Below are 72,089 nucleotides of genomic sequence, written 5' to 3'. Positions count from 1 at the left end.
GTTTCCGTTCAGCTCTTACGAGCTTCTGTTCAACCCTTATGGGTTTCTGTTTAGGTCTCATGAGCTTCTGATCATCTTTCAAGGTTCTCAAAACAATGTACTCTTATTCATAAGTCATTTTCCGATATGGGAAGGATTTGGAAAGGTAATTTATATATTGAAATTGAAAGACTTATTATTATTTTTTATATTGATTTGAAACAAGTGTATTCATTGATTAAATTTGTGATTGACTGTAACACCCCAAACTTGGCCTAGACGTTATGGCCGAATCTAGCGATGTCACATGATAGGGTGCTTGAAAACCATGCCATCTCGATAAAACCATTACTTGTTTACATACTTTTCTTTATCTCTTGTTAGCTTTTAAATTGTGTTACTCATTTAGTCGGTGGTTTCAAAACGTTATTCGTTGTGGAAGCTTTTAAAACAATTTAAGTAATCATGTACTTCTTGGTAAAACATTTGTTTCTTTTGAAAATCAAGGTTTCCTACGACTAGCAGTTTAAAATCCATAAAGTAAAGAAAAAAAAAACCCCCCAAAACCAAACAAAAGTCCAAAAGTCCAATTTACAAGCCCAAAAGTTTAACCAATAAAAATAAAATAGAAATAGAACCAAGAATCATATTTAAATTCATAACAGTCCAAAATCGTGGTCACTGTCGAGTTCTCTGTCGCATCGATCCGTCTAGATTTGGGCCTTTCCTGTGCACATTTAAACAAAAGGTTGAGTTTACATAAACTCAGTGTTTAGTTCTACAGAAAACAAACAATAGCAAATCACAGTGCAAGTTAAAACAGTCCTGGGCCTAAGCCCTTTTCAGAATTAGTGACAGCTTGGGCCTTAGCCTATCTCAGTACAGTATCAAATATGCAGTAGGGCCTTAGCCCATCATAGTATCAGTGGCAGTCATATAGTATTTAGTAACAAAGTCCTACCCAACTAGCCTTTACATACCATCTCCGTTCAACCCTACACTTCATGTGGGGATTAAATCAACCCACCCATCCCTACACTCCAGGTATTACCAAATGCGGCACAAAACAGTAATTTGCAGTTGAGCTGCCAGTATATTAGGCTTAAGAGCCTTTCAGTACACTTCCTCCAAATAATATCAACCTAACCCAATGCAATGCAACATACAATGAAATGTCATGCTATCACAGGTTTGTTAAATACATAATCAGTTCAGTATACATGCTTGTATATAACATGTTCAGTACATAATACATACAATCAATATCACACAATTAAGGGTCTAAGTAATGGTTATCGACCCTACGAAAGGTTTACAGTCGACTTGAGAGACCAGCTAGAGGTGAGCAAAATTCGATTCGATTCGAAAAAATGAAAAAAAAATTCAAATTTCGAATTATTCGAATCGAGTTAATCGAATCAACTCGAATTTTTTTTCGAATTTCGAGTTCAAGTCGAGTTGAATTTTCGAATTCGAATAACTTGAATAATTTGGATAAACCAAATATAAATTATATATTTTTTTAATTTTTTTAATAGGCTTTTACTTAATTTAACCCAATTACCAATTTCCCCCAAGCCCAACATTTTATTTTTTCCTGCTTCCCCAAGCTTGTCTGCCCAAGCCCCAAAGACTTATTTGCCCAAACCCAAATCCCAATTCCTCCCCAAAAATCCAAATCACCCCCATCAAATTCCATCGTCCACCAAACCCCCATTTATTTTTCTTCTTCTCTCTGTTTCCACTTTCCATTCCATTCAAAGTTCAAAGTTCAAAACCTAAAATTTATTTTTCTCAAAAAACCCTAAAATAAACCCTTCTTCCTTCTTCTTCTTCTTCTTAATTATTAGTTCATTTAAACATTCAAATCAAAACCCTTACCTCCAAACTGAGTTGTTGTTCCTTTTGACCGAGGCAATCTATTCTCTTCCACTGTAAGCTCGATTTTTTTTGCATATTTAAAGTTTGTCTTGAAATATTTTTGAATTATTAAATGATTTTAGCTCTATTTGCATCTGTTTCACTCTATTAAATAATTAAAATAATTATTTTATTTGTGACTTTGAGACTTGAATGCAGCTGCTGGAAATTGGAATCTCTAAAGCCATTTTTGGCTTTAAAATAATTAAAAATGAAACCTTTAATTGTTGTTTGTCTTTTTCTGATTTGGAAGATGTAAATTTTTTATTATTATTAATATAACTAAGCAGGGCTAGAAAGCACAACTTAATATAATATTGTAATAATGTAATATTAATTAATAGAGAAAATGTTAGCCAATTAATTTTCCAAAGTAATAATGTAATATTAGTAATAATATAATATTAGTAATAACGTAATATAAGTAGATAAAAATTGATAAAATGTACTTCTTTTTAAAGGATTTTGCGCTTGCTAATACAATTTGATAAAATAACATTAAATGATGAATAAAATATTGGATTATCATATTTAAATTATAAATAAAAATTAAAATATTAAATACGACCTTATAAATAAAATAACACTCAACCAGACTTTTATTAATTAATTTATGTTGTTGTATATGAATTTAGGCTTCAATTAACTTCAATTAACTAACTTTAAAGTTTAAACTATAGTTTAACATACTATTTTTTTTTGTTTAATTTATGTTGTTGTATTTGTACTATTATATATTATATTAATTTAGGCTTCAATTAACTAACTTTAAATTTTAAACGGTAGCTTAACAAACTTTTTTTTGTTTAATTTATGCTATTGTACTATTATATTAATTTAGGCTTCAATTAACTAACTTTAAAGTTTAAAATGTAGTTTAACATACTTTTTTTTGTTTAATTTATGCTGTTGTACCTGTACTATTATATTAATTAATTTTTAATTTAATTGATTTATTAAGTTTGATTTTAAATTAACTTTTAGTCATGGTTAGTGATTGCAACAAATGTTTACTTGTAGATGAGTGATCCAAAGCAAGATGGGTCAACTCAAAGTTCACAAAATTCTTCCCCAAGTAGAGATGATCAAACAACAACCAAGGAAAATGTTCGAAAAAAGATTACTCCAAAGGCAACTTGTTGGAACCATTTCACCAAATTTGTGACTGAAGAGGGGGAGAAGAGAGCAAGGTGCAATACATGTGATGTTACTTACACAATGGAATCAACTTCGGGTTCTACAACAAATTTGAATAACCATTTGAAAGCATGCCTAAAAAGACCTCGAGGTAATACTTCTAATCCAAAGCAATCAGAATTAACATTTGTAAAGGTTAGCCAAGAAACAACGGATTTATCAACTTGGGTGGTTGATAAAGATGCTGTTAGAAAAGCATTGGTTCGTATGGTAATTATGGATGAACTACCTTTTAAAATTGTAAAGGGAGAGGGTTTCAAATACTTTCTTTCTATAGCATGCCCACGGTTTAGTCTTCCATCTCGTTGGACAATTAGAAGGGATTGTCTTGATTTATTTAACTCCATGAAGAGTGTGATAAAGAATTTTTTTGAAAAAGATATGAGTAGAGTTTGTTTGATGACAGACACTTGGACTTCATTGCAGAGGATATCTTATATGGTTTTAACACAGCACATTGGGTGGATGATGAGTGGAGGTTGCAAAAAAGGATTATAAATTTTTGCCCAATATCTGTTCATAGAGGTGAAAGCATAGGTCAAGCCATCAAAAAATGTCTTCGAGATTGGGGGATTGAAAGTGTCTCCACTATTACGGTTGATAATGCATCCGCCAATAGTGTTGCCATTGAATATTTGAGAAAGAAATTGAATCATCGAAATGTTTCTGTTGCAAATGGAAAATTTATTCATATGAGATGTGTTGCACACATTCTTAATCTCATTGTGCAATACGGTATTAAGGATGCTACTGTGTCTGTGGATCGAGTTAGAGGTGCTGTGAGGTATATAAGAGCATCACCATCGAGGTTGACAAAATTCAACCAACGGGTAAAAGAAGAAATGATAGATAGTAAGGCTCAATTGTGTTTAGATGTGCCTAATAGATGGAACTCAACATATATGATGTTAAAGGTTGTCGAAAACTATAAGCGTGCATTTGAATCATATGTACGTGATGACCATAATTTTTTTCTTGACCTTACTGCTGGAGATGGAGTTTCTACATTTGATGATTGGGAAATTGTTCGAAGAGTTATAAAAGTATTAGAGCCTTTTTATCATCTTACATTGAAGGTGTCCGAATCTTTGCATGTTACCTCTCATTCACTTTTTGAAGTATTGACAGATGTGCATTGTATTTTTGATGGGTGGCAAGATTGTGGAGATCTAGACATAATTTCTATGACTTCCAAAATGAGAGAGAAATATAACAAGTATTGGGGTGAAGGAAACAAGGTCAACATGCTAGTTTACTTGGTGGTCATCTTTGATCCTCGATGTAAAATGATTTTTTTGAACTTTGGGGTCAACTTGCTTTTTCCTAATGTTGCTAATGACATTATGAAAATGATTGATAAAGAATTGCATTGCTTGTTCAATAAGTATTCTTCTAATGCTAGGAGAATTGAATTGTTTGAAGGTAGATCTAGTTCTTCGACAAATCTTTGCAGTTCAATGGAAATAGATCAGTCAGCAATGAAAACGGGCTTGGCCAAACAACAATACCTTAAGAAGAACAAATAGGTTGGACTAGAAAGCAAATCTGAGTTGGATAGATATTTGGGTGAGGATAAAGAAGTAAACAATTCAAGTTCATTTGATTTACTATTGTGGTGGAAAATGAACAGTCCTAGATTCCCTATTCTTGCACAAATGGCTCGAGATATTCTTGCTATTCCTATCTCAACAGTTGCCTCGGAAAGTGCAATTAGCACGGGTGAACGTGTTCTCGATAGTTTTAGAAGTTCTCTAACTCCTTTCATGGTCGAAGCTTTGGTTTACACACAAGATTGCCTTCGAAAATCTAATGATGCTTTCAATCTTGAAGATTAAGTTGATGAACTTCAAACCATGGAAGATGGTAATATATAAATTCTAATTTATAAAATAAGCTTTTGTATTCTTTATATTAGTAAGCATTCCCATAATTTAATTAATACTTTTTTTTAAATTTGTTAGACTTATCCAAAATACCCGAAGATCAAGAAGGTAACATACTTAGCATTAGTTTATAAATTTAAATGTTTATTATTTTTTATTATTTAACTAACTCATTCAATACTTTTACTAGATGTTTCAAGATTATCAATGGTGTTTGAAGCACAAGAAGAAACTTAAACGATTCTATAATGGTTGAACTGATGTGTTATTGTTATTAGTTTGATTTGGTTTGTTATTGTTGTTGGTTAATTGAACTTTTGTTGTGTTCTTTTTTTTTGTTTGGACTGGTGTAGGTATCTATTGTATTTTGGAATTTTGCTTATGTTTTTTATTTATTGTAATGTTGTTGCTTACTTCGACTCATGCTATTTACTTGGGCTTTTACTTATGTTTTTTATTATAATTTTATTGTATTATTTTTGTTGTTTATTTGGAATCATGTTGTTTATTTGGGTTGATGTTGTGGTGCTTTTATTTATTACTTATTTACTTCAATTTTTGTTGTATGATCATGTTTAAAAACTTTAAAGAAATTTATTTTTTGAAAAATTACATAAAAATAAACAACACTAATTTTATTTTATTTTTAAATTTAACTCGAACAAATATATTCGATTTGATTCGATTCGAATTCCATCTCACTCGATTCGATTCGAGAAAACTTCAAATAAAGTTAGGATGATAAAATGAGATTCAAAAACTCGATTAACTTGAAAATTTTTGATTCGATTCGATCGAATGCTCATCCCTAAGACTAGCGCAATCTTAATAGTCATTTCAGTAAAAATGGGCTTACACGCCCATGTAGCCTGCCTGTGTGGCCCACACGGCCCAAATTTGCCTTGGTCGTGTGGATCACACGGCCCAAATCAGTCTGGCCCGTGTGTCGTACATGACCTACCTGGCCATCACACGGTCATGTCTTGTGCACACGGCCTAGCCTCGTCGACCACACACCCGTGTTAGGGCACACGGCCTACCATACGGGGGACCATACGCCCGTGTGGTGTCGATAATGAGGTTTTTGGCTTTCGCTAAAACCTTGTTTTTTGTGCAATCGAGTACACACCTGTATCATTTTTGACTCAAAAGCAACTCCAAGCAATTCCGAACCTATAATTGACTAAAACATTACTCAGTTAATCACTTAACCGACGAATTAAAACCAACCCGAATGAATTATTCAACCATGGAGCGATTGAAACTCACCCTTAATGCTTCAAAATTGGTTTGCTTAAGAAACAGTACGTGAAGAGTCCCAATCCTAGCGATATGATACTGTCAAAACATCAGAATGCCCCTAGTTAAAATTTATCATTCACAACTACAAACCAGCCGATACCCCTCTTTAGCCATTATCCAGAAGAAACAGTTAAGATCAATCGAAATCCAAAACTTATCAAATTCGAGCAAGCATTAACCACGTTGCAGAAACGAAGGAAAATAAAAGGATGAAGAAACAAGAAGAAGACAAAGGAGAAAATCTCTATGAAATTTCGGTAAGGGAAAAGAAAAAGATTAGCAAACAGCAGACCAAAGAGGAAGATGGAAATTAGCGTCAAAATTTTTGGGAGAACATGGTGAAAAGGCAAAATTTTGAAAAAGATAATCAAGAAGTAAAGATAAAATCCAACTGATAATCACCAAATCCCTAATTTTACTCCCCCTACTAGTCCACTTTGATCCAACTACTCAGAATCCCTGTTTGACACAACTCCAGCCGAATTTAAGAGTAAAAATACAACTCCTTGTTGTCATAAATAATCGAACACAGGACCTTCAGTACACCCACACTCTACTTAACTACCAGACCAGCAAGCCCATTCTGTTAAGTATTTACCAACTTTTACTTAAAAACCCTACTGACCAAAGATAGGGATTATTCATAAAAATACCAAAATTTAACCCAAGTAAGGCTTGAACTTGGGACGTCCCATACACACTCAGAACACTTAACCACTGAAACAGATAGATATTTGTGTCATATTTCAACAGAACATGAATAAAACTTTGGGGCGTTACATTGACAGGGAAATTGCATGAATAATTTTGTTTATTTGAATTATTATAGTAGGTTCGGTAAGATTTATGTTTAACTCGTCGAACTTACTAAACTTCATTAAGCTTACTTGTGTTGTTTAATATCTTTGTAGATTTTCGAGTGATTGGAAGATTGGATCAGCACTCAAGTCACACTATCCAGCCTATTCCAGTAGTTTTTGAAATGTTCTACAGGGTTTATATGGAATGTATAGGGTTTATGTGGATTTAATCAAAGTTTATTTTGTGTAAATGTTAATAATTATAGTTTTGCTTATATATATGTTGGGTTGGAAATGAGACATATTGATGATGTTGGTGTGAATGATATATGTGTTTGTGTATATTTTGATTATAGTGAACTTAAGTAGAATTGTTAAATGGATTAAATAGGTAAGTTTGAGTATTTAAGGTATATGTGATGATATATTGTATATAAAACATGACTTTGGCTTGTTTTGAATGCTTTGTTGTGGTATATTCATGTGTTAAAATGTTGTGTTTAGGTTGATACCTAATGGGTGGGAAATGTGGCCTTGAAATGGCTTATTTTCATCCACACATGTGTGTGTCTCAACCGTGTGTGACACAAGGCCTAGCACATGGGCATGTGGTTTGGCCGTGTGTCTCCTGCACCTTTAAAATTTAGAAATAGAATACTCAAAATATTCATACGGCCTAGCACACAGGTGTGTGACTTGGCTATGTGACCCTGCACCTTAATATTACAAGTCAGCATGCTCGCATGGCCTAGCACACTAGCATATGGCTCGGCCATGTGACCCAAGTTAGAGAGCACCTAAGTTTGGACACGGGCTAGGACACAGCCATGTACCTCTATTTCAAATGCCCACACGGCCTGAGACACGAGCATGTCTCTTGACTGTGTGAGCCACACAGCCTGGCCACACGGGCGTGTGTCCCCTGCACCTTTGAAAATTTTTTATGTTTCCAAAAAATTTTCTGAATACCTGGTTTAGTCCTGATTTATTTCTACTGTGTAATTTGGGCATCGAAGGTTCATATAAGAGACTTTATGATGATTTTTGATATGAATGCTATATGATGTGAAATATTTGTGTATTTGATCTAGAAATCCTAGTAATGCTCCGTAACCCTATTCTGGCAACGAAAACGGGTTGGGGTGTTACAGTAGAAGTTGAAGGATTTTGATAGAACTTACACAAAAATCTTCTAACAACTTAAGGGTATCGCTAATTCCGATATTCACTTGTCGAACACAATTGAGAAGGAAAAATCGAAGGAGTAAAAAGAAGAAAAAAATAAAAAGAAAGAAAAAAGGTAAAGAAGAAGAGTTCAGAACGTTAAAAAAATTAATGATGCTTTTGTCTTAACCACCTACATACTTCCGACAACAAGCAAAATTTTTCCTAACGCATGCAATAGGATTCGAACTCAATACTAAATAGAATACAGATAGATGGTTAACCAATGAACCAATAAGCTTATTCTTGACATAGATTCATACAGGATTACACTTAACTATGTACTGCATGGATAGGGGTTATTCTAAAAGGATAAAACTTTTAATGATACAACTCGAACTCCAAACCTTAAACACAATAGTAGGTCATAAAGCCGCAGATATAAAATTTTAATTACTGCATATTCTCACAATTAAATTCTAAAAATTTTAAGGCATTACATATAACTTGTCGAATTCCTACCTTTAAAACATACCAAACTTACCATATCTCATAACATCTTGACCTATAGGTCCAACATCACAACTACCATAAGCATATAAACCATAATAATCTTTAAGTTCAATCTTATAAGACAATTATTATAAACACCTTACAAATTTCAACTTTTAAATACAAAACATAACCCCAACATGGCCTTATTCATTTATAAACCCTATATACATGCCAAATTATCATAAATATCCCTTTCAAACCAACTGATTTAACTTTCCGCAATTTAACATTAAAACATATCAAATTTATTTTTAATAAACTCAACCTTATCAACCTAATCTTTTATCCTTACCATGACATCATATTACCTATGTAATTGTATACCTAAAATGTCAATTCAAATACCAAATGTACAATTTAAACCATCTATTATATGCATAAATTTTCAACTAAGCATATGCTTCGTCATACTCATGCCAACAAGGATTTCAAGTCATATCAATATACAAGTGAACCAAAACAACTCCTAAGTACATGCCATACATAACCGAGCCTTAATATGGTCAAAAGAATATTGAGCCGATACTGGGATAGTGTGAGCTTTTTGACGATCCGTCTGACATGTTACGCAAGTTGACAATCTACAGGAAAAAGGAAAACAAGGGAGTAAGCTTTAGAAATGCTTAGTAAGTTCACAAGTATTTAAAACCAAATAACTTACCTTAGGTTATAATTATACCTTACATGTTAATTAGCTTGGTAAAGTTATTAAAAAAAAAGTGAGTTCAACATTTATCATACTATATAGTGACTCAATCATATAACAATTCAATTTAACATTTCATCATCATTCATAAAACAAATAATCATTTAATTAATTCACTATCTTAATCATATCATACAATCTACTTACCTGTAATACATCCCATTTCAAATAATTGTTAAACATTATTTTCATTTCATAATTTAAATTTTCAAACCAAATCATGTTAAACCATATGAACTTCATTCTCATTTCATATCAATTCATCTTTGAACCATATCTATCAATTGCCAATTTATTTTCAATTACTACTTCATTTATACTACAAATATCTATTCACATTTATTGATTTGTCACGTTTCCATATTGGCCCCTTAAGCTTATATAACTGATTCTCGATAGGTATATGTATAATCTGATCATTGTATCAATCAATCTAAAGATCATTTATTCCAATTACATTATACATATCTCTATTAACTTAACTCGAACTTAGACGGATACATGGATCCAAACAACACACCAATTTGGCACACAATGCCTAACGGATAAATCCATAATAATGAATTGCATCTTGCGCTGGCTGGTAAAGCTATCAAATAAATGTGCCCAGCACTGATCGGTTTAACCGAAAAATAGGGTGTCCAACACTCCCCTACACGTAGTTGTATAACCCTGAACTCTTTCTATCTTATGGCATGCCAATTATACCCGACCTTGCCCAAACAGTTAATAGGGTAGCAAGTTTCTCATATTCATTTTAAACTAATTCTCAATTTCAATATCGTAATCTAAATAAACGAAATCAAGAATTCCATATATATATCATAGCTTATTACCATATTAGTATAATTCCACATTTCAAATAATATTTAATAATTTTGAATTCATTCAATTCAGTTCTCTTCACGCACAAAAAATTTAAATAGAATCAATTCACTTATTTTATCAAATCATCACTTTATCACATAACATATCCTATTTTAGTCCAATTCAAAGTCAATTCCTTAATTTATCAAATTATATTATCTTCAATTATGTTCAATTTAATCTTCTATCTTACCTTTTCGTACTGAATTGTAAACAACCAGAATTTCAATTCAACATATTTACAACTATAATTTTAAATGCATAACAATTTAACACAAACATACCGTATGAACTTACTAGGGCTAAACAACAAAAATTGCAATGTTAGAGACAAATAAGAAATTTTCTCTTTGCCATGATTATTTATCGGCTCTTGATCTAAATAGTAATTTATTTCAATTATCAGCTCAAATACTTAAGAATAATCCATTTAATGCATATGACTTCTTTATTGATATTTTCACAATTACCTAAACTTTTACTTTTTATTCAATTTAGTCCCTAAATCAAAACTAGCTTATTTTCACAATTAACTCATTAACCCATATAGCCGAATTCTTAAACATCCATAATCAGCACTCTAATACTAAAATTTTACAAGAAAATCATGTCAAATTTAATATATTTTCAATTTAATCATTAAGTTTAAAATCTATACATAATCACTTTACAAAATAGTCCTATTTCAACATCAAGCTTCAAACTAAACCATTAGCAACTAAAAATATTCAAAAATATCAATGGCAACTTTTTCAAATTTTGACAGTTTTAAAAACGGAGGTACTAGTTAGCTAGACCTAGTTACAATAATCTCAAAAACATAAAAAATTACAAAAAAAAAACAAACTTGAAATCTTACCAAATTGAAGTACCAAACGTACAAAGCACCAAGACCTTTTGTTTACTTTCGCTTTGTGAAGAAGATGAGTAAATGAAAGAAGAATGGTCATTTTCCTTTTCTTTATATAATTTATATCTTTAATTAAAAATTAATTAATCATAGTTTATTTAATTAAATATGTTTAATAAAAAAAGTTAGTGGTTAACAATTTGGATTTCACCACCGTTTGACATACATAAGAAGGTTCAATTGCTCAATTGGTACTTCGTTTAATTAAAAATCCATAGTGATTGAATTTTTACCACTTTTACAATTTAGTCTTTTTTCATTAATTAACAATCGAAACATCAAAATTAACGGATCAAACTTCAATCCGCTTATGCTAAAACTCCTTAAATATTTACGAGCTTGGTCTATGAAAACGAGGTCTTGATACCTTATTTTTGAAAACCACTAACTTTCGATACGTACCACTTGTACCTTAACTAATTGACTAATTTAATAAAATCAATTAAATCATATTTTACTATAACAATCTTTTTAACTCATAAATATTAAATAGATAATATTATTGACTTACTTATCGGAATTGTTGTCTCAAAACCACTGTTTCTAATACCACTGAAAAACAGGCTGTTACAATTTTTATGAATCTTGTTTATATTAATCGATTGTTGTTTGATAAGAAGCATAAAAGAAAAACTCGTGTGGCTTACTTTTGTAAATGACTTGTATTTTTCCTACTATACAACCTTAAGAAACTTGTTACTTTTGTAGAGCTGTTAAAGGTAGTTCATATGCTTTATATTATTTCATTTGTTAATTATTTAGAGAAATGATATGATCAATTATAAAAGGAAAGGTTTTAGTGAACATGAAATTTATTATTTTGAAGTAAATTCCATGCAAGTCTACAATGGTTTATGAATTTTATTTCTAGCATTAGCATTATATCAGGTTTGATATTTTAGATGTCAATTTTATCCATACATTTGGTTTACAAATAAACTCCATGCATGACTTGACTATTTATTTCTAGTTAATTAATGATGCGAAACTCTTGTGAAAAGGAGTTTAAAAGTATTATGAATTAATCTCATGAATTCTTATGGCTAAACAATATAAAGAGTTATTCGTTCCACTGATTCTGCTCCATTCCCCAAAGTGAATGTAGCAATACATAACAATTATGAAAATGAAACCTATTGTCATTATTGGAAAATAAATAAGAAGATGGATGATTCGAATTGTTGCTAAATGTTCATGCTTAGAATAGAATGATCAATGATTTATATGAATTGGTCATTCTTTTAAGTGGATGATACCTAAATGATCTTATTGACAAGAAATATGATATATGTTTACATTATTGTCTGAATTATTTTTTGCACATTCCTTGAAGTGAATGTTTTCAATAAATATTTTACAATCACTTTTGATCATTAAAGTCAATTTAGACATTTGAAGATTTTGATATATTCCTAAAATGAATATTGCATATAATTGTTTGCAAATTATATTTCTTTTATTGAGTTATGACATTATGGACTTCACATTGATTTTGATATTTTCATAAGTAAATGTCACAATAATGTTTATATGTGGATACAAAGCAAAAGGAATGATAATAAAATTATCAATTGTCAAAATTTACACTGGCATTATTAGTACAATCGAAAAGCATGTTAAAGTAAACCAAAAGTTTACTGATACAAATACGTTTATCTCGGATCATATATGATGCGAAAATTAATTAATAATTCATATGAACATTCATTAAAGAACCAGAAGTCTTTTTTTTAATTTACATTTATTAAAGTGACGAGATAAAACTCTCTAATTCATTTATGACCATGATATGTTTTAATGAAGTAATTAAGAAAGCTTAATTTACATTTATTTAATTGAATGCAAATGAGCTTATAAATAAAGCATCTTGTAAGTAAAAGTTTAATATATAATTTCTTTTGTATTTTTCATCTACCTTTTACTTATTACTATTGTTTTTTAAATTTTTCTATAACTGTAATATCCCATAATGCATTTTTAACTACATATAAATGTTATTATGCTCATCTACACTAAAACTTTCAAATTGATTTAACTTTAGTTAATTTATTTAAAATAATTAATAATCAGTAAAAATAATCATTCAAATCAATCAAAAGGTTTGGAGAAAATTATAACAACAAATTTTGGTTTATCGTAATTGTTGAGGCAATTTATGAACAATATCTACTGATGTTTAGTATTACTGAAACTCATAAACCTATTATATATGTTAACAAATTTTTATAACAAAATCTTTGGTTTTGATCTTTATTGATAATCTAGACGTGTGTGAAGTCATCTATGATACTCAAACCATTTATAGCAACATAACTTGAAGATCAATTTGAATTTGATCAAAGAAATCGACTTTCCTATTTTGAAGAGATTAGATCAGATTGAGTAAAATTGGAAGCATATTCTAAAGATTCAAGACTTATTTTAAACTCATTAAAGATATTTCTATGTTGATTACCTTGTTTTAATGGGAAAATTGATTGTAATTGATATGGTATGTTAGCAGGTCTCAATTCATTATAAATTGAGGAGACTTATATAGCTGATATACTGATCTAAAGCACTTATTTTATTTATTTCGTAATATATACCAAGATTTGAATTTCATATTTTATTAATTTTTTATTATAGAGGTTCAACCATCATTATCATTTTATGCAAAATATATAAAAAGAACGATGAAAGTCATTTTATGAAAAATAATACATAGATTTTGAATTGTGGTGAAAAGTAATAGAAACCGAGATTAAAAAATGGAAAAAAAGCTCGTTAGAATTTGGGTTTTGTCATCGAAAGCAAGGTTTTGATAAGTTTTTTGACGAATTTTTGAATTTTTTAGCATTAAAATTATTGAGCGGAGTACAAAACAGATAAATATGTTTATAATTTAAAAAAAACCTTTAAAAAATTATTTTTTAGTTAATAATTTTTACGTATTACAAAATAATAACAATTTGAATAATTTGAATAACGAAATATAATTTAGATACCATTTTAAATAATAGAGTAAAATTTAAGTAAACAAAAAATTAAAAATAACTTAAAAATAATATTATTTAAGTATGATTTTATAATTTAAGCTTAAAATTAACCATTGAATTAAATACTCGAATACTTTTATGGATCGATAAAAAAAAGAAGGTTTTTATAGACGGTTAATGTCATTAGACCCATCCTAAACCATAAATTGAAGTTATCGTTAGTTTCGCTAATTTCCATCGAAAAAGTTGCCCTACCGGTTGGTACACTACCTAACCGTTTTAAGAAAATAAAATAAGGGTATAATTAAGAAATGCAGATGTCCTGTCTAATTTCATACAGTAAATTATATTAGTATTTATTCAATTATTAATAATTTTATTTATTTATTTATAAAATTATAAAATAATTATTTAATTTTATCCTTTTGTTGTTACTAACTAGATAATATAAAAATGAAAATACCAAAAACTTTAAGATAATTAGATGATCAAGAAAGATAAAATTAAATAATTGGATGATATTTTGTAACATTTCATATTTGCATGATAAAAAGAAATTTACTAATAATTGATGATAATATTATAATTTTCATAATTAAATTATTAAAAAATTACTAGTAATTTACCAATTTAAAAGTAATTATAATGTATAATATAAAAAATGATTATTTATTTATTTTAAACAATCAAATAACCTTGAGCCTGATCTAAATCTAAACATAAATGAAAATCAAACTACAACCTAATCCATAAGCACCATTCCCAGATTTTATTTTTGTTGGAAATATAATTCCCAATCACTATACACATTATTAAAGCAATGTTGAGTAGACATGCATGATTGGTAATGTGTGCGATTAATTAGCCATATTGACAACCCAACTCAAAATCCACTTTCTTATTTCTTAACTATCATCTCTCCAACCTTACATAATTGTTTAACTACTAGATTTAAAACTCACAAATCACGTTTTACTTATTGTCTCCCCAATCTGTTTCATTTGTGTTTCCCTCAAAAGCATCCTGTTAGCTACTCTAATCTCATGTTCGAATGACTCTCCCGATATCTTGGGCTGGAATGCTTCTCTCACAGGGCTTTTTTCCCTTAAATCAGCTTATAATGTTGCCTATAACATTGTGGATTTCTTAGAGTCCACTGGTGTGCAATGGAAATGGCTATGGCAGTTTCACCTTATCCTCAAGCTATCAGAAATGGTTCATTATACTCTCCCGACAACTTCTTTCCTTAATCATCACGATATGAATTTATCTATTAGCTTTCCCTTCTGCAATTCAGGCTCGGACGACCTTGAACACATATTTAGGAGCTATTTTGTCACTATAAATCTTTAGCGCCAACTCTCTCCAACCAACTAGTTTACTGGCCTCTTTCTTCTCTCATTTTGCCGATTGGCTAAAAGCCAACTTAACTGCTAAATGTTTCTATAATCAACATTCAATCCCCTGGCACCTGGTGTTCATCTCTTTTATCATAAATATTTGGTTCGCAAAGAAAGCTATTGTTTTTTAGAATCTTTCTTGCCTTGGCTCCATTGTTCACCAGTCACTAACAAATGCAATTGAGTTTTTTGCCATTTCTAGCAAGCTTAAAATCACCTATTTCCCCACATTCAAAGTTGTCTGATGGTTTAAACTTAACTACGATGGCCCATCCATCGAAAACCTTGGTTTTTTCGGGGCAGGGGACCTTGTAAAGGAAGTTGGGTAGCGAGTTGCCACAGGTTTCTAGGCTTCACTACAAACCTAGTTGCTAACTTATGGGCTTTAAGTGCTGAGTATTTTGTTGTATGTCTTCAAGGTGAGGAGAATCGGGTATTTATAAGACATGGTTATTGTTCCTCAAAGTGATGTCCTACGTAGGCTTCATGCATGTCAACACGTATGCTGTCCTAGACTTAACACTTGGTCGTTGGTCCACTTGTTTGACTTCACACCCTCTATTTATGAACACCTAGGGAAATGCAAACTAGGCTTGCGAGCCCTTCCCGCGAGCCCCTAATGTACAAGTCAAGTGTCTGTGGTCCAAGTTATATTCGGGTTTCGAGTTGGTAATAAGAAATATCATAACAGTTGGCTCTAAGAATGGTTAAAAAGTGACGCTTCCTAGAGCCAATGTTTTGAATTTGTATGGCTTATTAAACACTTTTTGATCACTACTATATAACGTTTACTTCACGACGTGTATGAAGGGATTACATCTGTTTGCATCTGACCATTTTTTACTTCTCGGTTATTTGAATCATTAAAGCACAAAGGCAAGAAACTCTTTAAAAATGGGGTTTTGAAAGCCCAAAAAATCACAAACTAAAAATTCTTAGAAACTACAATCGACAATAGGCATTTTTTCAAGGAAAACCCCTATAAACTTGTTCTATTTTGGGTATTCTTTCCCCCTTCGTTACGACCATGCCTAGAACTAGGGACTACAAAACGATAGCGTGCAACGAGAGTTCCTGCTGAGGTTAATTTCTATGTTTGCAATACAAAACGTGAGGAAATGTTTCGAGCCCTTGCTATGCGAGGAATTAAATTCCTAATTTCGTGTACGACTTTTCAGTTCCTGTAGGATCGCATCGACTGAGCGATATCAACGACGACAGTTTTCTAATCCCCCTATAGAGGTAGGATTCCATATGCCTCTATACCATTTCTTTTGCCACCTACTTGAGGATTATAGGATCACCCCTGGCCAGTTATCTAGATTCTCCTGGTGGATTTTAATGGCTTATTTGATTGATTGTTGTCAATGTGATGAGGTGCCACTATTCATTATTTTTCAATACATGTACCAACTGAAGGCCCACAATAGAGGGAGGTCATCAGGTTTATACTATTTCACCCCTTGCAGAGACGTAGAATCTATCATTTCCATTAGGTGTTTAACCTCCATTTGAATCAAAGCAAGTATATTTGGGTGAAGTGTAAACTTGCCGATGGCTTCAATTTTACCACTGAGTGGTTCTAACCAAGTAATGATTTGTGTTTAACTCAGCGAGCCATTACGACAGAAGGAGATTGGGTTCAATTTGAGAGACTTTGCAAGGGCAGTGTTCTAAATTTGGAGGATGTCTTGACCGTGAGAAATGTATTCCAAAACTGCCTGGAAAACCTTAGCCCCAATGGATGGAAATAAGATGATACTAATGAAGTAGCTGATGCAATTAAGGTGCAGCTTAAGAGGTTTACGTGTCCGCATAGTGTCAAAGATGACTTAGGACTAATATTGTTGGGATACAAAGAAGAACCAATAAACTAATTCTATAGTTTCTATAAAATGAAGCATTGCACTTGGTTCTTACTACCTTCGCCATACGTGAAAAGTGGTGCGAACCCTAACTTGCTTATTGCTACTATTGATCTTAGAATTATTGGTCGTGTAGGCACATCTTGCAATATTAAAGATAGTTCGGAAGAGTCTACTAGTTTGTCACAGGAAATTGATGAATAAATTGATATACGAGCTTTTATGCTATATATGTGCAAGAAGCGTAAGATTAATGCAGGTACTACTAATTTCGTGCTAAGTAATGAAGAGGAGGATAGTGCGAGATTAGAATAGCACTCAAAAAAGAGGATAGACCATGCTGAACCTTCTACTATTGTGGTTGCCACTCTTGTTTCCCCTGTTATGAGTTAACTTTATGTTTCTCATGTGAGCTCACCTACTGTTGTTCATGTAAGTTCATCACCTATTGTTCTTACTAACTCACTCCTTGTTGGTTATTTTTCTTATCCTCAACCATTGAGGAGCCCTCAAATGAAGGATTTTTTGGTACTATTGTTGAGCATGGTGTAGCTGGTGCACATGTAAAATTTATTACGATAAGTGGTGAGACTAGGAACTATTCCCTTGGCATAAGCATATGAGCACAAAGAAATTCCCTTATAGTTCCAACAAGGTCACCAACCACCTGAAGATCTCTCTGCTAGAAGCAGCTATTGAGCATATGTGCTCGGTTAGTTTTTCTAGTGGCGTGAAGAAGCCTTCACTGCAAGAACTAACTCTGCCCTTACAAGTTCTTTTGGGTGAGGTGAGCATGGTTGGTTTAGGTCTTAGGGAAGGTATCAGCAGAGCTGAAGTCAATAAGAGAGAGCTCGATGATTCTTACTAGAATGTTATGTAGGCTTTAGAGAGAGCTTATGAGCTCCATTCCAAATTAAAGGAAGAAAACCAAGACCTGTGAGGGCAGAATAATGACTTAGTTGAACGTTTGGGGATCGCTGAGAGTAATGTAGAGAAATTGTCTAGGGAGGTCACAGTTGAAAGACTAGAAAAAGAGATTATGGCCGATGCTATAAAGAAAATGGTTAAAGAACACAAGGTCACTGTAAACAAAATGGCTGAAGAGTAGAAGCTACAATGGCGAGCTTAGAACATAGGCACACAGAAGCTTTAGGAGATTTTAAAAAGAAAACTATTCCAAATTTTAACAACTTCCTTCCTGAGTTGAAGGCCAATATCTTGTTGCATGCCTGAGTTGCTGGTGGCCCTTTTGATGTGCGTAAAGTTGATCTCCATGCTCTCTACAACATTGGCGGTGATCAACTAGACTTTGATGTTTGCTTCTCTTTTGTAGCTACATGGGAAGAGTTCACATCCAAATGGAAGAATTCTAAATATTTTTACATGGGAAGAGTTCACATCCAAATGAGGCATAGGAGAGAACGAAACCTCAAGCAATCCCGAGGGGGCTAATGATATGCCCTAATTTGTGTACTATTGTATTCACTTTTTTAAATATGGAATGAAAATTTTGAGTTTTAAAAAACATTAAGTTTATTTGTTAATGTTATGCCATTGTACCCTTTTGCGAACACATTATATCTTGTTGCACAACGATATTGTTAACAACGAGGGATTTAACTCAACCAAATTTTTGAACATGCTCTCATAAGCTTTCAATTGACTTAGTGTAGCCCAATGGCTCTATTTTACGTGATTCTTAACCAATCTTGACTCAAATAGTCTTAAATAACTCGGGTTGTGAGTTTAACTCAGCTAACTCAAAAAATTCAAGTTGTGAGCTTAACTCAACTAACCTTTAAGCATAAGCTGGGAACATAGGTTCACGAGCTATTTCAGATTTCCAAGCTTAACTCAACTAACTAAAAAAATTCAGGTTGCGAGTTTAACTTAGCTAACCTTTTAATGTTAGTTGGGAACGTAGGTCCGCGAGCTGTTTTGGACTTGCAAGCTTGACTCAGCTAACTCAAAAATATTTAGGTTGAGAGCTTAACTCAGCTAACCTTTAAACATCAGCTAGTAATGTAAGTTCGCAAGCTGTCTTGGAGTTGTGAGCATTACTCAGTTAACCTTTAAACATTAGTTGGGAACGTAGGTCCGCGAGCTGTGTTGGAGTTTATCAGCTGGGAACATAGGTCCACGAGCTATGCCAGAGTTTATCAGCTAGGAGCGTAGGTTCGCGAGCTATCATGGAATTGCAAGCTTAACTCAACTAACTCAAGTAAATGGAGGTTGTGAGCATACTCAGCTAACCTTTAAACATTAGTTGGGAACGTAGGTTCACGAGTTATGTTGGAGTTTATCAGCTGGGAATGTACGTCTGCGAGCTGTCTTAGAGTTGCGAGCTTAACTCAGCTAACTCGAATAAATAAAATTTGTGAACATAACTCAGATAACCTTTAAACATCAGCTGGGAACGTAGGTTTGCGAGCTATATTGGTGTTTATTAACTAGGAACAAAGCTTCGTGAGCTATCTCGAAAAAAAAATAACTAAGTACATATATCTGTAAATAACATTTTTCATTAAAGAGTAAGAGACTATACATAGTACTTTTTCAAATGATAGGTGTTCCAGGTCCATGGTCGGACAATTCCTTCCATTTTTGCCAACTTGAATGCTCCATATCCTAGCTTTTATACGACGCCATAGGGTCTCTCCCAATTGGGGGCCATCTTTCCTTGTTGCGATACAGGGAAATTTGCCTTAGTGTTCCTCAATATTAGGTCACCTACTTGAAACTATTTATGTTTTACCTTGGAAATATAATAGCGAGCTACATGCTGAGCACATGCTATGTTTCTAACTTCTACTACTTCTCTAGCTTCCTATATAAGGTCTAAATTAGCTCTCATTGCCTCTTGATTCATAAATTCATTGAAGTAAGCTGTCCTGTGTAACCGCAGGCCTATTTCTGTAGGAATAATTGTCTCTGTGCCATAGGTAAGTGAGAACGTTATTTCTCCCATTGCAGTATGGGGTGAAGTTCACAAAGCCCATAGGATCCTCAGTAGATCTTCCAACCATGCACTCTTGACATTATCCACCTTCTTTTTTAAGGCTGTTATAATCTTTTTATTTATTGCTTCAACTTGGCCATTTGTTTGTGGCAATTTAATAGAACTTTGTGTTAAAGTAATCTGTAGGTTTTTGCATAAATTCTTAAATTTTCCCTGAAATTGTGTGTCACTATCCGTTATAATCAATTTCGTTATGTTAAACCTGTATACAATTGATTTCCAGAGGATATACTCCATTTGTTTTTCTATAATAATCGCTAAGGCTTCTACTTTTATCCATTTGTGAAGTAGTCTACAGCCACTACTATGAACTTTTTCTAAGGACTTTGCTAGTTGTCACTGTATCTAAGCATGCCTTTGACAGAAGTCACAAGTACGAACCATATGGTCCTTCTGCACAATAGGCCAGTAATACCCTACCTGAAGACTTTCTGAGTAAGGAGTCTGCCTCCCAAATTATCGTCACATATTCCCTCATGTATTTCGCGCATTACATATTCAGCTTCGTAATCTGTCATAATTCTGTGTAGCAAATTAAACTAATTTTTGCTCTTCAGGAGCTTGAAAGCAAACATTTTTATTAGATTTTAATTATGTTTTTGCAAGATTTTTTAAAGTTAATAAAATGTACAAATTGATTCTTTTATTGACTTTAGGAGTTGAATGAGGCTTAAAGGGGAGCTAATGAACTGTGCAAGTGTGTAGGAGGCTATTAGAAGGCATGATAAATAGATGCTAATGTCACAACACAATATGATCAATGTTGCAACATAGAGAGCAGAATGTAGAAATCAAGAAATTGCCTTCATTGTCGTGACACAAGCTAAATGTGTCGTAACATACCCTTAAAGATATCCCAAAAGGAGTATACTGACTTCTATGTTGTGACATCGATTTTGGACAAAACTAACATGAGCTAAGGGGTGTTTTGGTTTGCACAATAAAACTTAAAGCTTGGGAATGTCAGTTAACCTAGGGTTAAGGAGGACGACCACTTGAAATCTATAAATAGGCTCATTTGTCATATGTTATGGACACGAATTACCTAGTTTAAAATTTTACTTTTAATTTCAGTTTAGCTTTTTTTTTTCTTTTTAGGTTTTAAATTTATTTTCAAGTTGTTATTTGTTTATATTGAGAGCTCTAATTTGTGGAAGACAATCAAACTTTTGGATTCATATTCATCTTTAATACAAATAAGATTTTTTCTTAAAATCTATACTTTCGATTTGTTTATCATACTTATTCTCTATATTGATTCTATACTATTCATGAAAACTATGAGGTAATCCCTCTATGGGGGATTAACTAGTAGAGGTATGATCTATTAACTATTTTGTAGGGTTACTCAACGAATTAGCTATTTGAGAAAGGAAGAACCTAAAACCCTAAGCTTGACAACCCTAGGATGTCATCAAGGTGAAAATTAACCCAAAATGGGTATAGCCTATCCGTGAACACCTTCTCCCTAAACTAGTCTGGACTGTGAGGTCGAAAGATAAGTAATCATTACTAACTCAGTATTTGAGTGAAAGATGAGAAGATCCTATTGGTATAACGACTAGTTGATTAACGAGGAATCCAAAGTGACAGTTAATGGGGATTACCGAAGCGAGCTAATCACCCATAATTAGATTTGATTTATTTTATTGTTTGATCTTATGAATTTTATTTCTTTATGTTATTTTATTATTATAAAAATCTTAAAAACTCGTTTTATTTTACCTTCGTACTATAACTAAATTAAAGTACTAATTAGATCTTTCAGTGTTTAGGTTAAAATTGATCTAACACTTGCCTCTCTTGGGTACGATCCTCGAAGTACTCACCTAATCTGGTGTAATTATATTACAACTGGACCCGTATACTTGTGGATATCACCTCATATATTCATATCTTTTACTACAGTATTCACACTCTAGACGTTAGTACGTCCGGAGGCAGTCAAGTTGTTGGCATTGTTGCTGATGAGGTAAGGCCACTAGTTTGATTTTAACTTTTGCACTTCAAAGAATAACTAGGAAATTTTTAGGTTGTAATAGCGTTGGTGTGGACTACCTCACCAACAGACCCTTCGAATAATGGACAGAATAGTATGACAGGGGTCTGTAGTAAGGGCATATGACAATGAACCTAGCCGAATGCATCAATTTTGTACTGAACGAGACATGTCATTTACTAATAACCTCGATTTTCAAAGAAGCATACTTTCGTATGGCTACCGTATTTCCAAAGTGGGCTATGACATATGCTAGAAAGATAACGGGCAATCATGTTTGGTGCAAGGATGTTAAGAAAGAAATTAGATAAAATGCTGAGAAAGCAAACACTATGTATGTAGTGTGTCACTTGTGTCCAAACCTGAGATTTTGGGTCACGGAGTACGCTAGTCCCGACCAAGACATATTAGGGGCATCACACCATGTTGACCTATTAGAAGAGACTTGCGATTTTGGGAGATTCCAAGCACTTCGATTCCCATGCGCACATGTAATTGTCGCATGTGCAAATGTACGAATTGAGTACACCTTATATTAACTATGTCTACAAAATAGAAGGCATGCACAATGTACGGATATCTAAATTCTCACCTATCCCAGATGAGAGTATTGGGCTGCCAGTGTCCAGCGTCCAGTTCAAGTTAGCCCCGAATATGAACTTGCATCGTGTCCTGAAAGGTCATCCAACTTTCACTCAAATACACACCAAAATGGATGTTCAGGAAAGAGACAATCAATAGAGGTTTTTCAAGTACTGTAGAAACCCAGAGCATACGAAGGCAACATGTTCCGTATTGAGGGATACACGTCTTATATTAACGATGCGTAAAAACTAGAAGGCATGCACAATGTATGAATATCTGAATTGTGACCCATCCCAGATGAAAGTATGTGGTTGCTAGTGTCCAGCGCTCCATTCGAGTTGGCCCCGAACATGAACTTGTGCCGCGTCCCGAAAGGTCGCCTGACTTTCACTTGGATACGTACTAATATGGATATTCGAGAGAGAGACAATCAACAAAGGTTATGAGGGTACTATAGAAATCCAGGGTATACAAAGGCATCATGTTCGATATTAAGGGATACATTGAGGCCTCAACGTCGCTAACATTTTTTTTTTGTGATATAAAATTAATTACAATGCTTTTTTTTGTACAAAATATGTTCATTCTTTTTTTTTTTTGTATTTCATTTGTATTTATCACTGTCTAATAGCATTCATATAGTGGAAAAGTTGCTATTTTAAGCGCTACTTCAAGTACCAATTACAATTTCTCAAGCGATTGAACTTTTGTCATTTTTCATATTTAGTCTTTGTACCTTAATTAATCACTAGGTCCATAAAGGTATCTATCCAAAGTTAAATATTTCATGTCAAATGTTATCTATGGAAAATAACATATAATTTACATTATAATTTAACAGAGACAAATATGAGTTGCAAGAGAAATATGAAAAAAAATTCATCATTTTTTTATTGGTGTCATTTATATATACATCACATAAAGTAATTGAAAAATACATCATCGACATCCTCGAGCTGAATGTGTGCCATAAAATGGTGGCTGACGGTTGCGCGTAGGATTTCTATGTACAAGTTATGGTACTTACTCCTCCTCTTGATCGTGATCATTGTACTCATCTTCTTCATCTTTACCTCGACCCTCGTACTCATCTTCATCTCCACATTGGTCTTCATATTCAGTTCCACCATCGGCTTCATCTTCGTCTCCATCGCTTTCCTCCATGCTTGAGTGCAGTGTCGTCCTAACCTCCCATCGTGTGTCCACTCCACGAGAAGGTGGTTGCATCGATGACCTACCTCAATAAAATAACAACGCGGTGGGTGATTGTAACACTATCAATGAATAATCGTACGGTGTTGCAAATATCGAATACGTCGACATTGATACTAGCATTGGCAACAACAATGGTGTCGGCATTTGCATCGGCATCAGGGCATAGTATGCTGGGGATGAAGGTGCCTCGAAATACGTATTTGCAGAAGGTGTAGATTGTAATAGCTCATTTTCAGTGAAATCTGAATAGTGGTTTCGGGACCACAAATCCGAGCTAGAAAGAAAATTTATTTTAATATTATTGCTTGGTTCGTATTATGATAGGATTGTTATATGAAAATTCTGATAAGAAAATTTTATCGATTATGTTCTTAATTATGGGAAGGATCAAATTGCATAGAATGCAAAAGTTGAATTCTAGTAGCTAGAAGGATTAAATAGCTATGGAATTCAAAAATTAAGGTCATTATATAGTAATTAGACATTAAAGAAAAATTAGTAGATATTTTTGATGAATCATCCATGGAAAATTAGAAAAAGGCAAGGACTAAATTGAAAAGTGAAAAAATTAATGGATGATAAATAATTAAATAGAAATAATATCATTTAATATCATCTTCATCTCCAAAAATTGCATGGAAACTGTAAGAAAGAGAAAGGAAACTAATCAAGCTTAATTAGGTATGTTTTTATGTCCCGTTTTTAGTAATTTTTATATTTTTAAGACCGAGATAGTTTAATCTATCTATTTTGGGGATTAATTTGAAAAAGAATCAAAGTATAGAAAATTTTCCATGGATGAATATGCTGAAAATTTGAAATTTATGGCAGAAAATGAAAGGTTGTTAATAGATAAACAACATTTACAAAGAGAATTTTGATGACATCATGATTTAGTGACTAAATTGAAAAGTGGTAAAACCCATGGAAAAATTTTGAATTTTGTGAAATATAAGTGTTGTATATGAAAATTTTGGTTAGGCTTGGAATAAGGATTAAATTGCATGAATTTCATTTTCCGAGCCTAGGGGCGAAATTGGAATTTATGGAAAGTTTAGGGGCAAAATGGTAATTTTGCCTAGGGTGTAAATTGAATCCAATTGAATATGAAATATGATAAATTGATGATTAAATTCATTTATATAGATTCGGACAACTCAAATTCGAAGCTAGATCAAGGAAAAGAAAAAGTTTCGGATTAGTAGAATTCCTTATACGGACGATTATCAAGGTAAGTTTGTATAACTAAATTTATACATTTACACACTTGAATTTAATGTTGTCTATGAGATTTATGTAATGATTATGTATATAAAAATTTAATACATGTCCGATAATGCTTGATAAATGATAAGTGCCATTTGAATAACTAAATTCGTTGGATATAAGTGATTTCCTGTATTACATGTGATCCTGCATATGTTACGGACATTATAGCTCGGATGAGCATTCTGTTAAAAGCCTTCTCGAGCATCCTGTTAAATATCTCTTGCGAGCATCCTGATCGGTAGTGATTATGCATATATTGAGCACTACCGCAGCTCTGTGTGAGCGTCCTGATATAAGCTCTTATGGGCTTCCTGATATGGCTTGCTTGAATTCCCTGTTACCTTATCTGGTGCTCCCTAATATTAACTCTTCAGAGTTATCTGTTAAGCTCTATGAGCTCCCTGAATAAAACTCTTATGAGTTTCCTGTTTAGCCTGGATAAGTGTTCTGATACATGGCTCAATTGAGCATCTTGATATATGGCTCGAGAGTGTGCTTCTTGATTAAGTGCCCTAATGGGTACCCCTGATTATGAGTTGACAAATTGTGGTTTTGTACACCTTTTGTGTACTACCTGAGTATCCATCGAAATTTTAATGATTCAACATATAAATTACCGAATTGAGAATCTATGAGATTAAATGAATTAAATCTTAAATGTTCCTGAAATTCCTGAAAATTTGTAATATGATAAGCTCATCCATGCTATTTAATGTACACATGAATTACTTAACTAACATAATTGTTGAGTGTATGTGTTTAGGAAAATTTTGCCAATTTGTTGGGAATCATGTTATTGCATGCTTATTTGAAAGAATGTAATTGATAAGTTTAATTCTTGTTATACAAGCTTACTAAGCATTAAATGCTTACTAAGTTTTATTTTTCTCTATTTTATAGTGCTCGAGAGCTCGCAAAGGTTGGAGATCAGTCGGAGCATCATCACTCGTTTTGGTATAAATAATAAACTTATTTTGGTATAATGGCATGTATAGGTTAACTTGACCAAAAGATGGCTTGTAAATGGATGTTTGTAATCTAGCCATTGGTATGGCTAGTGATGTTTGGTTTGGTATATTATTACAAAGTTATATCATGTTAATATATATATGTATGGTACGGTTAGATTAAATTAAGGTAAATTATATGCCTTACCAAAAAGGTAAGTTTAGCTATATGAATATAGGTAATGTTATATCATACATGTTAATGTTGATTGCTTGGTTTAATGTTTGGAATTGGTTGATATATGTAAGTAAGTGTTGGCGTAGGTTGTTGGCAAATTTTGGGTGAGAAATAAAGCTAGGAAATTACTTTATTTTGTTCACACGGGTAGACACATGGGCGTGTGTCTTGACCGTGTGTGACACACGGCCTGGCACATGGGCATGTGGATTGGCCGTGTGTCCCCTGCATCTTAAAGTTTAGAAACAGAATGCTCAGAATTGGGCACACGGGCAGAGACACAAACGTGTGTCTCAGCCGTGTTTTATACGGTCCAGAATACGGGCGTGTGTCTTGGCTGTGTGAAAACTGCACCTAATTTATGAAAATTAAATTAACCACACGGCCTAGCACACGGATGTGTGGTAGGCCGTGTGGCACAAGTTAGAAAGTTACACGAGGTCAAACACGGTCTGCAGCACGAGCATGTCTTATGGTCACACGGGCGTGTCTCTTGACCATATGGACGTGTGTGCCCTGCATCTAGGAAAATTTTTAAAATTTTGTAAAAAATTTTCTGAGTTCCCGATTCAGTCCCAATTTAATTCAAATGTTTAAATTGGGCATCGATGGTCTATATAAGGGACAATATGATTAGTTTCAGATATGAACAGTAAATGACATAAATTACATGAAATTATTCCGTAAACTCTGGTAATGCTCCGTAACCCTGTCCCGACGACGGATACAGGTTTGGGGTATTATATAGATGTAGGGTGCTACGGTGATGCATAGTATGGTGCATAATAGGGTGCCTGTAAATAAAACATGGGGTTAGTGAAATGAACAAGAACAAATGGAGGGAACTGATTGGGATGTAGTGCAGACATCAGTGACATTTGTTAGGTTGGAGTCAAGGATGAACCCATCGCGACACCTTTTTTGAACCTACATTGCTGGGGTAATCGTCGTGGCCTCTTTTGATGAAGTTGCCTACTTCTCACCTCTACAGATAATAGATATAACTTGCTGGTGACTCTAAACCAAGGCATGTGCTCCAAATAGGTCGTTATGACTGATGAGAAGAAGGGTTCGAGAATGGGTAAAAATTTCATCCTACGATCCCAAATGTCAATGCATTCCTTGTGGTAATCTCGCCAATTTTCGTCATTTTTCCCCTGCAAATCAAGCTTGTGTAGTGCTTCTATGTTTCGTGGTGGCAACGAAATTTTTTGCCTCTATCTGAACTATCGCATCATTTAATTCAATTCGTGTATCTCTACCGTCGCGTAAACAATCAATGGTACCTTAGCATCCCACATACTCCGAATGGCCAAAAATTCGGGCGAGACGCATTCTGTAATATTTAGATCAGCGTATGACATCCATTCAAACTGTAGTGCACAATTATAAATTTTATTATGTACAAAATTTTAAATTTCAAATCATTGTGTAATTATTATATGTTTGAAAAAAATCAATAACTAACCTCGGCTTTTAAATGTTGATCTAACAGTAGCCAGATATCTTCGAGCTGTTCTAGTAGTCTCACATAACTCGGCCCATGGTTCTACATATTCAATCAATATGTTAATTCAAACATATAATAAATAAACAACATTTACTATATTAACTACGTATTATTATCAAATGAATTTTACCTTGTCACCAATTGGAACGTATAAGGGTCGTTCACTCGATGATGTAGAAATGGTAGCTGCCACCACGCCTATTACTGCAACAAGAACAGGCAACCACCTACTGAAATCTTATCCGGTTTCATCACTCGACACAACTCTCAGTATAGCATGGCTAACACAACTAATCCCCAACTCAGTCGTCCGCATTCTTTAAAGTCGATTTGGTGTAGTAACGACCTTATGTATACCAAATTTTGAGATTTCTCAAGCATTAGAATGTTCCCAATTCACCTTAGGATGAATGCTCGGACGTATTGCTCTTTGACGACGTCAAACGCGTCCTTAGAAATTTCTTTGAAATTATTTTCCAACCACTTCATATCTATCTAGCCACTTTGATACTTGTTTGAAAACTTCCCTAAAAATACCTCGCAAAGGTTCTTTTTACTAGGAACGACAGTTGACCCCGTAACGACTGACCCATCCACAGGTAAACCGAGTTGTAAAGCTACGTCCTCGAGTGTGATTGTACACCCACTGCATGGAAGATGGAATGTATGTGTCTGGGATTTCCATCTTTCCACCAATGCGCTAACAAGTGTATCCAATTTGCAACCCTTAAGCATAAAAGACGCATGTAAGAATCCTTTGTCTTGCAGATAGCCACGAATTTCGATATTTGGGATTTTTGAAAAATTATGTATGAACTCTTCCAAAACACGATCATCCGCCTATTTATATCGAGAAAATAAAATATTTAAAAAATAAAAAAATTTAATTTAATTTAACTGAAAATAACGAAATTTAAAATTTCTCCTTACCGTTATCACTTTAACCACAAAAATGTTCTTGTCATCAAAACGAATCAGAGAGCTTGTCATTCGTGAAAATTTAATCGAAATGAATATATGAAATAATTAAATAAAACTATAGTATTTTGAAATAAATGTATTTGACAATTTCGAACAAAACTTGAGAAAATTGAGAGAGTTGAAAGAATTGAGAGTTTAGAGAGAATAGAAATAGTTGGATTTGAGTGAAAAAAATGAAAAGTGACTTGATATTTATAGGAAAAAATTTATTGTTGGCCCTTTACAATTTTTACCATTTTGCAACATTCAGAAAGCCATTGGAAAAATGATCGTTGAAGGACCTGCATAGTAGAGATGTTCATGGGTCGGGTCGAGCCAAAGCATAATATTAATATACTTTACGCTTACCCAAACTTGGACCGACCTGAAATATGGACCTAAAATTTTGTTCAAACCCACCCATATTTGCAAAAAATTAACCCAATCCCATTTTAGGCCGTTCCATATTTTTTTAAATTTGTTTTAAAAATATTCATTTTATTTTATTTTAATATTTAATAAATTTATATATTTTTTATATAGTCATCTTAACATTATTTTAATGTTTACATTATAGTATTATTATATATTTAGTACAAGTTTATTTTTTAATGTGTTCTAAATTACATAATATATAAAAATAACATAACATAAAATATTATAAACTTAAAAATAGGTCGAACTGGGCCAGGCTCAAGCTTTGAAGGTTCAAGCCCGAACCCGACCCACACTTTAAATAGACCTAATTTTTTTGCTTACGTTCATTTTTTAGACCTAATATTTTTACCTAAACCCTTCCAAATTTCAAGCAGGCCTAAAGGGTAACTTGACCAATGAATAGATCTACTGCATAGTTGGCAGAAAAATGCGCCCAATTGGACGCGCTTTAACACTCTCTTTTTAAAAATATCTATTTCTATAAATTTAAAAAAAATCTAAAATTCAAATTAAAAAAAAAGGGCACATAACTCTAATTTACACCAGAACCGATAGTTATTTTATTTCTTATTTTGTTGATATTGTCACCTTTGATAAACTGAAGGTGGCCCTCAAATCAAAAGCATGCACCACCGACACAAATGCGAAGGTAACATTTAAAAGGATAAATATGGGAGTTTATAATTGGTTAAATCATTTGGCCTTTCTTTGCATTATAGGCGAATTATCTTATATATTTTCTTTAAGGAGTTAATTACACAATACATCTTTAAACTATAATTTTATTTTAAATTGATTCTTAAAATTATTAAGGTTATACAATAAAGTCCTCGTTAAAATAATTAATTTAACCATTAAATAAGATATTAAATATTATGTGACATGGTTTAAAATGAAGATTGAAGAAAAGGGTATTGTAGAAATATTGGTTTTGAGATTTTAGAAGCTTTTCAAAAGCTTTATTGTTCACTTTTTTTTCAATTTTAGTTTTAATTTTTAAAGTTATGTAATAATGTTTTACCTTTTTTTAAATATGTAAGATTTGACGCGTTATTTAACGATTTTAATAATATAAGGACCTTATTAGTATAAGGTCGATAGTTTCGGATACAACTAAAATAAATTAACGTTTGAGGACCAATTTAAAATAAATGTCATAATTTAAGGATATTTAGTACAATTAATTTTTTTAAAAGTTACACTAATTCTAATAGGATTAATCATTATAAGTCTTGAATAGAACAACTAACCTAACAACTAATTTAATTCTAAGTAACTAAAATAAATCTATAAAAAACCCACACATTTACATAGGATTACTCAAGCCTAATATCTTAAAGCATCTTAGATATTTAACCTTGCCATTGAACCATTTATACATTTAATTTTGAAATGAATAATTGTAAAGAACAATAAGTTTTAACATTAAAAACACTATTGTCAATCGAGATTGTTGCTATTGTAACAACTAGAAGAATGTGGGCTTAAGCGTGCTTAAGCACGTCTTTGAATCAGCTTTGGGAAAAATCTCAAAGCTACACTTAATTTTTGGCTTAATGAGTAATATTATATATGAATTTTGATTTTGTATAATTTTATACATTAAATTTGATTTGATTTAATTTTCATAAACTATTAACACAATTATTAATATGACACCATTTTAAATTTATATATTATGTACACAAATAATTATACATATTTAATATAAAATAAATTGATGTATTTTAAACTCATTGCAATGTTGGAGGGCTTGGAGCAATTCTAGATTAATTAGCTCGATTGGAATGAGCGTTATTACCAATATAAAAGGACATGGATTCAAGTGAGATAAAGCGCATCATCCTCTTATTTATAATTGGGAAGAGACTAACCATTCAATTATCTTTTCATTTTGAATTAGCTCGCAACATTGAATTTATACATAGAATCAATAAAATCAAATCAACATTACCCAGAAAGAAGAAAGAGAAGGAAAAGAATAATAAAAGAAATATTGTGTATGAAGCAAATTTTTTCTTTTCCTTTTTTCCTAATGTGATTAAGAGTTTTTCAAATTTTGGTTTGATTTAAAAAATCCGATTAAATAAACCTTATGTAGTGACTTGATAATTAAGAATGTTCATTACTCCAGGTGTAGCTTTGATTCGAGTCGCGCTGGTTGCTAAGGCTTTATCTTGTTATATATAATTCAAAAAAAAAAATCCGATTAAATAGAATTAAATGACATAGATAACCAAATTAACTTGAATTCAATTTTATTGCTATAGTTCCGTTTAATTTATCAATTTTAAACAATTTTTAAAAAAAGGTAATTTTATAGAAATCATTTATTAAATTAGAAGTTGAATATTTATTTTATATTATAAAAATCAAAATTGAAATAAAAACATATAAAAATTCAATTAAATTCAAATTATTATAATTTTAACGTATAAAACTCACATCGAATCCAATTCCATTTTTTAAAACCAAGCGAATCTTAAGAAAATGAAAAAAATAAAAATCAAAACACTACCTTTCAAATAAATTTTCATTTTTTTAATGTTTTTACTCCGCCCTACTTCAAACTCTCATGATTGTTGTCAATTAAACTTTATAATCGGAGTCTGGTCATTATTCAAATAGTAAAAATATTTTATTTAATTATAATCTTAGAAAATATGCTATTAAATAATTTTAAATATTTTAATATATGTTTGAAAGGCTGTTATCATAACTACTCCTCAACTCTTAAATTAAATAGAAAGATAATGTGATTTAGTGTACTCGAATTCGCATTCTCTTGTACAATAATTATGTCGATACCAATAGAGTTAAGACTCAATCGGTAATTTTATTTTTAATATGACTATACAATATCAAAGTAAAAAAAGAAAATAAATATTCAGTTTAATCATAGCTCCAAGTCCTTGTACTTTTTAAAATTTTAAGATTTAATCCCGTGCTTTTATTTTCTTAAATTTAATCTATTACTTATCTGATTTGAAAATTTCATTAACATTATTAATAAATATTTGCTAAATTTTAATACCTAACGTTTAATATTTAAGGTATTGGTTTAAAACATACAGCCAACTGAGATTTAAAAATATTCTAACAGTTATTATTAAATAAGCCCTAAATTCCTAGTAGAAACAGAAAACGTAGAGGAATTAAATTGCAAAAGCTTGAAGAGTAAAGAGAGTAGGGGCAAAATTAGACCTAAATATTCGGTAGTGATAGATAATTGGATACCTTAACCACATATTCTATTTCACATACACCGCAATTAGCGGAACAGTCCTTTTCTAATTAGCTTTCCCTCTTTAAACTTCAGACTCTTCCCCTACAAAAGTCCATGGACCGACACTTTTGCCTTATAATATCACTATATATACTTTGCTCTCCTTTTCAACTTCCCACTTCCACCAATCCCTTCTCTTCTCTTGTTTTTCTTTCTTTGGCTAACCATGGAAATTTTTCTTGAATTCATGTTTACTATTTCTTTTTCTTTTGTTATTTCCTTCCTTCTGGCTAAGCTTCTTTCCTTTTCGTCTATCATTGATCAACATCTAGAGATCGTGTCGAGATTATATGCGGAAGTCAAAACTGAATCAGAAAAACATGAATTTGAAGAAGTTGATGCTTTATGTGAATCCGTGGAAGAAATTGGTACCCAGGAAGAGTCTTCGAATGGTGGTGAAGAATTAATTAGAGAAACAGAGGGAACTGTTGAAGGAATTAGTTCATCTGAAGAGAATTTTGTTAGTGAAACCACTGAGATTGAACTAGCTAAAGAGGATGAAGAAGGGATTGAGGATTTGGTGTGTGATAAAGAGAATGGAGGAGGTTTCTTCTTGGAGGGGTCATCATCATCATCTGATGATGATGATTGGGAGGGTATTGAACGAACCGAATTGGAGAAAGATTTTGGTGCAGCGGTGAGTTTTTTGGTGCAAAAAAGTAATGCTGATCAAGTTTTGAAACTTGGCAATGATTTAAAGATGCAATTGTATGGACTTCACAAGATTGCCACTCAAGGGCCTTGCCACGAGCCTCAGCCGATGCCATTCAAGTTATCTGCTCGTGCAAAGTGGTAAAATTCCCCCCTCTGAATTTGGATTTTTAATTTTTCTACTTCCTTTTGAATTTGGAATAGAAAACCCTATCTAATTTGTGTGTAATAATGTGCTTTCTGTATCTGTTTAAGAAATTGATAGATAGAAATTTCATGAAGAATGATGAATGGAATTGACTTGATGAAGAGTGAAAATGTAAAGAATAAAACCATATGAACAAGTAGGGCAAAAAATATATTGAATTCCCAATTGCTTTGTTGGTTCAACTTAGATCCTTCCCTTTTGTTACCTTTGTTAATCGTGTTCCATATGATTGAAGAAACTGATTTTTCTTCATTACAGGAATGCCTGGAAAAAACTTGGTAACATGAGTCCAGAAGCAGCGATGGAGTTGTATATCACCCTTGTTTCAAGAAGCATCCCTGGGTGGCTGCAACCTGACATTTGTGTAAGTTGGCTTCCCATGTCTTGCGGTGCGGTTTTCCGATCACTTGAAGAAAACACGGATTTCCCCATTCATGTTCCTTGCTTGTTTTGATGTTGCAGGGGGATGGTAAACAGGATTATGTAGATGCCAAAGCCTCTAGCAAGCCACCTTTGGATGTCAAAAAAATGGCAGTGAACCAAGCTATAGATGTGGATTACAGGTAAATAGTACAAGTACTTTCATCTGGGATTTGATTCAATTCGGGACAAGAATCCTGCGGCTCCATGCATGTCTGCAGTGAACTAAGGCCTTAAATTCTCTTTCATTGCTAGACTTATTTTCACTGTTGACTACTCCTACAGGACTTCTAATGAGTTAATGACTAACATTCAAAATATTGACTGGATGAAACCTGCTGTCTATACTCCATGAATAAGGTATTGCCATTGCATGTTTCTGTTTTATTTTGTATGTTGATAGTTTCAATAACATATAGGGGAATTTCATGAATGGTTCTTAATATCTTTATGTATCTTAGTTTCATATTTCTGAATATGCACCTTTGTTAAAACCAATTCTCCGGTATATGCCGACGTGTTTGACAGTGGTATGCTTTAAACGTGTTGACACAATTACACTTTGCAAGACATGCTAACAAAATGTGTCAAATCTGGAAATTTTGAGGAAACTAAATGACTGCAAAAATGTTAAATACTTGATGATGGTGCAAGCATATTACGGTAATGCAACTTGAGAATATCTTTTCCCTAGGATTTAACAACTTGCAGAAGACTAATATATAAATTCTATGAATTACAGTTATGTGATTTGAGCTGCACTCAGCACGAATTCCAGAGGATCGTTTTTTTATTGCCAGTTTGATATTCATCAACCTGCTTTGAATCATCTCAAAAATCTCAGTTACATCTACAAACAACAATGGATAAGGAGGAGTTTGGATCAGGATTATTAGGAGCTTCTTAGTTATATATATATAAAGTATATATTAGACTGTTGATAAAGAATAAAAGAACTAACAAATTTGTCAAATAACATAGACCCTCATTCTTGATTCCCATTTAGGGCAGATATTTGTCATTCATTGGTTCATTCTTTTCTCTCAATACATATTTGCATTTGTACAGCTTTCAGCTTTGTGATTTTTGGTTTGAGTTTGGGATTGTGATGCCTTTTCCATGATTCTTAATGGAGTTGTTCTCTTATATTATTATATTATTATGATGATGATGTAATTATTCAAACGCTTTTCAAATGTTAAATTTTGCTATTAGTCCTTGTACTTTATGAAAGTTATGGATTTAGTCCACATATTTTAATTTGATCAATTTTAGCTTTGTACTTTTTGAAATTTGAAATTCTAGTCTTGACCCAAAATTTAAGCATTTAAACTTATTGATTAAATTTAATTACTAGTCTTGTACTAGTTGCATAATTGTAGATTTAGTTTGGATCATTCTAAATTAAAGTTTGAATTTTAAAATTTTAATCTTGATGCAAATGATAATAATTATTCCATTAACTAAATTTTCAGTGAGTAATGTGGAAATAACAATTAGAGATGGCATTACATATATAATAATATATTTGCTACATCATATTTTGAAAATAGTAGAAACTTAATGAATTTAATATTTATTGCTTAGTGAGGGTTGAAATTTAAAATTTAAAATGTTTAAGGACTAAAATAACTACAAAACAAAGATTAATAAAAACATTTAACTATTATCCAAAATTATTTGCAAACTACAAGGATTAAAATACCTTTTTTTTTAAGGGTGAGTATTTGGTGTAGTGTACTTTTTTTTTTTTTGTAAATAAAAACAAAGAATTACATAGATTGATTCTTAGTCATATTTTTGAAATTACAGTCTTCCTTCAATATCCCTTTAATCTCCATGGGGGCTCTTCAAACATGTGCAATGTTTCGGTCCTCGTTAAAGCCATTTTTGCCAGAGCATCTACTACCTAATTAGATTCTCTTATAACATAGTTTAAGGACCACTTCTCTTCAAAGGCTAGAAATTGTTGAATCCTCCTTATTAGAGAGCTTTTTGGGCCACTGTCCTTTACCATAATGTATTACTCCACCTGCAGCAGAGAAACCAGACAAGAGTGAACAGCACCGTCAGTATTAAGGTAGAAACATATACCTGAATTCTGATGAATAGATGACTGATTTGGGCGGCATTCCAACATTGTATTCTGAATAGAGGAGAAATGATTCGCCCAACTATAAGAGGCACTGATAATGTCCTTAGGAGAAAATGATCAAATTTCGGTTCTTCCAAATGCACCAAAAGAGAATCCCAAATAGGCAAGTCCAAGTCGAGTTACTTGGACTAACGGAAGGATGAAAATGCAAATTCAAAAACAACCACTCTGAAATATTACCAGCGAAGAAGCTATCGAAATGATTGGAAGGGATGACTTGTTTCCAAATTTCCTGAGCATAAGAGCAATCCCTAAGAGCATGAAAAATATCTTTCGTTGAATGGCCACAGAGATGACGCGAAGCACAATACCTCTCTACTCAAATTAGTTTAAAGACACTGCTTAAGAACCAACCAGATAAACTGTTTTACTCGTTGGGGCCCTGGAATTTTCCATACAATACTCTAGTTCACATCCTTCGGATTCCAAGACTCCTCCTTAAGCATAAAGTAAGCACTTTTCATAGAAAAACACCAGTTGTTGTTCTAGACCAAGAAAGAATATCAGGCCCAATTGAGTCTAAAGGAGGAGGAATGCTAATGATTTGAATGACCACTTCTTCTAGCAACCACAATCTAAAAAGATCAAGGTTCCAATCACCATTATCCATAACCATCTCATTAACTTTACTCTGAGTAACAATGTTACCTTGACCCGATACGTACTGATTAAGGGGTCCAACATTTGGAACCTAATTATCCTCCTAACAGCGGACAGTCCTCCCATTACTGATAGACCAAATTATGTTATTGCACAACAAAGGCCAAGCTTTAGCAACTACTTTCCATATATAAGAACACCTATTTCGCATGATAGAATCTGGCAATGCCTTATGAAAGCTATACTTAGCTCTAAGAACTTGAACCCATAAAGCTTCAATCTTAGTAATAAGACTATAACCAAATTTCATCATGAAAGCTTTGTTTTGATCCTCCAAACGTCGAAATCCAAGGCCTCCATGCAACTTAGGCTGACAAATGTTATTCCACCCTACCAAATCCAATTTTCTTCTCCACTCCGCAGCCCCCCAATGAACTGTCTAGCTAATTCTTCGATAGAGTCGCAAATTCCCTTAGGGATAAGAGTTGACTGCATGAGATAACTCGGGATAGCCAGAAGAACAGAATGTGCTAAGGTAACCCTTCCAGCAAAAGAAAGCTATTTCACATCCCAACTAGCAAGCCGACTACGAACTCTTTCCACTAAAAAATTAAGAATATCATTGGTGACCCTTTTATGAAATAATGAAACCCCGATATAGTGACCCAAATCATTAACTTCTTGAAAGCCAAACATGTCATTGATTTCACTCCTTAAGGACTCGTTAACACCATGGAGAAGAAAACATTTGTTTTCCTGACATTGACCTTATGACCTAATAGCTCACAAAAATTACTCAAAAAATTCTTGAGTATTCCATTATAAGTCAAATCTGTTATACTAAAAATCACTAAATCGTCTGCAAAAAACAAATGTGAAAGATTCAGTCCTATGCGAGATAGTTGAATGGGACGCCACTCCCTTGAGGAAATACCCGCGTGAAATTTATGACCCAACCATTCCATATAAAGAACAAAACGATATGGTGATAAATGACATCCTTGCCGAATACCTCTAATCGGTCTAAACTTTTGAGTTGGAATACCATTCCATAAAACCTGCATAGAGGAAGACGAAATAGCATTCATAATAACTTTAACCAGATAATGAGGAATACCTGCTACATTAAGAGAAGCTTCCATGAAATCCTATCTGACTCTATCGTACGCTTTCTCCAAATCAATCTTGATGGCCATCCACTGAAGCTTTTTCTTGGATCTCATTACATGTAACACTTCCTGGGCAATGATGACATTATTAATAATGCTTCTCCCTACAATGAGACCTGTTTGTTCTTGTCCAATGATCTTCGAGAAGATACTTTTGAATCTATTTGCAATGACCTTCATGACTAGCTTATATAACACTGAGCAGAGACTAATAGGATGAAACTACGAGAAGTTTTTCGGGTTCGAAACTTTAGGTATTAACACAATAAGAGTGTTATTAAACGCTGGTTCAATTGTTCCTCCCTCAAAAAACTTCTTAACCCACTCACAAATAGCTCACATTATATTATCCCATTGGTTCTGAAAGAAAGCCACTTGAAACCCATCACTACCCGGGGCTTTCAAGGTTGCCATATCAAAAAGGGCAGCCCTAATTTCCTCATTCGTAACACCTCTCCCTAGTAGATCAACATCTTCAGTACTAAGCCTTGGAAAAGCATTAGGAGGTAGAAACCCTAACGGACATGGATTCTCCCCATAAAAATTCTGGAAAAAGTTAACCATTTTCGTCTTAAGAACCTCAGGGTCAAAAATCCATTCTCCATCAGTATTACATAAAGCGGTGATTTTATTAAAATTCTTTCTCAAAACCATACGTCTGTGAAAGTAGCTAGTATTGAGATCTCCCAAGTTTAGCCACTTACATTTAGAATTTTGCTTCCAGAGCATCTCCTCATGATGAAGAATATTTTCTAGCTTATCATGAACAATCACTTCCTGCTGAAAAAGAGAATTAGACCCCGAGAGATCCAAAACATATTGTATTTTAGCAAGCTTTGTGCATTAACTGCCTCTTCCGTAGACTTATATGATCATAAACACATTTGTTCCATTCTTTGAGTTTATCTGTAAATTCCTCAACTGCACTTGTCATATTACCATTGAAGCTCCAATTATTCTTAACAAATTCAGAAAAATTATGGTGATGCAACCAACCAGCTAAAACTGGAAGAATCTATTAGGAGCACCACTACCATCATAGCGAAGCTTCAGTAGCAAAGGCCGATGGTCAGATTTGATTTTGAGAAGGTGGGTAATTAAACAATTAGGGAAGGCTTCCATCCAAGCATCATTTCCCACAGCCTTATCAAGTCTTTAAGAAAGATTACCACGATGCCACGTGAATGGGGGACCTTGAAAACCCAGGTCGTGTAAAAGAGCTTTGCCCATAAATTCACCAAAGGACTGACATTTGCGGCCATTGACATGGCTACCTTTTTTATCTTCTAAAGAGAGGATGGAGTTGAAATCTCCAATGGCTATCCAAGGAACAGACACACTTGGAACTGTGTGACTTTCCTTTTCTGTTTATCAGGGCTCCCATAAACAAAAGCAATAAGGACCGGATGAGGATGTAATTTGGAGCAAATACAAGCTAGGATAAATTGAGGATAATTACCGATCACCTCCAAATCAATTGAATTCTTCCAACCAATCCAGATACCTTCAGAAAATCCCACTGTTTCCACTCGATACGACTTATCCCAGCATAACTTAGCAATAATTGTGTCAGCTTTAATCCCACTAATTCTTGGCTCAAAAAGGCTAATTTTATCGAGCTTGTACTGATTATTATACTCACGAAAATCTTGCAAAAATTTATCAGACGCATACCCCTGCACATTCTAAGATAAAATAGACATGTTCATCATAATAAAAATTAAAATAGAAAAAAAAATTATCTCAATGGTGTCCGGTAGAGGAAAACTCCTCTCGCTCTCCTTTTTTTCGAGAAAAATCATTAGCAGAATCTCCATCAATTTCAGATGCAATAAGCTCTGTTACCCTCTTCATAGAATCAACAAAGTGAACGTGGGTATTTTCAGAATTCTTGAAACGATTACCCGGTCCCTTTCGGATTTTATTGAGTTTCCACCCTTCTTTAGAGCTAGTTACTTTGGCATTGGTAATTTGTCTTTTCAAATCCTCTCTAGGAAATTTAATTTCAAACGGGCAGACACTATCCTCTATCTCCTCGCTGATCGGCTCCAGAATGCTACTCCTTTTGAATACCACTGCCGAATGATTTTTGGCTTCTAGAACTCCTCCCTTTACCTCTACATTAACAAACGAACTCTTCTCAAATGTGGGGTTAGAGTGTACTACATGTTGCGCTTGCTTTTGGACTGAAGAAGACGTGTCCACCTTCACGTGTTCTGCATCACCACCAAACTGTGAATTTGAAATTAAAGGACAAGAGGATTCAGAAATATCTGAATTTAGGGGCTGATTATTTTCTCCAATATTATGGCAAGAAACATGCGTGGCACTCGCAGTCTTCGAAAAAACTGTAACAGCCTCATTCGAAGCTTGGGCCGCTTTCTGCTGTCTAAAATCAAAGCTACTGGAGGTCTGCTGAAAGTCCAATGAGGCCTGCTGAGAAGCAGCCGAATGTGTGTGGGGGACCAAACCCGTCTTGGGCCCAACCTGATTATGGTCCTTTTGAAAATTATGGATCTTTGGGTCATAGGCCTGTCCAATTAGGAGTTTCCCCACCAACAGGCCCACATTCGCTTTCTTAGAGCCATTAAAACCAGGTTTTTTACCCGTTGAAATTTTCTCTTGAGAATCACTTGTGACTTTCCCTTTTTTCTTCAAATCCCTGTGACTTACCTTACTTAAATCCTCATCCGTTAAATTCGCCTCCAGTCCTGTTACCGATTGAAATCTTGACCCTGAATTTTTCTCCCCTTTGGAATTATTTCCTTTTTTGATTCCATCCAAGGTGCCACGTCTGCTCATCAGCTCCACCAGCATCCAGGGGCCGTACTCCCCATCTCTGGCCACCACAGAAGATGCAGAGGTTTGTTCAGACGTTTCCTCTTTCTCTTTGTCTTTGAAGAATTTGTAACAGCCGGACAGTTCTCTGTGATGTGTCCATAACAGCCACACTTGAAACATACCACCGGTAGATTCTCATACTCAATTGTTTGAGGACTGCCATTGATGAGAATTTTAGAAATTAAAGATCTCCCTAAATTGACATAAACTGCTATGTGAGCATATCGACCCTGTGTTTTGCTATCTGTATTGAAATCTAATTTAGTGACTTTGCCTACCATTCCCCCAATCTCCATTAGGATCTGTTTCTAATATAAATAACTAGGGAGGCTAGGAAGTTGAATCCATGTGAGAACCATATTAGGGAAAGGTAGACTAGGATTGAAATCGATCGTTCATGGTTGAACGGTTAGGTAATGACCGAAGATAACCCACGGCCCCTGAGAAAGGATCTTATCATAGTCATCAGTACTTTGAAATTTAGCGAGAAAATAACCATTCTCTATATCCATTAATTAAAAAGGCTTAGATGGCTTCCAAATCCCATATAATCTATTATACAGAGTCGTGATTCCAAGGTTCCGACCAAGCATCTTGAGAACCACAGAGGACGACATCTCCTTTTTCCAATAACTGATAAACTCTCTCCGAGAAATCGATTGAAGGAATACCATCAACAACCTATTTCTTTACATCTTGCTCAGTGAGGGAAAAATTATCGACAACGAAGTGATCACCCTTTGTCTTATTCGACGCAAGAATATCCTTCCCCACTAGCTTATCTTTTCAGGGAAGAGAAGGTGTTAGTGATGACTCCACGACCATCACATCTTCAGAAGACCCATCTGAATCCTTGAAACGGACCTTTTTAGTGTTGGAGTCCTCCACAGCCATCACATCTTCAGTAATCACATTCGATTCCTTGAAATGGACCTTCTTTATAATGGAATCCTCAGGAAGAGAGTCACCTTCTCCATTATTGTCCACATTAGAAATCGAAGAAGACGAGAACATTTTCAGAAATATAAAAGATTTTATTATATTTTATAATTTACTTTTTTTAATCCACGTAATGATGGTAAACCAGAATCGTTCGGTGGATTTCGCACCGATCTGTTTTGAATGGAGTGATTTTTTTTCCTTTAAAAAATGGATACATGGCGGGGCAGGTGAATTGCTTGCCCCACCTGTTCCGCTTAATCATTTGTTAACCTCCTAAATTTGCGTGTGGAGTTTAAAATTTCCATTAATGTACCAAATAATTTTTTTAAAGCAACATATATGCTTTTTTTTATTCAATACATATTTAAATCCAATAACAAAAACCAATGATATTTTTCTTATTGTTCATATCCTAAATTTTTATTTTTCAAAAAATGTGCTTGCTAAGAAATATTTGGTTTAGAAGTTGTTATTTGAAACGCAGCGTTTTGATTGTAACAGTAAAACGGCGGGTACGCCTGAAACTTGAGAAACGAATCCCACTTCTCCTTTCTCAGTTTCCACTTGTCAGTTGCCTCAAGCCAAATCAAATGCGTTACCGATAATAACTTTGGATCTCCTTCCCTAATCTTAAATCCCGATCCGATCTAGGGTTCCGTCTGAGATCGAAATGGGGATCGTGATCGAAACCTCCATTTGGGAACCAAGTTCTTCCGTCTTCATTTTCATTTTCTTTTCATCTTTCCTCTTACTTTCTCTCTTCCCTTTCTATCTCTCCAAACACGCTCCCACCACCAAGTCTTCTGCTTTCTCCGACCACCCTTTCTCCTCCTCTTCTCCCCGCTTCCAACTTTACTTTCTCCTTCTCTATTTCCTCGCATCAGGTACATTATTTTTAAAAAAAAATTCAATTTTTTTTTAAATTTAAAGTAAAAAAGGAAAAAGAGCTGATAGTTGATCTGATTTTTACGTTTTTTTTTCCTAGTATTGGAAGGATTGTGGTCGGTGTACGGAGAGTTTGAGCTGGTTTACTATGGGATAAGCAAGGAAGATACGGTGACGTTTATGCTTATTGGATTTGGAGCTGCTCTTTTTGTTGGTAGTCTCTTAGGTCTTGTCTCTGATTTAATGTGAGTAAAACTAAACTTTTTCATGTTTATTTAATCACTTTAAATAATGTTTTTTTAATGAATTAACCAATGTTAGCTATGGATTAATCAAGGGTTGTATAATTGTGAAAATTTTGATAGTTTTATTTATTTTTATTTATGTAGAGGTCGAAAGAAAACTTGTTTGGTGTTTTTTATCTTGCACCTTATTGTTGGGATATTGAAGATGGTTGCACCAAGTCCTAGCTTTTGGGTAGCAAATTTATGTTTGTCTTTGGCAACATCAATATTTTCCTTCAGTTTCGAGACATTGGCTGTTGTTGAACATGACAAAGTTGACTCAAAGGTTCAGTTCTTTCTCGATGTGATTCTCTGGTTTCTAAGAAACAAATGAAAACTATGAACATGATGGTATGCATTCTTTCTTTTCTTGCAGCTGGGTCATAGGCAAGATATTTTGAATGAAACATTTTGGTTGATGACTTTTTTTGAGTCCGCATCTTTGATTGGAAGTCAAGTGATTGGTAATTGGATGGTGGGTGGTAATTTGGAGAAAGGAATTGGCTCTCCTTCCATTGCAGCCACCTTACTGGCGATACTGGGCATCACCTGCATGTCCAGACATTATGATGGAACTACGAAGATAATGACATTTAAGGATTATAGGATGTCCTTTTCTGTGTATATCCTTGGTGGTAAGAATTTTGTAGTTTCATTAGTTCTTTCTTCTTATTCATGGATGGAAACGAACTCTTAAGGGCAGAACTTTCTAAAATGACCATTTTAGCAGCGTTTTGAGAGTAGTCTATTTGTAACTGAACATTTAAAGCTAAAAGTAATAAATGTGTGTCACATCATCAAATACATGCACTCATCTAAGGTAGATTGGGGTTTATCTGTCTTCGCTGATGAGTTTTACGTGGTTGTATGTTTGGGTTTTGCAGAAGATCCTACCTTTGATTCTTAGTGTTCCTATCATACCAAAAAAAAAAAAAAAAAGAAAATGTTATAAAGTGCTTGTGTTCTGCAGATAGAAGGATATGGCTACTAGCGTGTGCACAAGCTTGCCTTCATTTCTCCATTGCAGTTTTCTGGATTCTTTGGGCCCCAACACTGGTGGTCAGATCATATCTATTGTTGACGACATGTGATTAGTTTTTTTCAGTTTTTCTGTTTATTCCCTTTAGGTTTCCAAATTATCTTCTTGGAAGCTTGATTTCTTTGAAGTATACTATTTGAAGGTGATTTTTATATGTTAGGCTGATGGTCGAGAAGTTTTTCTAGGGTTGATATATCCATGCTTGCTCGGAGCAAGGATGTTAGGAAGCACAGTGTTTCCTTGGCTTATTAATGCTTCTCTTCGAACTGAGGATTGCTTAACATGTGCATTTGTCGTACAGGCTCTTCTTTTATCTATAATAGCTTATGATTATGAGGTAAGTTCGTGTTGTCTCTCTGTATGTATTTGTAAATGTATAAGTTAGGGCGCCTTGTTTTTTATTCCATTCATGGTCTCAGAGTTACGTGATCTGAATTGCAGGAAATTGGAGTTCTCGTCACACAGTTTTCTTTATACCATGCCTGCATTGGCCTAATTCTGCCTTTGCTTGCAAGATTGAGAACCATGTATGCTGCACCTTTCTCTTTTTCAAGTTTTTAAGAAGTCCTTTTTTTTCCCTTTTCCTTTCTTTTTTAGTGCCCCTTTTATTTGTAGAAATTAGTTTTAGATCACTTTGCTGTAATCATGTTATAGGTATGTGCCAAATGAGTTGCGTGGAGGAATGATAAGCCTTTCTCTGGCTCCTGCAAATGCAGCAATTTTGTTTATTCTCATGCAGGTGTGTCCCTGGCTGATTTATGCACCCATTAACATCTGCATGCATGTGTGCTCTTTTTTCTCTTGTATGAAACAAGATATATCTCTTCTGTCTCCTTTCATCTGCTGCTGTTATGAATTGGTTAAGAATGACTGAAGGCATTGTATTTTCCCTGAGCACTTGAGGGTAGGAAAAATGGATTTATGCATCTGCTCAATGAATCTTGTGGTAGAATTTGTTGTATGATATATAATTCTATTTTTTTTTTCTGATGAACTTACTGGCTAGCTTCTTCATGTTGCAGAGAGGCTATTATAGGACCATTGAGAACTCAACAATGATAGTGTTTGCTGCGGTTGGGTTATTCATGGCGGCTGGGTGCATGTATGTTTTGAAACGGTGCGGAAAGCAACCATATCAAAACTGGCACAAATTATGATTGTTTTAATTCCCAATTTTAGCCAGCATTGACGGTATCTTGGAGTCTGTTATTAGTCACTGATTGAACTGAAGGATAAAACAGAGTATCCTCAAGCTTCAAATTACCACATGCAGGGAGGCATTCAAAGGGGATATGAAGGAAGAACCTATTTCAACTTTCAAGGATTAAGTAAGCTTATAGCGATAACCTCCCAAGATGTCTACTGAGAAATTACAAGCAAAGAGATAGTCAGCTGGCATTCCCTTGCAAGTTTTATCCAATTAAAGCGAACACTTTTTACAAGCAAGTTTGTTCTGCTCCGCAAGTTCAGCTGGGACTGATAAGAGGATGGCAGCTTAAAACTGGATAAATGCAGCGGTGAGTCTATTTGTGTTTTTTTTTTTGTAGGAATTTATATTTATAGAGTTGCAATTGCCTCGGGCTCGCTCGAAATGTTCATTGAGAATCAAATCTTTTTGCAGGGTTTTTTCAGTTTGTTTAGATTAGGAAGATAAGAAGCTCTTGGCTTCGGCTTATGGCTGACAGTTTCCATTTGTAGAATTGAAAATGAGAAAGCATTCTTTGATCCACTGTGTCTCTTATGTTATCCATACTCATATCCAAATATACATCAAAGACTGATGAATCAGGAACCTATTTGCTGTCATATAGACAGGAAGTCTAGAAATCTGGTTGATCCCTGATCCACTTTGTAGCCACCCCTTTTGCTACTTTGATAACAGGACAACTCCCATGAACAGATGTCTGCAAAACCAACCACCAACTACTTATGTTGTTTTATAATGATAACAAAACCAACGTTATTGTTGTTTAAGCCATGAATATTAAACTGAAACTAAAGAGAGAAGAAAACAGACATTATTGATTGAACTGTTTGGAAACAAGGAGTAAAATAGAAGTCCATCTCACTTTCAGTCCAATAGATTTCTTAAAATCATAATTTCCATCTATTTTCAACCCATTATGTGCTAAAAAGTACTATAGAAGCCTTTTTTTTCATAGAAATCGGATTATATTTTGTCTTCTTTATAGGCAAGCTATTTTCTGTAGTAAATTGGCTATTTTTGTTAAAAATTTTATCTATTTGTATGGTAAAAAATTGGTGTGATTGACGGAATAACCAAATAGTGATGTAATACGCTAAGTGTATTTTATGCTGACGTGTATGTACGGCTCAAATTTTTACCATAGAAATGGATAGAAATTTTTATTAAGATTGGTTTGCTCTTTAATCTAATGTATAAAGGCCAATTTATCTATTCTTTTACTAAAAGAATAAAATACAAGCTGACCTTTAAACATTAATATTTGATATTCACAAGTCTTCAAGTTTATACGTCAAATGGAGATGTAGCTTCCCTCCTTCCTCAACATATGATAAGTACACCAAGAATGTAGCAACCTTTTCCAAATTTATCACATTATTTTATTTTTTTTAAGTTATACCAATAGAATATCAAATAATTTGATTAACTCTGCCTAAGTTATCATTCACAAAAAAAAAAAAACTCAGCAAAAGAAGAAAACATAGCCTACCTTTTGGCTTTTTCGGAGGCCATATCGCTCAAATATCAAATACATTTCTACCCTACTCTATAGCATAACAAGTTGAAGCCTGATACATGAAACCATCAATCAAATCATATTCCAAGCTAATTTTAAGAAAACCTCAAGAAAGTTAACTAATCTAACAAAATTCTGCACTTAACCAATGTAACACCTCAGACCCGACTTGATCACCAAGTTTGAGCTACAGGATGCCACAATCGTTGCTAGAGAAATTACGATAAATTATATTCAAATTCCATCATTAGACATTTAGATATGAGTATTACATGCATAAAACATGATATATAATTATTTTCGGGTCATTTACGAGCTTACGAAAGCTTATGCCATCCCGAGGTTGAATGAGGACTAAACTACAACCTTGTCAAAGCTTTCTAGGCTGGTGTTGCAACTTCCAAGACTCGGTGTTAGGACCTTGAAGACAACAAGAAAGCTTCCCAACTTGAAGACCAAATTGTAAACTTTTCAAAATAATATAGAGTTGGCGTCGCGACTTCAAACAGGGGACATCACGACGAGGAGGGCTGACATCGTGACATTCAAGAAGTGAAGTCGCGACTTCCTCAGTGGTCCACTAAGTTCCCAATTTCTTTTGATTCAACCTAACATATGACAACAATGTTTAGCCTCAAGGCCCCAATCAACCATTCAACACAAATAGACATACTCAACATACCATTTTAGAGTCATTAACACCTTTACCATACATAAGCATTAACCATTTCATTTCATTCACAACATCATTACCCAAATTTGACCATTTACAATTTGAAACTAGATAATCCTAGGTACATGCCATTGACAGAACGAAAAAAGCTATACAAACTTAGTTGAGTCAAAATCTGCTATCTGAATGTTTAATTCACCTTTTGAGACTTTGAGAAATACCTGTACTTGTGCACGAAATTAACAAAACGACGGTGAGCGTAAAGCTCAATGATACTTTCATGATTCAAGATAACATAACATAACATAAAAATTTGTACATGATCATATTGAGTATAATTTCATTGTTTATCAAGTTATATCTCATCAAACCAACACATTTCATATCATAGATATAAGTGAGTACATATATGACAAATAACGATTTGATTCTTTCAATATTTGCTAGAGATGTAATCTACACATACTAGTTGTTAAATTCCATTCCTTATAAATTACTAGCATCCAATACTAAGTCATGAATCAAATACACATTATACATGTTTTTAACATCATGCCAACCAATTCCATATTTCATCAACATCATTTACCTTCTCAACTTACCATTCAAATCCCTTCTTAGAGTTGATTGACTCATTGACATTCGTTTTGCCCGTTAAGACTCATTTTCAATTGATTTGCATAATAGGTTATATGCTTTCTCTATCACAATTCACATATATACACATTTGATTCTATATCATCATATGATTTCATTCAGTATCATTTATCAAGCTTACAATTTATAATCCTTATTAATCTGACTCGAATTTGGATGAATACACGGATCGTCCAACCAACACACCAACTAGCATTGAAGTGCATCATTGGATAAAACAAAATAAGGGAAATTGTAACATATAGTGCATAGTGGCGCACGAAGCGCATCTTGGCACACAAATTGCATCCTGGCACACAAGCGCATAAACCTGTACACAATCCAATTTTATGGCATGCCAATTATATCCAACTTAGCTCGACTAGTTAATAGGGTACCAATGGTCAATTTCATTTTACAATTCAATACATATATCAATTCTCTATCACAATCATAATAACAGTCTAATTAATTATCAATACACATTATATCTCATGTCATGTAACATATTTCCATCCAATTTCCATTTCACATCACATTCCAATTAATTCATGTCATTTTCCATTTTATTCATTTTAGTCCACTATCTCGATATTCAATATCAAACTCAGTCAAAACAATTCATACTATTACCATGTAATAACCTTGATATTCAACTATTCAATTAACATTTATAAGCAAGCAAATTAAACGATCTTGAATCATAAAAGTACAAACTGAGATTTCGAGTCACTTGTCGTTAACTTTTACTTTTCTTTTCCTTTCGCTCAACGTCGACGTTAGCTACGTATGATAACAAATAGAATGAAAAATATCAATTTCCATCAATTCAAATTCAAATTCAAATTCAAGAAAATTAAAATAATATTTCACATTTACTCATTAGGGACCTTATACTTTTTATTCCTAGCATAATTTCATGATAATTTTTCATTTTATTCAATTTGGTCCCTAATGTAACAAAGCTTTATAATTTAGTTCTTTTTATAATATAAGTTTAAGTTCTATCAATTTTGTCAATAATGATAAATTATTAAAATTTCACCAATTGAACAATTTGATACATGAGCTAGCTAAATCAATCTCCCATGATTCAATTTCCATAAAAATCAAAGAAAAATTGCTAGGGACTTGTAATGTTGGCCGAGTATCATAAGGGTTTCAAAGCTTTCTTTTCTTTAGCTACATTGGTGGACGGTGGCTTAATGAAGAAGATGAAGACATTTCTCATCTTTTATCCACTATCAATTTACTTATATAGTAGGATTATAGCTTAAATAATCTAGTATAATTAGTTAAATATTAGTTTATTATACTTTAATCATTAATTAATTAAGCATAATAACATCCAACATCATCATCCACTATCCACCATTTAAAATGGTTTATTAACCATTTTATCCCTTGGAATAACTACTACCTAAGTTCCCAAGCCTTTTTCTAATTTAAATTCTATGTCGATTAAATTTTTACAATTTAGTCCTTGAGCTTTTTTAATTACATTTTTGGCTAAATTACTTAATCGAATTTCAATATATCTATATATTAATTTTGCAAATATCCCTATTTATAATTTACGGGCTCAATTTACGGAAGCAAGGTTCCAAAATCATATTTTCGGACATCATTGGAAATTGGGTTGTTATAATCAAAGCTATCAATGCCCTATATGTCATAGGGCATGTGTTCTCACCATGTATAAACTCTTCAATTTTTATAGTAGGTGAAGTTCTTTCATTATGTGAATATGCTAAAGCTCTCGTATAGTTGGAAGACAACATTAAGACAATTCAGTATATGTTAGAGTCTATTGGCTCTCAACAAACAATATTTCACAGATTTCTCTCGACAAAGTAATCTTCTAAATGTATATAATCTTATCATTATGATAAAAAACCCTCAAAGGTAAGAATAGAAATAAAACCAATTCCAAATTCTCCATGTGGCATTAAGTTATGGTTCAATGATGAGTCGAGCATTCTCTTTATCTGCTTTGCTCCACAAACCTTCTAAATAAATTAATAAGAACAAAATTAATATTGAAAATCAAAATCTAAACCGTTTTATTTTTTATTCCTTAAAATACGAGGATGAAAACAATTAAAACACTTGAGATATAAGGTTATGAACAAAGTAACTAGCAATGAAGCAAAGAATTGTAAAATTTCAATTGAGTAAATATATACAGAGGTACCTGAACTTGGAAACTTATACCAACTTGGTAGCTAAATATTTTTTTGGACCTAACTCATACCTAAACTTCGAAATCATAAACCAACTTGGTACTTTTTTTAGGTACCTGACTAACACCGTAAATTTTGCCACTCTAACCAATCCTTTCACACCAAGTATATTAAAATAATCAATCAAAATTTGACATGTGTATTCAAAAACATCTAATTTAAATTATTTTTAATTTATTAATTAAAATACATTAAAAATTAATTTAGGATAAATCTCAAAAACTATACATGAACTTTGATTCAATGTTCAACTCTATATATAAACTTTGATCTTGTACAAATTTATATATGAAATTTTGATTTAATCAAATTCTCACAAATTATTAACATAATTATTGATATAACATCATCTTATGTTTATATATTATGTACACAAATGTTTTTATTCTTCCAATATAAAAATAAATTGATGCCTTTATTTCATTTAATGTGTATGATTGAATCAAAATTAAAATTTTATGTATACACTTAACAACAATCAAAACTTTATGTGTATAATTGCACCAAATCAAAGTTCATATAAAATATTGCACATTGAATAAAAGTTCATGTATAATTTTGAGATTTATCCCTCAATTTATTTCTTAATGTTTCTACCCGCCTAACCTCCTATTTTTCTCTTCACCATTTTCAAGCTTTCCCCCACTTCTTTTTCCCCAATCTTTCACCATTTTCAACTTCTTTTTCATCGTCGACTCATTCCTTTACTTTAAGAAAATAAATAATAAAAAAACCCATGATTATTTTTGGTAGGTGAGAAAGAATAAGAAATTAAAAGATTTACTTTTAGCTTTTTGGGTGTCAGATCTCTCTGATTTACTCTATTTTTTTTTACTTCTTTTTACCCATTAATTTGATTTTGATTTTCCCTTTCTCTAGTTATATTATAAGCTTGTGTAATATAATGTATTAACCTCTAGAAGTGTTAAGTGATGTACTTGTGGATGCAACAGGATGCCAAATGATATCTTGTTACATAATATTTTTATAATTTAATTGTAAATTTATCGAGGTAGGTCAAATGAAATTCATACGAACTTACCAAGCATTAGTAATGCTTATCCTATTTTGTTTTTCCTTTCTCTGTTTAGGTCTTATCGTAGAACGCATCGATCGGATCAACTCGAAGCTTATACTATCTAACCCTGATTCGGTATATTTTCTATTGTTCCTGACCTAGTTAAGTAGCATGTATATAGGGGTCGTATTGTATAAGTGAATGTTTGGATGTATTTGATCTTGAATTTAAATGATGGCTGATTTTGGAAGTATGTATGTTATACATTTAAATGTGTATGATGCATGGTGACAAGTTACAAATGAAGTCACGAATGGCAAAATTTTGAATGTGGGATGATTGGGGAAATGTAGTAAATCTAATTATGGTATGAGAATATGATGATGTATAACGATGAGTTGAATGCTTCAATTGCTAATGAATGTATATAAGTAAGATATTTAATTGGTGAAATTTGGCGCTTTGGTAAATTATGTTTGAAACCTATAGATGGACTATTTAGATGAAACAAAGGTTTGTTTGATGATGTATAAATGGACACCTTGAATTGCAAAGATTTGGTATGTTTTAGTATGAAAAATTGAATTTTTAAACATGTATTGAAAGTGCATTAAGTATGTTTTGAAGTGTTGGAATGGTTGGCTTGAAAAATAGGTCAAATGGTCTAGTTTCCTTTATACCACATAGTCTGCCACATAGCCGTGTGCGGTACAAGGTCCAGAGGCACAACTGTGTGCTTTGTGAAAAATTCTTTCAATATAGTCCACACAATTACAAATTGTTAAACGATTTAACCACACGGTTGTGTCACATTTGCACATGGGCTGAGACACAGCCATGCATGTAACACCCCTTACCCGTATCCAACGCCAGAATAAGGTACGAGGCATTACTGGACTTAAACACAAGCTAACATACAAACCGAGGCATAAATTCCATCCAAATTTGAAACTTTTCATTTATAATCATATCGTCCCTAAAACAAGCCTACGAGGGCTGAAACATGCATTAGAGTTGGTTAGGGACTAAACCGAGAACTTTAGAAAATTCTACAATACTTAGAAAATTTTTCATCAAAACAGGGGTCACATGCCCTTGTGGCTTGGGACACGCCTGTGTGGGTTGGCCGTGTGGTCACACACGCTAGTGTCCTTAAACCATGTAACTGTCTATTTATGACGTCATCAACATTTAAAAGTCACATGACCAAGTTACACACCCATGTGCTTAGGCCGTGTGGGCGATTTAATTTTCATAATTTTCCATAAAATAGGTGCAGACTTCACACACCCTAGGCACACACCCATGTCCCTAGGTCGTGTCCTTCACACGGATGAGACACACGGCCGTGTCTCTGCCCATGTGACAAAAATAAGGCCATTTACCAAGCCATTTTGCCACCCTTACTTACACCAACCTACAAAACAACAAGCATCTCCAGTCCAAGCATATACATACAAACAAATCAGCCACAAATAAGATGTCAATACATCATTTGCACATACTAACATCTATCATGCATAAACAACACATGCTTTCTTTTCCGGTCATGTCAATTTCATCTTTATGATAAGCATTATCACATAAACATACCAATGACCAATAAGATTAACATTAGCCCACTTCCAATGGCCATATACAAAAAGAATCATTAACCATTACAATGCCAACACATTTGGCTAACCAATATGACACGTAACTAATTGACCAAGTTCCTATACATGCCATATTCAAAATATTGAAACCAAGTATAGCCAAAACAATCGTTTGATAGTGTGAATTGAGCTCCGGCATTCCTCAATCCCCGAGCTAGCTTGGTGACACTATAAGGAATGGAAAGAAAAAGGGAGTAAGCTTTAAAGCTTAGTAAGTTTGCATGCAAATAATAAGCAACATAAATCATACATTAATCATATAACTACCCAGCATAAGTTAACATAATTATCATCATGTATCTTAGGCTTAATTTACTCATTAGCATTCTTACCAAGAGCTCATCTCATACTAAAGTCCATACTCAAGAGTTTTACATACATACATGTACCAACTCATAACTTAATTGTATACTTTGTCATTTTTGACATACTCTTCGGATTACCCTTTGAACATTTGGAATACTATTGGATACACGGAAAGTCTTTCACGTAAGTGCCACATATGTAGCCAATGCTACCTCATATCTTATAACACATATGGCTAGTACACGAGCTAATCATGGGCCTGCTCACACAAGCTGTCAGTTAAGACGTAGCTACATGGGCTGCTCACACAAGCTGTCAGGTATTCGCAACACATACCGTACTACCCAGTCACCTGTAGGATGTACATGACCAGCACCCGGATTCACATGGATCACGTAACACATGGTTTCCTAGTGACATGTCACTTGTATCCTAAACTATTCCCAAGGTTTAATCGGGATTTTCTCATCATTGAAACTTCATTGAATATTTCCATAGAAAAAATTGTACAACTTATGCAATATTAAGCCTTAAATACATAATATAACAATGCATTATTTGCACACAAACTTACCTTGGTACAAAATAGTAGGAAATTGACCTAATCGTCAATAACCTTGTTCTTCCCTCGATCAAGGTCCGAAGTATGTTTTTATTGATAATCAAGCTTGAAAGTTGAGAAACCCTAGCTATGGTCTCCTTGTAAAATTCGACCAAGGTGAAGAAGATGGACACCAATTTTGACTTTATTTTCTCTTTTTATTCTTTTATTTACCAAATGACCAAAATGCCCTTAATGCATAACTTTGAAATTTTACCTATTCATGTCCATTTTTTTCCACTAACTTATCCAATGGTCTAATTACCAATTGAGGACCTCTAATTTAAAATCTCATAGCAATTGGACACCTTTAACAAGTAGAACTCAACTTTTGCACTTTTTATGATTTAGTTTTTTTGACTAAATTGAGTGCCCAAATGTCAAAATTTTCGAATAAGATTTTCACAGAATAGTTCCATAAAACTATAGACCATAAAAATATAATAAAAATAAATTTTTCTACGTTGAATTTGTGGTCTCGAAACTATTGTTCTGGCTAGCCCAAAAATCGAGCTATTACAATTCTCCCCCTCTAGGGATTTTCGTCCCCGAAAATCTTATTGAAAAATAGGTTTGGGTAATATTTTCTTATTGCCTCCTTGGGCTCCTAAGTAGCCTCTTCAACCCCATGTATTTGCCACAACACTTTCACAAGAGCTATACTTTTATTTGTTAACTATTTTACTTCCCGGGCTAATATCTTGATCGGTTCCTCACCGTAAGTCATATCCGGTCGAATCTCAACTTCTGTTGGTGAAATCACATGCGAAGGGTCTAATCTATAATGGCGCAACATTGACACATGAAACACATTGTGGATTCTCTCCAACTCAGTTGGCAAAGCTAACCAATATGCTACCGGTCCTATTCTTTCGGTAATCTCATACGGCCCAATAAATCGCGAAATTAACTTGCCTTTATGGTCAAATCTTAGAATTTTCTTCCAGGGAGATACTTTCAAAAATACCTTATCACTGATCTAAAATTCAATCTCTTTTCTTTTCAAATTCGTGTATGAATTTTTTCTATCTGAAGCAGCTTTCAAACAATCACGAATCACCCTTACTTTGTCTTCGGTTTCTCTAACCAAGTAAACCTCGTGAATCTGATTCTCTCTGAGCTTTGTCCAGTAAAATAGAGCTCGGCATTTTTGGCCATACAATGCCTCATAAGGCACCATTTTTATGCTTGACTGAAAACTATTATTGTAGGAAAACTCTACCAATGGTAGATATTTTTCCCAACTACCTTGGAATTCTAGAACACAACATCAGAGCATATCTTCTAAAATTTGAATTATTCTCTTGGATTGACCGTCGGTTTATGGATGAGAAACTGTGCTAAAATTCAATTTCGTACCCAAAGCTTATTGTAATTTTTTCCAAAGTCACGTAGTGAACCTCGGATCTCTATCCGATATAATAGAAATAGGTGCTCTATGAAGTCTAACAATTTCAACAATGTACAAATCAACAAGCTTATCAAGTGAGTAATCAGTATGTACTGGTATAAAATGAGCCGATTTTATCAATCTGTCTACGACAACCCAAACGACATCCTTCTTTTTCGAAGTTAAAGGAAAACCTGTCACAAAATCCATGGTAATTTTGTCCCATTTCCACTCGGGAACCATCATAGGTTGAAGTAAACCCGAAGGTACTTAGTGGTCGGCCTTTACTTGTTGACAAATTAAACATTTCAAAATGAACTCTGAGATATCTCATTTCACACCAATACATTTTCTTCAAATCACAATACATTTTTGTATTGCCCGGATGAATAGACAAACAACCACTATGTGCTTTATTAAGAATCTTTTGAATCAACTCTGTATCTTTAGGAATTTATATCCTACCTCAGAATCTCAAATAATTACCGGAGTTGATCTGAAATTCTGAATCATCGCCAGATTCACACTGAATTCTCTTGGCTTGCAACTTACTGTCACCTTTTTTAGCTTCACAAATTTGCTGAAGAAACATCGGTCTAGCTCTCAACTCGGCTAGAATCGAACCATTATCGGATAAAGTCAACTGTGTATTCATGCCCCTCAAAGCAAACAAAGATTTCCTACTCAAAGCATTGGCCACCACATTCGCCTTTCCTGGATGATAATCGACCACAAGCTCATAGTCTTTTAATAAATCAAGCAATCTCCGTTGTCGCAAGTTTAGATCTTTTTGAGTCATCAGATACTTTAAAATTTTTTGATTAGTAAATACATGACATTTCTTACTGTACAAATGATATTTTCAAATCTTCAAGGCAAACACCATGGCAGCTAACTCTAAATCATGCGTTGGGTAGTTCTTTTCGTGCGGTTTCAGCTGTCTCGAGGCATAAGCTATCACTTTGACCTCTTGCATCAACACACATCCTAATCCATTCAATGATACATTCCTATAAATTACAAACTCTTTCCTCGATTCATGTTATACTAAAACTGGTGCCTTAGTCAATAATGCTTTCAATTTTTCAAAACTTAGCTGACATTTTTCAGACTACTTGAACTTAACATCCTTTTGTAGCAATCTCGTCATAGGAGTAGTGGTCATCAAAAATCCTTTAACAAACCGTCTGTAATAACCAGCTAATCCCAAAAATTTTCTAACCTCAAATACATTCTTTGGTGATTTCCACTCAACAATAGCAGAAATCTTGTTCGAATCAACTCGGATACCATCCCCTGAAACAATGTGTCCTAAAAATCTGACTTCTCGAAACCAAAATTCACTTTTACTAAACTTAGCATATAACTGATTTTCTCTCAAGGCTTATAGAACAGTTCTTAAGTGTTCTGCATGCTCTGTCTCATCTCGAGAATAGATTAGTATGTCGTCAATGAAAACAACCACAAACTTATCTAAATATGGTGGGAAGATTCGATTCATTAAGTCCATAAAAAATGCAGGAGCATTTGTTAGTCCAAAAGGCATAACAAGAAATTCATTGTGCCCGTACCTTGTTCTAAAGGCAGTCTTTGGCACATCTGACTCTTTAACGTGCAACTGGTAGTATCCGGATCTCAAATCTATTTTTGAAAACACTGTTGCCCCTTTCAACTGATCAAACAAGTCAACAATTCTTGGCAAGGGATAATTGTTCTTTATAGTCACTTTATTAAGCTGTCGATAATCGATGCAAGGTCTCATTGATCCGTCTTTCTTCTTTACAAATAATACTGGTGCACCCCAGGGAGAATAACTCGGTCTCAAAAAACCTTTATTTGTTAGTTCTTGCAACTGAGTCCTTCACTTTGGTCAGGGCTATTCTATACGGAGCTATCGATATCAGTGTAGTCCTAGGGACCAAATCAATACTAAAATCAACTTCTTTAATCGGAGGCAAACCTGACAATTCTTTTGGGAATACATCCGGATATTCACGTACTACTAGCACTTAATCAATTTTCAATTCAGATTCTTTTTTATTCAACACGTAGGCAAGATAGGCTTCTCACCCTTTTCTTATACATTTCTGAGCAGACATTGAAGAAATCACAATTGACAATCTATTTGACTCATCTGACTTAACCCGAAGAATTTCACCATTTTCACATCTCAATTCAATGACTTCCCATCTACAATTTACTATAGCATCATGCATAGTCAACCAATCCATACCCAATATAACATCAAATTCATCAAACGATAGCAACATCAAGTCAACTGGAAAATAGTGATGTAAACAGCCCGATTTTGGGCCTAGTCGGAACAGTGGTTTTGGGACCACTATTTCGAGGCCAGAGAAAATTATTTTAGTATTATTTTATGTGTCGGAACAGTGGTTTCGGGACCACTATTTTGAGGCCAGAGAAAATTATTTTAGTATTATTTTATGTGTTATAATATAATTTTATAAGTGCATGTAAATTATGGTAAGTTAATTTTAGCAATTTCTAGTCCAATTTCGAAAAAGGACTAAATCATCCCTTAATCGATTTCTTTCCGTTCTAGGTCCAAATCTCGATTTCCTTGTTAAGCAAGGGAAATATGTTGCTGAAATTTTCCAGCTTCAAAACCCTTTCTTTGCTACATATTTCGGTGAAGGAGTAGAGAAAAATGATAGCTTTTTCTTTTTTATTTGTTAATAATAAAACTAGTCAAAATTGGTTACCAAATTTCACCTAATTTTGACTTTTCAACAATTTTGTCTCCCATGGCCGGCCATCACACTTTCAATGGCCTAATTTCACTTTAAATACCCCCAATTTAAGATACAAGGCAATTTAAAACCTTTAGGTATTAAAACACAACTTTTACCTTTTATGCGATTTAGTCCTTTTTCGAAATTGGACTAGAAATTGCTAAAATTAACTTACCAAAATTTACATGCACTTATAAAATTATATTATAACACATAAAATAATACTAAAATAATTTTCTCTGGCCTCGAAATAGTGGTCCCAAAACCACTGTTTCGACTAGGCCCAAAATCGGGCTGTTACAAGTGATCTCTAATCATCAAAGGACATTTCTTGTATACTTTATCAACTAATACATGATTTCCTAAAGGGTTTGACACCTTAATCATAAATTCCGTAGACTCAACAGGCATATTCTTACTAATTACCAAATTCATGCATACATATGAATGGGTAGACCCCGAGTCAATCAAAGCAATAACAGTAGTATCATAAAGAGAAAAAGTACCGGTCATAACATCTAAAGAATATGCGTCCTCACGAGCATGAATGGCATAAGATCTAGCTGGTGCTCTAGCGTCAGATCTCCCTACTGGATCATTCGTAGTCATATTTTTACTGCTAGCTCCATTCCCGGTATTTCTCGAGGGTCTCCCTCTATTACTCGGCCTTGTATTCTGAAACTTTTCTTTTTTAGTCATCTCGGGGTAATCTTTAATGAAGTGATCTTCATAACCACACTTAAAACAAGCTCGGTCATTCATTCAGCACTTGCCGGGATGGCATCTTTCACAATGTGGGCATCCAGATCTATTGGGTCAATTACCAACGCTCGCAATAGAAGTAGTCTGAGCTTTATAACCGAATACTGATTTCCATGGTTCCTATTTGAGAACCCAACTGAAGCATGAGAATGAGAATGCATCTCTCTAGATTTCTTAGACTAAGATTGGAACGACTTACCCATTGGCCTCTTTCTTATATCTCTAGCCTTAGACTCGACTTTTCTCTGTTCTTTGGTTAGTTCCTCTTTTTTACTTATGGGATCAATGAGCACAACAAATTCTTTCAGCTCAAGAATACCCACTAACAGTCTGATGTCTTCATTAAGCCCATCTTCAAACCTTTTACACATAATAGCTTCCGAGGAAACACACTCTCTAGCATACTTACTGAGCCGAACAAACTCTTTACGCTTCTGATCGATGAATCGCTCACTGATATACTTCTTTTGAAACTCCTCCTGAAAGAATTCCCATGTAGCCCTCTCTCCCGGAACCACAGATACTAGTGTCTTCCACTAGTGATATGATGTGTCCCTCAGTAAAGATATAGCACATTTCAAGCATTTATTGGGTGTACAAGATAATTTATCGAACACTCTAATAGAATTTTCAAGCCAAAATTCTGCATTTTTGGGATCATCATCAGCATTTGCTTTAAATTCTTCAGCCCCTTGCTTTCTGATCTTATCAACCGGGGTTCTATTCAATCTCATAAAGTCCATACCTTGAGGCACTATGGGGACAGGTTGAGGATTAGGAGGGGGTGGAGCATGTTGTTGTTGAGTGGCCAGGTTTCTGAGAACCACTAGTTCATCATTTGGAAGAAGGCTTCCCGAGCCTCTCCTCCTGACTCACAGTTACGGGTCTACTTTCAACTGCCACCGTCCCTTGGGCAAGAGCCAGTGCATTACTTTCTACATCGTCTGCCACAACTCGATTGGGATCCATTAATATATGAAAACACAGTTTAAAATTGTCAGGAGTCGTCACACTATCACAATTTATATATGGCATGTATAGTTAGACTCGTACACACACTACGTTAATCCAAGAACTAACTAAATCGTAGCTCTGATATTGCTAAATGTAACACCCCTTACCAGTATCCAACGCCGGAATAGGGTATGAGGCATTACCAAACTTAAACACAAGCTAACATACAAACCGAGGCATAAATTTCCATCCAAATTTAAAGCTTTTCATTTATAATCATATCATCTTTAAAACGAACCTACAAGGCCTAAAACATGTATTGGAGGTGGTTTGAGACTAAACCGAGAACTTTAGAAAATTCTACAACATTTAGAAAATTTTTCATCAAAACAGGGGTCACACGCCCTTGTGGGTTGGCCGTGTGGTCACACAAGCTCATGTATTTAACCCGTGTAACTTTCTATTTATGATGTCATCAATATTTAAAAGTTACACGGCCAAGTCACATGCCTGTGTGGGCGATTTAATTTTCATAATTTTCCATAAAATAGGTGTAGACTTCACATGCCCTGGGCACATGCCCATGTCCTTAGGTCGTGTCTGTCACACGACTGAGACACATAGCCGTGTCTCTACCCTTGTGGACAAAAATAAGGCTATTTACCAAGCCATTTTGCCACCTTTACTTGCACCAGCCTACACAACAACAAGCATCTCCAATCCAAGTGTATACATACAACCAAATCAGCCACAAACAAGATATCAATACATCATTTGCATATACTAACATCTATCTTGCATAAACAACACATACTTCTTTTTCCATTCATGCCAATTTCATCTTCATGATAAGCATTATGACATAAACATAATTTCTAATTGATCCATAATTAACCAACTATTCACAACTTAGTCGTTAAAATTTCTAAATTTCCTAATAAAATCTACCAATTTTCCAATCCATTCAATTTAGTTCTAACTTTCCTTTAGTTTTGGTACATAAGAGAAAACAGGGTGTAAAAACCCTTCACCCAAAGAAAATTTTGCCTTCAAAATTTCCTCTTTTGACTAGCTCTATAAGTGAACTCCACCATACATCATTGTTGTTTAAGCATTAACCACTATATCAAATTTTCCTTAAACCCATCCTGCCTGAATAACAAGTCTACCTATACTCCATATATAGTGGGTAACGGGTTTAAGGTTAACCTTACTATTATCTTGACGGAGCCTCTAGCTTATACTTGGTGCCAGAATGTTCCCAAATAAAAAGTTACTTAACAGATTCTATAATAGCAACACCATTTTGGCGGATACTTGACGGCGACTTACACTGCTAGATCTTCCCATTTTTTAGTTATCAAGGAGTTTAGGAAAAACCCTTCCTTGGATCGACAAGTGTCAAAAGTAGGTTCGGGGACCTGAACAGTTTATTAATTTTTGAATCCAAGCTTCTCTTGGACGCTTGGTTATTTAAATTGAGACCTAAAGGGAAAAAAACCCTTTCATCTAAAATCAATCCCCCCTAAAATTCCTTGTCGTTTGAGTTTCCTTTAGAACCCAAAATCTTCTTTCTTCCATTCCGTTCTTCTTCCTTCAGTTCCTTTACCAGAATTACTCTTCTTTTGTGAGTATCTCCTTATTTTCTAGGTAATCCTTCATTTTCATTTACTTTCTTCTCACTTTTATATCATGATGTCTAGGATTGAATTGGGTGTCGACAGGGAGAGTTAGGGGTTCTGGTCCTAGGAGTCAAAGGAGTCACTGGAGAAGTTATATGGCTGCAAATAACAATGACCTACAGTCCTAAAAGGTTAGTACCTTGGCGGGAATGCCATTTTGACCGCCTCCAGACGTACCAATATCTAGAGTAAAAATCCTGCATAAAATATATTAAAAAGGTGGTATTCCCAAGTATACAGGTCAAATTGTAATATAGTTATAACGGAGTAGGTGAGTACTCCAAGAATCGTACCCAAGGAAGACGAGCACTAAGTTAACTCTAACCTAAGCATAAATAGGTCTAATTAGTACTTTAGATAGATTATATTACAAAGAAATATAAAGAAAGGTTTTTGGGTTTTTTTTATAATAATAAAAGAATGCAAATAAATAAATAGTAGGAAATCAAATAGTAGAATTTATCAAATTTGAGCATGGGTGTTAGCTCACTTCAATAGTCATAATCAACTGTCGCTCCGGGCTTCTTGTTTAATCAACTAATCGATACCTTAGTAGGATCTTTTGATCTTCTACTAGAATAACAAGTCGACAAGAACTACTTTTCTCTCGACCTCACAATCCAAACCAGTTTAGGGTTAAGGTGTTCACGGATAAACCATACTAATTTTGGGTTAATTCCTACTTTGATGACTTCCTAGGGTCATCAAGCCTAGGTTTTAAATTCTTCATTTCCTGAATAGCTAATCCACTAAGAAAACCCTACAAAACAGTTAATTAATCATACCTCCACTCGTTAATCCCCTATAGGAGGATTAGTTCCTTATAGATCTCATAAACAATATAAACTTGATATGTAAGATAGTCATGAATAAAAATTCAAGAATATAAAGTTTAGAAGAAGCCTAATTTGTATTGAATAGAATGTCGAATCTTCATAGAGTTTGATCAAGTTCATAAATATAACAACCCGTTTTCAGTGAAATTGGAATAGTGGTTTCAGGACAAAAAAAAATGATGTTGAAATAATTATTTTATTATTATTTTATTTTCTAAAGCATGATAGTAGTACCATATAAAAATTTCGTTAAGAAATTTTACCTTTTGCATGCTTAATTTGATAAAAGGACTAAATCTCGTAGAGTGTAAAAGTTGAGTTCTAGTAACTAAATATATTTAATAGCTATAGAACCTTAAATTATGAGTCCTTATATGGTAATTAGACCACAAATATTGATACTGGAATGTGTTGGCTTGGCATAAGTGAAATTATAAATGTTTTTAAAGGTTGTATTTGTAATTTGGTAAATAAATGACAATTAAATAATACAAAAATTAAAAAATCATCTTCCTAAACTACCCACACCATCGAAATTTCAAAGTAAAAGCATCCATGAGAGCTTGAGCATTCAGCCTTTCTTATTTGGGGTGGATGGTATATATTTTTGTTTCGTTTTTGATGATTTCTACGTTTTCGGGATCGTTGAAGCTTTATTTAGCTAGCCTGGGGACTAATTTGTGAAATTGTTAAAGTGTTAGGGTTTTAACATTAATGAATGTGTATTTTTTTTGATGATTTTTGAAAGAAAATGATTAGTTGTTGTTAGATAAACAACTTTAGTTAAGTGATTTTTGATGAAATTGTCAAATAGGGATTAAATTGAAAAATGTGAAATATTCATGGTGTAATTTGTGAATTAATGAAATGTGTGGGCTGCTATAAGCTTGTAGAATATTTGGCTAGGCTTGGATAGGGGTGAAATTTGCATGAATTTCATTTTTCGAGCTTCAGGACTAAATTGAAAAGAAATCAAAAGTATATGGGTAAAATTATAATTTTTCAAAAATATGAAATTGAGTTAAATTGAATGGAATGATTATTGAATTGAGCTGAATTTATTCATTTAAATCAAGATAAACCACGTACGGCTTTAGATCGAGGCAAAGAAAAAGCTTCGGATCAGTCGACTTCATTTTCTACGTTTATCGTTGAGGTAAGTCTGTACATTTAAATATTATTTTTGATTAAGATTTAAATACTATTTGTAATACCACGAAAGTTACTACAATAGGAAAGTGAATATTGTCCTTGATATAAATAAAGTGACAAAAAGGGAAATTTTGAGTTATGTCAACAAAATCTGTTTGGGAAGTATATTGTGAAATATTAATTCAAGAAAGGACTAAATCACAAAGGCGAGAAAAGTTTTGTAGCCCAAGAGTAAATACTTAAAATTTGAGGGTTAAAGTGTAAATATGAAAAAGTTAAAGGACCAATAGTGTAAATATTTTAAGGGTGGAATGATTTAGAAACTAAAAAAAATGGATGAATTAGGACCAAATTAAATAAGTAAAAAAGTATGAGGGGTTAAATCAAAATTTTACCCAAATAAATGATGAGTTAATAGAGGAATTTTGAAGAATCATAAAGGGCAAAATGGTCATTCAGCAAGGAAGATAATTTTGAAGAGTAATGATGATATTGGTGATTTTTTAAATTAAATAAATAAATATTAGTTTATTAATATTTTGATTTGATTTTTAATTATATTTTATTATTATTTTAATTAGTATATAAGGGAAGAAAGATAAAGAATTCTCTTCATCTTCCATGCAACCAACGTGAGAAGAGAAAAGAAAGAAATAAATTTTTTTTTCTTTACAATTTGGTCATTTTACTAAAAATTCACCATTTTCACTTAAAAATCAAAAGAATTTTCATAGCTACCAAGAGAGAAAAATAATAAGGAGACTATGGGGAGCTAGAATATTAAGTTAGATTCAAGAAATAGAAGCTGGAGGAGAGATAAAATCAAGTTAAAGATTGAAATCAGTAGGACAAGGTAAGAACATCAAGATCTCAATATATTTTTAAGTTTGATATTATTAAAAAAGTATGAAAATGATGTTAAAGTAGAGTTTTCTTATATAAGGTTCTATTTTCTTGATATGTTAGTGAAGGGAAATAAGAGGAAGTGATGAGAAATATTGTAGAGAAAGGAAATGAGGGTGCTATAAACTTGGTTATCAATATTTTGCACTAAAACAGTTTTGGACAGCAGCAGTACTCTAACTTTGAAAATTTACTAAATATTGTAGAAATTGAATTAGAGGTTAATTAAAGATTACATTAAATCTTATTGAGTCTAATTTTACATAGAAGAAACGTTGTAAGCAAAATAATTTCATATTATGAGATATATGAATTTTTGTGAGACAAGGTCAGATTGATTTCGGGTTCCCCTGTTCTGAATTTGGAAAATCATCAAAAATTTTTAAAAAATAATTATGAGTTTAAATTTATATTTTTAAATTAATAATGAGTCTATTTTCAAGATAAACAAATGGAAACATCATCCAAACTCCGTACTAAGAGATAATTAATTTTTAGTAAAGAAAGGTTGAAGCTGTCAAACAACAGAACAAGGATAAATTTGAAGATCTTACTGTACTTATTGATTAAATTATAAATTTTGGAATTTTTATGGTAGAAATATATTTTATTCTAGTTTCAAAAACATCAAGCTAATCTTAATTTAGAATTCTTTAGCTCAAGATATAAATAATTTAGTGACTATGACTCAAGTGAACAACTTTGATATGAACATATAAGTAAATAGTGAAATTATATATGCATTAAGATGTGGAATGGAGAGGAGGATGAGGAAAATATATATGAATATTCAAATAGTATGAGTTTACATTAAAATGGCTAATTTGCATGTTTTAGGCTTAGAGACTAAATTGAATAAAAGTAAAATTTTAGGGTAATTTTGTAAAATGTCAAAAATGACCAAATTGCATGAAATGAATTTTTTATTGTTTAAATTAATATATTGGAATAAATTATTAATATCAAGTGAGTTTATAGCTTTAATTTTGTTGTATGATGAAATTATAAAGTGATTTTGTTAAATATTAATGTTAATATCAAATGGTGTAAATAGTTAAAATATTAGGGTTTGGCATTAAGTTTCTATTTTATTAAGGGTTGTATGATAGCCTAGAATATTTGGATAAATTATTAATTGAGAAATATTAGTTAATTTGATAAATTAATTAGTTAAGGGACTAAATTGTAAAATTTGTAAAAGTCAGGAATAGCTCGTAAATTCAAAAAATTAAAGGGTATAAATTGTGAAATAAATTGGAACTGAAATATATGAATGAATAAATTTATATTTTAGATCAAGATTCCATAGATACTCTGAAAAAGGAAAAATAGCGAAATAGTCCTTAAACTCTTGTAATTATTACAATTCAATTAAGGTAAGTTCGTGTAACTAAATTATGCATATTTATATGTTTGAATTGAATGTTGTATTTGTGAATTGTGTAAATGCCATATACATGAAATTTACCACATATCCGACAATATTTGATAAATTATAAGTCCCGATTGAATAAATGAAATTCGATAGATACAGGGCTCCCGTATTGGTTGTGGTATTGCATATGTTGTGGACAAACCATAGCTCAAAAGAGCATCCCGTTATTAGCCTCTCGAGCTTCCCGTTATATAATTCTTGCGAGCTTCCCGTTAATCGTTCTTCGGAGCATCCCGATTGGTTGTGATCCTACATATGTTGTGGACACACTGCAACTCTTATGAGCGTCCTGATATATGACTCTTCGTGAGCTTCTCGTTGATTGGCTCTTTGTGAGCTTCCTGATTAATGGGTCTTCGGAGCTTCCCAATATTGGCTTCCTCAAACTTCCCGATATATAGCTATCCGGAACTTCTTGTTAATGGCTTTACGGAGCTACCCGTTATTGGCTCGTATGAGCTTCCTGATTATGGCTCTTATGAGCTTCCCGTTATACAACTCGGATAAGCTTTCCGTTACATGACTCACATGAGCTTCCCATTATATGGCTCGAGCGAGTGCTTCCTGATTATGTACTTTAATGAGCATTCCCGAATATGAATTAACAGATTACAATTGTGTACACTTGTGCGTATTGCTCGTGTATCCATCGATATTTTAAATGATTCAATGGGCAAAATTATGATATGAAATGAATTATTACCCGTATATGGACACATGATGTGGAAAGTATATGTACATGGAATTTGATTAATGTTAAGTTCGATAAAACTATTATCGGAATAAACGTACATGAAATACATTGAAATGATGGTATATGAAATATTGATATGATGAAATGAATGATATATGTTTATGAAGAAATGGTAAGAGAATGATATGTATCATGACATGTACATATATGATTATCTTTGATATGTTGATACAAGGAAATTATGTAAGTTGAGATGAGTAATAAACTCAAGTGTGACATGTCGAGAAAATAAGTATATCAATGTTGAATTTATATGAAATATGTGCAAGTACACTAACAAGTGTTGTTGTTTGATGCTTAGACAAGTGCCAAGCTATTGGTTGAATGATAAAATGTTTATTTATATGATGTATTGAAGTGGTAAGTACTTAAGAGAAAATATGCTAGTGCTCATGAAAAAGTGGTAAGTTTTAAATTGTGTAATTTCTTACGAAATGACTTATCATGTGATCAATTCGAAAAAGGCTTTGTTTAAATGCACTAGCTTGTGACCATGGTTGAATGGTATGTTTATGACTTATGTGTCATGCATATGGAATAAGTGTGGAAAGTAAAGAAATGCAAATGAAAATAAAGAAATTTTGAAGAGTTAAAGTTATTTAAATCCTACTGAGCTTGGGATAAATGTATAAGTGATGTTGTGGATTTATTCACCTTGTGTGTGGATGAATATAGCTTTATGAGTATTGCAGTATCAATTTTGAATTATTCTTGATATGTATAAATTTTATATTTGAAAAGAATTATTATGATTAAATTTTATATGAGCTTACTAATCATTCATTGCTTATGTATTTGTTTTCCTTTACTTTTTAGATTATCGGAAGCTCGATTGGGTTGGAAGCTTGTCGAAGTTGTATCACACTATCCATCAGTTCTATCGGTACTTTTAAATGTTTTGATTTTGGTTATAATGAAATGTATAGGTATTTTGCTTAATGAAGGTATATATGTAATTTGTTGGGTTTAGCCACTTATTTTGGGTTGTTGATATGTGTAATGTTGATTGTAGATTGACATAAAATTTGGGTGAGAAATATGGCTTGTAAAATGACCTATTTTCATCCACACGGGTAGAGACACGGGTGTGTGTCTCAACCGTATGTGACACATGGCCAGGCGACATGGCCGTGTGTCCCCTGCATCTTAAATTTGCATAAAACAGAATGCTCACACGGTCTAGCACTCAGACGTGTGACTTGGCCGTGTGATCTAAGTCAATATACTCACACGGGCATGGACACGGGCTGAAACACAGTCGTGTGTCCCTGTTTCAAATGCCCACATGGCCTGAGACACGAGCGTGTCTCCAAACAGTCTGAGTCACACGGGCTGACCACACGACCTTGTGACCCTTGCAAAGTTGAAAATTTTAAATATTTCTGAATTTTTTTTTTGAGTTTTCGACTTAGTTCCTATTTGTTTCTAATGCGTAATTTTGGCCTCGAGGTCTCGTTTAAGGGACAGTATGTATGATTTTAATTGGTTTCTAATATGAATGCTAGATGAAATGAAATGTCTAAAAATTAATTTGTAAACTTCAGTAATGCTCCATAACCTTGTTCTGGCGACAGATTCGGGTTAAAGGTGTTACACTATTATTACATAATATTAAATTATGCTTGATGAAAAAGTCCAACAACATTCATTGATGGGTGATGTGACAGCCTTAAAATGACCCTAGTCGGAATGTGGTTTCGGGACCACAAAACCGAGGCATAAAAATAATTTAAAATTTATTTTGATGCCTATAATATGTGTTAACTCATGTGTGACATTTTGATGTTTTGGTTTAGAGTTATAAATGTGAATTTCACTAGAAAGGACCTAGTAGTAAACTTTGGAAGTATGATGGGAAATGTGTGATGACTAGTGGATCATGCATGCAAAATGAGGGGTTTGAATGTCAAATTTCCCATATATCATAAGTAGTGGCCGCCATGATGGGCTTATATGCACATAATATGTATTAATTATTAGTTAGTAGCTTATATTTTATAACATAAGTAAATAAAATAAGGAAAAGAGAAAAGAAACAAAGGAGTCTTTCTCATGTTTTCTTCTTGGCCGATTCTAAGAGAGGAAGAGGAGGAGCCATTCGGCCATGGTAGGCCTTCATTAAGGTAAGAAACTCAAGCTAGTCCTTTAAAATCTTAGCATGGTTTTAAGCTAGATTCTAAGTCCCTTACTTAACCATGCCGAAATCTTTGAAATGGATGGTGATATGAACATTCGGCCATGGTAGAGGTTAAAGAAAAATGATGGTAATGTTATATATTTTGATAAGTATGTTAAATGGTTTGAGATTTGAACTAGTCATCAAATCCTCTAGGTAGCCCATGCTAAGAATTTTGAATTTTGGGATGACTAGAACTTTCGGCCATGGTAGCTATTGAGGATTTAGGTTTGTGTTTCATGTTAAATTGGATGAAGCTTGGTGTAAGGGTGTTTGAACTAAACTAATGATCAAATAGGTGCATAGATACAAAATGGAAAGAATCGGCCTAAGTGTTTTAGTCATTGACATATATATAATGTTGCCGAATGTGTGCTTAAGGAATTGGTTAAGTACATTGTTGTTAAATGCTTGTTGCTAAGGAATTTTGAATGGGTTATAAATTGAGTTTAATGTTCGAGGAACATTGGTTTGGACACCTAGTGCCGAATGTGTTCAGACGCAACTTACCAAGTGCATAAATATGATAATGCTATGATGGTAGACTTAATTGGAATTCGGCATTGTAAGTGATGCCTTTGTAAGTGATGCCTTGGGCTCTTATGATGGTTAGGGACAAAATGTGTGTTGTGAGGAACGAAATGATGTCTATGAATTCGAAAATGCAAGGTATTAAGCTAGTCCTATTATTCGGTGGTGCATGAGTAGAGCACATGTATAATGCTTGAATAACTAGTCAATAAAGCTATTCGCGCCCAATTGTATAATATGAATGTATTTAATCGGATTGTTAAATTGATAAATTATTAAATAAGCTCTATTTGTTTGAATTAAGCTCAAGAGCTTAGAGGACCAAAGTTGGATAAGGGGAAGGAAAAAGTGATCGAATAGCCGTCGAAATCATTCGACAACATCCGAGGTAAGTCTTCAAGTAATGACCCTACTTGATTTATATTGAAATGATTTGTCATATTATGGCGGATAGCCGAATGTGCATAGAGCCTATGTTATAAAGCCAATTGAAATCATGCTCTTTGTGTGTGGCTATTGAGGCGAAATTGGAAGGGTTTGATAAATGATTTGTGTTTGAGCCTTAGTAACGGAAATGAAATATGGATGTGTCATGAATATTGATATATGTGTGCATGAGCATTTGAATGATATCCGGCTAAGCCCGAAGGCATTTGTGCGAGTTGTTATATCCGGCTAAGACCAAGGCATTTGTGCGAGTTGTTATATCCGGCTAAGACCAAGGCATTTGTGAGAGTTGCTATGTCCGGGTTAAGACCAAGGCAATTAGGCGTGTGGTTATATCCGCTAAATCAAGAAACTTGGGTTTGAAGGTGAGCGATTTGTGCTATAATAATTTTAATTAATACGCTCGAAAAACCCAAACGATAAGGTATGTTTGCATGTGCATCGGAAAAGTTGATTCGTTTTAAATAGTATTCGTTCAATCGACTAACGAACTTTCGGCTCTTAGATAGGTTGATACCTTGTGTGTGTATATGTTGATGAAGTGTGAAGTAAGTATGATTATGAGAATGTGTATTAATAAAGTGATTCATTTAGCTATGTGAATGTAATACTTTAGTCAAAGCTGATTTCATTACTTGAGACTTACTAAGCATTAAAATGCTTACCCGTTGCTTTGGCTCTCTGTTTTATAGATTTTGCTCGTTAGCTATCGGATTCGGGATCATCGAGTCAAGTCATCCACACTATCAAAGCCCTTTTGGTACTCTTTTAGTTGAACTCTGGATATGGCATGTATAGGACTACCCTTTGTTGTTTTTCAAGTACTTTTTGTGATGTATGTGTGTACAACCAAAGTAAAATGGCTCGTAGAAGTGGAGTATGGCATTAGACCATTTGTGTTTATGTATATATATATATGGTTTCATGATGTGACTATGGACTGGAATGGAAGTGTTGGGCAAATGATCAGCCATTGGAATGGCTAAATATGATCATATGTGGACCTATGTATGACAAAACTCTAGTTGGTCCATGGAAACCACGAAATAGGTAAAGTTTACCTTGAAAACAGATGCTGACAGCAGCAGTGGTGTGGATTTGAAAAATTACTAAAATTTGTAGGAATGGAATTAAATAGTGAATAAATTATGTAATCGAACCTTGATGAATCTATTTTCATATGAAAGTAACGAAACGATCATATGAACAGTATATTAAGAGACATTAAAGTTCTCGTGAAACAGGGCCAGAACGGTTTCTGGATCCCCTGTTTCGACTTTGAAAATTTACCATAAATTATCCAGAGACAATTAGAAGTCATTCCTTATATGTATAGATTCCCCTTTGAGTCTAGTTTTATTAGAAACAAACGGCATGAGTATTGAAGCTCTGTACAGGGAGATATCGAAGTTGTAATACATGAAAGTCAGAGTAGTCGAACCCAGAATCAGGGGAGACTTTAACTAATAAACTGTACCAATTGGCTCGACCAAAAATTTTAGAAATAAATCCACAGATGGATATATGAGTCTAATTTCAGGGAAAATTTACGGAATCAGTTTTCGAGTTTTGGAACTCGAGATATGATTTTTAAGGCGACAATGACGCAGTTAGCCAGCCTGTCTGGAAATTTTTTTTTTAAATGGACTGTGAAAACAAAGTAATCAAGTCTGTTAGCACCTCGCGTTCGACTCCGGCAACGGTATCGGGTACGGGGTGTTACAGGTGAAATAGGATAGCTTCAGCTATCGACTACGAAAAGGGATAACTTTGGCTATCAATTATGAAAAGGGATGGTGACGACCATCGAACTATGAAAAGGAATGGCTTCAGCTATGAAATTATGAAAAGGGATGGTGACGACCATTGAACAATGAAAAGGGTTGGTGACGACGATCAAATTATGAAAAAAGATAGCTTCGATTATCGAATTATGAAAAAGGATAACCTCGGCTATCGAATAAAGAAAAAGAGATGTGTCAACCATCATATTATTCCTCGTGCGAGCTTTGGTAAGAGCTTTCAATGTAATTTACATTATTATGAAGGAAGGTAGGAAATGTGTACCTTTGTGGTAATAAAACGCATGAAAGTATATATATAAATTTATGAAATAATTATTATCATGTTGGATTGATTTTTACATGCTTTGTGATTTTATAAGGTATTGACAAGCTTAAACCATATTCGTTACGAGCTTACTAAGCATGACATGCTTACTTTGTGTTTACTTTTCTTTGTTTTGTAGTTTATCGAAAGCTTGTACAGGT

General features: G+C 33.5%; 2 protein-coding genes across 9 annotated transcripts; both read left to right on the top strand.

The window, feature by feature from the left end:
• Positions 1-32,977: 32,977 nt before the first annotated feature.
• Positions 32,978-35,401, top strand: LOC108477319 (acyl-CoA-binding domain-containing protein 3-like). Of its 3 annotated transcripts, XR_008276194.1 has the most exons (6): positions 32,978-33,784; positions 34,110-34,215; positions 34,314-34,414; positions 34,557-34,631; positions 34,800-34,934; positions 35,014-35,401. XR_008276194.1 is itself a non-coding variant. In XM_017779823.2 (5 exons), the coding sequence occupies exons 1-4, from the start codon at positions 33,159-33,161 to the stop codon at positions 34,624-34,626; spliced, it is 903 nt and encodes a 300-aa protein (XP_017635312.1). In that variant the 5' UTR covers positions 32,980-33,158; the 3' UTR covers positions 34,627-34,631; positions 35,014-35,401. The 3 variants fall into 3 exon arrangements, 2 of the variants coding, with proteins under 2 accessions (XP_017635313.1, XP_017635312.1); XM_017779823.2 differs by lacking the exon at positions 34,800-34,934 and having other exon boundaries at positions 32,980-33,784; XM_017779824.2 differs by lacking the exons at positions 34,557-34,631; positions 34,800-34,934.
• Positions 35,402-40,786: 5,385 nt separating this feature from the next.
• LOC108479672 (uncharacterized) lies at positions 40,787-45,915 on the top strand. 6 transcript variants are annotated; one of them, XR_008276192.1, is made up of 12 exons: positions 40,787-41,058; positions 42,480-42,862; positions 42,964-43,108; positions 43,253-43,433; positions 43,524-43,782; positions 44,118-44,206; positions 44,347-44,523; positions 44,628-44,713; positions 44,841-44,925; positions 45,209-45,288; positions 45,460-45,703; positions 45,808-45,915. XR_008276192.1 is itself a non-coding variant. In XM_053023530.1 (11 exons), exons 2-11 carry the CDS (start codon positions 42,649-42,651, stop codon positions 45,512-45,514), a joined length of 1,386 nt encoding a protein of 461 aa, XP_052879490.1. In that variant the 5' UTR covers positions 40,787-41,058; positions 42,480-42,648; the 3' UTR covers positions 45,515-45,915. The 6 variants fall into 6 exon arrangements, 2 of the variants coding, with proteins under 2 accessions (XP_052879490.1, XP_052879491.1); XR_008276189.1 differs by having other exon boundaries at positions 45,209-45,303; XR_008276193.1 differs by having other exon boundaries at positions 45,209-45,377.
• The last annotated feature ends 26,174 nt before the right edge of the window (positions 45,916-72,089 follow it).

Source organism: Gossypium arboreum, chromosome 12, assembly GCF_025698485.1.
Source record: "Gossypium arboreum isolate Shixiya-1 chromosome 12, ASM2569848v2, whole genome shotgun sequence".
In the NCBI taxonomy this organism is placed as follows: Eukaryota; Viridiplantae; Streptophyta; class Magnoliopsida; order Malvales; family Malvaceae; genus Gossypium; species Gossypium arboreum.
Note: the sequence above shows the minus strand (reverse complement) of the source record. Positions and strands in the feature narration are given on the sequence as shown.

Bases quoted from the DNA above. Each gene is read 5' to 3' on its own strand.
- LOC108477319 (XM_017779823.2), top strand. From the start codon at position 33,159: ATGGAAATTTTTCTTGAATTCATGTTTACTATTTCTTTTTCTTTTGTT. The intron at 34,216-34,313 runs GTAAGTTGGCTT...TTGATGTTGCAG, and splicing joins GGCTGCAACCTGACATTTGT to GGGGATGGTAAACAGGATTA. The intron at 34,415-34,556 runs GTAAATAGTACA...CTACTCCTACAG, and splicing joins GCTATAGATGTGGATTACAG to GACTTCTAATGAGTTAATGA.
- LOC108479672 (XM_053023530.1), top strand. From the start codon at position 42,649: ATGGGGATCGTGATCGAAACCTCCATTTGGGAACCAAGTTCTTCCGTC. The intron at 43,434-43,523 runs GTTCAGTTCTTT...CTTTTCTTGCAG, and splicing joins ATGACAAAGTTGACTCAAAG to CTGGGTCATAGGCAAGATAT. The intron at 45,304-45,459 runs GTGCGGAAAGCA...TACCACATGCAG, and splicing joins TGCATGTATGTTTTGAAACG to GGAGGCATTCAAAGGGGATA.